Source organism: Vicugna pacos, chromosome 2 (assembly GCF_048564905.1).
Source record: "Vicugna pacos chromosome 2, VicPac4, whole genome shotgun sequence".
NCBI lineage: Eukaryota > Metazoa > Chordata > Mammalia > Artiodactyla > Camelidae > Vicugna > Vicugna pacos.
The window spans coordinates 46,078,962-46,151,050 of NC_132988.1; positions in this window are offsets into that span (position 1 = coordinate 46,078,962).

Consider the following 72,089-nt stretch of genomic DNA (forward strand, 5'->3'; position numbering starts at 1 on the left):
CACTTAGTATGATAATCTCTATGTCCATCCATGTTGCTGCAAGTGGCATTATTTCACTCTTTTTAATGGCCAAGTAGTATTCCATTGTAAATATGTACAACTTCTTTATCCAATCATCTATGGATGGACATTTAGGTTGCTTCCATGTTTTGGTTATTGTAAATAGTACTTCTGTGAACATTGGGGTGCATGTATCTTTTTGAATTGGAGTTTCCTCTGGATATATGCTCAGGAGTGGGATTGCTGGATCATATAGTAACTCTATTTTCAGTTTTTTAAGGAATCTCCATATGGTTTTCCATATTGGCTGTACCAAATTACATTCCGCCAACAGTATAGAAGGGTTCCCTTTTCTCCACACCCTCTCTCACATTTATTGTTTGTGGACATTTTAATAATGGTCATTCTGACTGGTGTGAGGTGATACCTCATTGTAGTTTTGATTTGCATTTCTCTAATAATTAGCAATGTTGAGCATCTTTTCATGTGCTATTGGCTATCTATATGTCTTCATTAGAGACATGTCTGTTTAGGTCTTCTGCCCACTTTTGGATTGTGGTGTTTGTTTTTGTTATTGAGTTATATGAGCTGTTTGTATATTCTGGAAGCTAAGCTCTTGTCAGTTGCATTGTTTGGAAATATTTTCTCCATTCTGTAGGTTGTCTTTTCATTTTGTTTATGGTTTCCTTTGCTGTGCAAAAGCTTCTAAGTTTAAAAGTCCCATTTGTTTATTTTTGCTTTTATTTCTATTACTTTGGTAGACTGACCTTGGAAAACATTGCTATGATTTATGTCAGAGATGTCTTACCTATGTTCTTTTCTGGGATATTTATGGTATCTTGTCTTATGTTTAATTCTTTAAGCCATTTTGAATTTATTTTTGTAAATGATGTGAGGGAGTGTTCTAACTTCATTGATTCATATGTGGCTGTCCAGCTTTTGCAACACCACTTGCTGAAGAGACTGTCTTTTCTCTGTTGTATATTCTTGCCTCCTTTGTTGAAGATTAATTGACCATAGGTGTATGGTTTCACTTTCTATTTTGTTCTATTGACTCATATGTCTATTTTTGTGCCAATACCATAATGTTTTGATGACTGTAGCTCTATAGTATTGTCTGAAGTCTGAGAGGGTTATTCCTCCAGCTTCTTTCTTTTTCTTCAGTATTGCTTTGACAATTCTGGGTCTTCTGTGATTCCATATAAATTTTAGGGTTATTTGTTCTAATTCTGTAAAAAATGTCTAGGGTAATTTGATAAAAATCACATTAAATCCGTAGATGACTTGCATTTCTTTGTTAAAATTATTTCTAAGTGCTTTATCTTTTTGAGGCACTGATAAAATTGTTCTCTTAATTTCTTTCTGGGATTGTTCATTGCTAGTATATACAAATACAATTGATGTTTGTATATTGATTTTATATCCTGCAACTTTGCTGAGTTTGTTTGTTACTTATAGTAGTTTTCCTGTTGTTTCATAGGATTTTTTTAATATATAAGATCATATTATCTGCAAATTAAAATAGTTTTACTTCTTTCTTTCCAATCTGGATGCCTTTTATTTCTTTTCCTTGCTCAACTAACTTGGCTAGGCCCTCCATTCCATTGTTGGAGAGATGGTAAGAGTGAACATCCGTATCTTCTTCCTTATCTTAGAGGGGAAAGGATTAGTGCTCACCATTAACTGTGATATTAGCTCTGGGTTTTTCATAATGTCTTACCAGGCTAAAGAAGTTCTCTTCTATCCTAGCTTGTTGAATGTTTTTATCATGAAAACATTTGTCAAATTCTTTTTATTTATCTATTTAGATGGTCATGTGATTTTTGTCCTTTATTCTATTCATATGGTATATTACATTAAATTGATTTTCAGAGAACAACCTTGCATTCCTAGGATAAATCCCACTTGATCAAGCTGTATAATCCTTTTTGTATGTTGCTAAATTTAGTTTGTTAGTATATTGCTAAGAATTTTTGCACCTATTTTTATAAGAAGATATTTGCCTGTAACTTTCTTTTCTTGTGATGTCTTTGCTTTGTTTTGTTATCAAGTTAATATTGGTTTCATAGAATGAGTTAGGAAATATTCCTTCTTGTTTATTTTGGAATAACTTGTAAAGAATTTGTATTAATTCTTTAAATTCTTGGTGAAATTCAAAGTAAAGCCATCTGGGCCTAGGCTTTTATTGTATGAAGTTTTAAAATTACTGTTTTGATTTTTTAATTTATTATAGATCTACTCAAATTTTCTGTTTCTTCTTGAGTCAGGTTTGGTAGTTTTGTGTCTTCCTAGGAACTTGTCTGTTTCATTTATTATCTAATTTTATGGCATATTATTCATTCCAAGTCCTTTAAAATTACATTTAAGTTTTACATATTGAAGTATAAATTACACATATGAATTGCTCATATTTTCACTGTTCTGTGACTTTTTAATGAATGCATATAACCCAGATCCTATGAAGATACACAGCATTTCCATTATCTCAGAAATTTTCCTCATTCCCTTTCCCAGTAATTCCCTTCCTTTTGCTGAAGGTAGATATTATTCTGATTTCTATCACTGTAGATTAGTTTCCATTCTCAGGAGATAACTAATCTGCTTTCCATTACTGTAAATTAGTTTGATATTCTAGAATTTTATATAAGTGGAATCACATAGTAAGCACTCTGCTTTTTCTGGTTTCTTTCACTCAGCATAACTATTTTGAGATTCATTTATATTGTTACATGTATCAGTAGTTTATTCTTTCTATTGCTGAGTGGTATTCCATTGAATAGATATACCACAGACCTTTTTCTGACTGGTTTTAGCTGGTTCCCTTTTGCAAAACTCTTCCTTTGTAATCACTCACTCAATTCTCTTTCCCTCCTTCCCTGATTTTCTTGGACACTGGGCTCCATCTTAGTCTCATTCACCTTTTGCTTAGCTGAGCTTCCATCTCCTTCAGTCTAATCCTTTCTTTTATTCTTTTGCCATTGCTCATTATAAAGAACAAAAATGTAAGTCTGTATGAATTTCCCAAAGGGTGACATTCTGAGGTTAGGAACTCAGGAGGGGCCTGACACTGAGAAGTGCTTTTCTTTAGGTTGGTTCTTGGATTCTCAGGAGAATTGTGGGATGTACTCATTTAAACTTCAGGGTACATTGCCTCAAAAACCATTTTGGGTGAAAACACAGTATAAATAATAAATAAATAAAACATCCTCCTAGTTACTCATCTTTGATATGCCAGGTGTGGTTTAAGGAACTTCTGGTAAATCCTGGATATGGCACATTAAGGCAGATCTGTTATCTATTATTAGGGCCTGGATAAAGGAAGCCCATTTTTAGATGGTTTCCTCCCCCTGGGTATCTTGAACTGGGTGTTAAAGAGTGGAACATATGTTTTAGATGTAGAAATTCATGAATAAAATGGCCTTTGGGTAAGCCTAGGTATTTTAAACATCTGGTCCTCAAATGCAGGAATCAACTTTCTATTCCTCTTGATGTAAGAACTATTACGTAGGTAGGGGGAAATTCCAGGGCCACAGCAATAGCCTTTTAACTGATCTCATTGTCTTCATTCTGTCCTCATATTATTATATTTTAATATTTTTATTTTTCTGTAACACAGACATGATTGTTTCTAATTAAAAAAAAAAAAAGCCTTTGACAGTCTTCTGTTTCCTTTAGAATAATGTTCAATTCCCGTCTCTTGGCACTAGAAGGCTTTTACCACTTGTTTCCTTTCATTCTCCATGTCTTCTTCAACTCTCTGTTGTAAGCAATGTGACTAGCCTGTGCATTTTCACGTCTCTGTATCTTTGCTTCTTCTGTTTCCTCTGCCTAGAACATCTTTTCTTCTGAAATTGTATGTACCTTTCAGTACTCAACTCCTATGTCACCCTCCATGAACACTAATCCTGAGCTTTTTCCATACCATAATTACTGTCTCTTCTGGCTGTTCTGGAGTTACAGCAGCTAAGATTTACTATTCACATACTAAGAGGTAGGTACTATCATTATACCCCTTTTTAGTTAACAGACCCACAGCTGGTAAGTGGCAGGATTCAAGTGTCAGTGTTCCTCACTCCAGCACTCATACGTTTATCACCTATGACTGAAGCACCTTGTGTGCCTTTTATTATGGAACTTATAACTGAATATATTGCACTTTACTTCAAAAATTATTTGCTTTGACGGTAGAAATTTTACTCATTCACCAGCTGTCCCACAATGCCTTGCAGAAGGCCCTTCATCACAACTATTTAGTAAATTAAGAAAATGTTTGACAAATTCTGCTTATGCCAGGCATCCATTCAAACTATCCTAAAGAGAAGTGAGAAATCTATTCAGGCATAATAAAGCTGTTAGAAATATTAGGCATATTTCTGAGCTTAACAGAGAGATCTCAAGAAATAGAAGTGCAAGAAATGAGAAAGGGGAAAGGCATCAGAAAATAAGGTGACCATGTTTTGACTCTTTCTCTCTTAGGAGTTATGTGGTTTCTTGTGTCCTCTTTTTGACCACTTTCTCTTTCTCTCCCTCTTGCTCTCACTTTCCCTCTTACTTTGTGACAAGAAGTGATGACTCTATTCATGTAGCATCATTTTCCCTATGCTCCACTGCCAACAGTAAACTGACTGGAATTCTATGACCTCTGTTTTTATTCATGAAAGATGAAATCTGAACAGGGCAGGTGCTTACCCTTGGCCCACCAGCCTGTAACCAGAGGACAAGAGGCACTACCAAAATAACCTCAGAGCTGTAGAGACAGTTCTCAGGGAAGGGAGGACTTAGAACAAGAAGCAGAAACCTCTAAAATAGTATCTGCTTAGATAAATTAATGTTCGTATCTTGCTAAATTAATGTTTTATGTGCTATGTTTTCCATGTGTTCTGGTAATAATAATTATTTTGTTGCTTCTTAACTGAAAATGTGGACACCAAAAGACAATGTGTTTGAATATTTCAATTCCAGAGCCTGCTCCTTAAATCTCATTGAACAAGACAATAGCAAAAGATTTCCCGTGTCTTTGCTTTCAGAGAAAAGTTGTCCATGTTGCCTAGGCACTTGAAAATATTTTGTACTTGGTGGCTAGGAGATTTTAAAAAGTTTAATTATACAATGTAATCCATGCTTTCAGTGTTAATAAGTGACTGGATATCATGCCATGCTGTATTGACCTTTAAGAGGTCTCTAATTTTTGGAAGGAACATATAATCCCTCAGAGAAACCCACTTGGATGCAGAGGACATAAATCCTTCTGTACCCAATGTATCTCTCAAGGTTTTATCAAAAACTGTGTATCTTACTGTCTCTGATGAACAGTGAAAAGAAGTTGTTTTTCTCACTGCTTATCTGCTTGGTAAGTTGGTGGTTCCTCATAGAAAGGATTTTACCCCCTATTTGAGTAAAGTGTCAGATACTTCCCATCATTTTCAGTGGGAATGGCAGCCAGATCTATCACTGCACAGTGAGCCATGCCAAAGGCAAGGATGTCCAGGAGTGGACCACAAATTGCCTCCGAGGATTTCGTATCATAGTTTATTAATTGAGTGCTGACAGTGTGTTTGCCTCTCTGTTAAGGGAGGGAGAAGAAGCAGATTCAGCTTTTTCTATTCAGTGTCTGAGTCACTCATACAATATGGGGTTGGTTGAAATACTCTCGTGGCTACATCATCTAAAGTATGAGCTGCTTTATTTGCATGGTCTAATTTCTTCTCATGCAATGGGGGAAATTATGGTTTGATAGCATTAGAAAGGTAGGAAGTCCAGAAAAATTGAGAGATGAAAAACAACTGCCTAATTAAAAAATAATCCTTCTCTTTTCCTTTTGCCATCTAAATCCTATCTTCTCACCCTCAACGTGTGAACTAGAGTAATTTGGCTTGTTGTATGTGTAGAAGAGAGTAACCCTCAGAAATGAACTCAAATTCATTTTATGTCTCTGGAGATTTGTGGTTCTTCAATATTAGTGCAGATTCCTTTCCTGTGTGACAGGAGGAGAGATTGGGTGAAAGCCAGACTGAGTCTTTACCATGCCTCGCAAATGCCAATTATTCTAATTGGATTATTTCTTCTGTTAACAAGTTCCTTTGCTTTCTTAGACAGTTATGTAGGGAATTCTCCCCAAGTTCTTCCAATCTCATATGACCCAGATGTCTCTATAAGGCTAAAAATGTGAACAAATTATGAAAAACTTGAAACAACTTTAGACTGTTAGTTTCCCTTGGGACAGGATAGCTTGAGAATGCGTTACCTTCAAGTCTGTGTTAAGTGATTGATGAATTCAATAAAGGTATTTGATTTTTAATAGGAACTATTTCTTGGAAGAAGTATCAGTGAATCATAGAAGGTAACTAATTGCACCTACATGTAATTCTGAATCCACGAGGATGAACGTGTATTTGTTTACTATATTGCGTGAGGAAGAAGGAAGATAGAATTATGATACAGGAAACAGGAGTCAAATTAGAACAAAATTTTTAACTGGCAGATACAGTGAGATAAAAGGTTACAGCTAAAAACACAAAGCGTGAATTTTGAGTTTCTCAGATAAAGAAAGTACTTACGACCATCAGGTAATAGTATAGTACTTCCAATTTCACTTTATGGCAAAACATTTTTTATTATCTCTTGATGCAGAAATTAGATATATAATTTCTTTTGCACACAAACTATGCATCTTCTATAGTAAATGAAATAATTCACAAGCAACTTTATTTGTGATTGATTTCTTCTATGGAAACAAAATATTGGCCGAGATTTTTGGTTTTGGCTCAATTATTTATTTCTTATGCACCTATTATGTGCTGGGCTTGAACTTGGAACTAGAGGATACGCTCATTTTATTACTGTGCTGTCCACACTCAACATCTCAATAAACATACACAATTGCACTCCTGATATAGAAGCCAAACTTAATTCATGGATTTTCAATATCCATCTTTACTGTAGCTCTAATGCAAGATCACCCTATTTCAAGCCATTTTCTTGATCCTTTCTACAATAAAAAATATTCTGGCCAGCAAAGCTGTTGTGGGATTAGAGCTTGTTGTAAGTTGACTAGTATGGATGTCAATCCAAAGGCCACTCAGTGTAGCAGAGCAGCCCTTGGGATTTGGAACACTTTGGATTCTTCCTCCAAAAGCATCTATAATGAATAGAGTTATTTTGAAAGCATTCCCTGCAGTTAATGCCTGAATTCAACCAACTGGGAATAGGAAAGCAGATCCCTCTCAATACACCACTAACTTGGATTTCTATGGTATTATGCACAATCTTCTCATTTATTTTTACAGTGATGGAGTGGTTTCTGAGCCAAGTTCTGCAGGCGTTTGGGGGAGAAGGAAAAGGTTTTAGATGGTTCCAAATTCTTGAAGTGATGATTGATGTTTTTTATATTCTTGCTCTTCTTCAGAAATGAAAGCAAACGCACCAAACTATGCACCTTAGAGCAGAAGGATGCAATTCTTGGCCTCTTGGCTCTTTTTGGCAACAGTCAATTCCTTTGATTCAAGAATGTTTTGTTTGTTCCGCTGCCCTTTAAATTCTATTGTCTGTATTCTGAGAATTGCTTCTCCATCTTTTTACTAACTTGTTTTATTACTTTGAACCAGAAAATGAGAAAACAGAAACTGAACCCAGCAGAAGTAGATGATAAGACCACATTAATCGTGAAAGTGGTATCTATCATCCCCTTTAGTGTTTGCTTAGCAATTTCATAGATGTGACTCCTTCTTATTAACACCCTCTTTTCCTAGAGGAGGTAGTTTACTAGAAAGGGATTTTGATTCCTGCAACTTTTGTTAGTTCTCAGATACACATGCAATAAGTCATTATGTGGAAATTATATCAGTAAACGCATGCTGATTTTTGTTTAAGGAAAACCCTATAACATAAACAAGAAATGTCAGTGATCTAGCACTTTTTATTTACTGACAGTCTTTCCCCCAAATCCTTTTCTCTTATTTAAAAAATAATTATTAACTATGACCTTCAGTATTTACTTTGTAGTGTGGGTTAATTGTTGATAGGATGTATTTTAGACCAAGGAAAACACAACATTTACTACATAGTTATTAAAGAGTAAAAATAATTGGAAGAAACAATTGTCCAAGAAGCCTAAATGAATAAAAATGCCTAAACAAAAAAAACTTTTATTACAAGAAATTCTTTTCCTTATGCATAATGAAATCCTATCAATTTGCTTCATTGGAACTATGTTTTAATGATTTAACAGTATTAAATCTAACAAGTAATTTCCAATATAGAATGCATCAAATATTTCTTTCAGTATCTAGCTGAATCAGAGCCATGTACATGTGTTCTGCAGTATCCAAGAGCAATGTAAGGAGTAAAAGGGGTTTGTGATTCTGTGACAGAATTGAAAATAGCAAGAGTAAAAGGTAAGCTTTGTTTCCCAGGAATAACCAACTATGGAGGAAATTTTTACTGCTCTAGGATCTAGATTATTCTAGCTATTTTAGGACAATATCTGAGAGCTCTGACATAGTCAGGAAATTATATGTTGATATATGGAAAATCTCTTCTAAGACAAGAGGAGTGTGAGAAGTTCTTTAATTATTCTTTGTAAAATTGACCCTCTGTTTCCTGTACTTACCTTATGCTTGTGGTGCAACTCCTGAGCTAAAAACTGAAATTGCTTTAACTTCATTTAGAGATCAAAGAAAAATCTTTTTAATTTTATGTTTTATTTATTTTTTAATTTTAGTTTTAGTTTTGACTTTACAATAATGGGAATGAATAAAATGAATAAAAATGAAAGACTAATGGAATTAAATTTAACTCGAATAAGTCTCAAGTAGATTCAAAATTAGTTAATAGTAGATGTTGAAAGTAGTGATGATAAGAGCAAGGTAAATAAAATTTCATTCTTTTAAGACAATCGTCTTGTGCCAGAATTAACTGGGGCTGCCGGAGGCAGTCCTTATATAAAGCTATAAGCTTGTCGATGTAGTAAGTTTAGATAAAAGAGATTATGCCTCAAATGTTTTGACATAATCATCATCATTAAAGGACAATTGCCACGAAGAATAATGGCCTCAAGAAGCACAATCCACCTTTGCTATTCTTTCCTAGAAGCCCAGGATAATTTTTATGGAACCAAAGTTGAAAGCTATTACTGTATTCTCCTGCTTCACCTGCTAAAGTTCCAGTAGGTACTTTGAAAACTGAATGAAGGAATGAGTAATGGAACTGTGGCTCTAAAACAAAGGATCTGAAATAACACATGGACCTTCTGCCTACTTTCAAAAATTATGAGAATTGCTTCTTTCTTTAGGTAGACCACATGTATCACTATGAACATAACATTTACCAACTTAACATTGAATTAAAAGGTCTAAAATCTTGTTATGCTTGAAATGACTCTTCTAAATACCAACCCCCCCCCCAAATACAGAAAAAAGAAAAAAGCTGTGTCATATCTCTTGGAATCTGCAATCCCTGAATACCAACAAGAGAGTGATATAATTTTGGTTAAATGAGTTATCCTGGTACCTGGCTTAAAAGATGACCCAGAAAACACAGATGTCTCTGAAACATGTCATGTTTCTATTTTCTGTGAGATTTCTTTTTCTTTCCTGATCTTTTCTATTTCAGTATCTTTTCTTGAACTGGGTAATAATCAAATTTTGAAAGATACAGGTCATGCTCCCAGTAAAGCACTCTGCTCCCTTTCTTATCAGTGTGGGCTGACTCTAACAAGGGGGACCTGATTATATGTCAGCTAGAGGTTAAATTTGATACATCAAATGATTTTGGCTTGCTAAAAAATAAAATGAAACAGGAGCCCAGAACTTCATAAAGATGGCACCCAATGGAATCCTGTGAGACATAAGTGTCAAAGAGTGAACTAGCAAAGCGAATCACACCTTTCACTCCACTTTCTAGAGACATTCTGATTGTGTTCTACCATCCAGGAAGGAGGAACCTTTATCTCATGTTCAGCTATTCTTGGCTTGGAAGACCACAGGGACACTGCTGTTCCTCTAGGCTCAAAATCTTGCTTTGGTGCTGTTTTGGAATATACTCAGTCTTAGGCTTGGGTCCATATCAGACAAGATATAAATTCACACTTCATCTTTCCCTTTTCAGATTTTCAGTACTAGGTTTAATGGGTTTGATATTAAATTGATCTTTGGGGGTGAGGAAAAAGGAACATTTATTTGTCTGGAAATTCTCTTAGTCAGTCTCTCTGTGAAAGGATGTGTGACTATTTGACATCAAGTTCAATTCACATTAGCACTCTATGGAGAAACAGTTACAAACTGACTGCTTTACAGGTGTGATATTTGGATATGCCTCAGCCAATGTCTTGAACATACTTTTACACTCTCCTTTTGTTGATGAAAAATGAGAAATCAGTAGGTTTCCATGACCCCAAAACCAGGAGTTGAGGAACAGTCAAGCTGACTAATGTTGAAATGTCACTTCAGCAATCACAATGGTTGTAATGATAACCAGTGTTATGTTTTATAGATTAAAAGTACTTCTAAATAAACTGTGGTGTATCCAGACAATGAAATATTATTCAGCACTAAAAAGAAATGAGCTATCAAGCCATGAAAATTCATAGAGGAATCTTAAATGCATATTGTTAAGTGAAAGAAGCCAATCTAAACAGGTTATATACTGTAGAATTTCCACTATATGACATCCTAGGAAATATAAAACCTTGGAGACAATAAAAAGACTAGTGGTTGCTGGGGTTAGGGAGGAGGATGGGATGAATAGGTGGAATACCAAAGATTTTTAGGGCAGTAAAACTATTCTATAAGATACTACAGTGGTGGATACATGTCATTATACACTTGTCCAAACCCATAGAATGTATGACACAGAAGTGAACACTGAACTATGGGCTTTAGGTAATAATGACATGTCAATGTAGGTTCATCAGTTATAGCAAATATACCACTGTAGTGCGGGATGTCCATGGTGGTGAAGGTTGTGATGTGCGTGTAGGAACAGAAAACATATGAAAACTCTGTTTTCTGCTCAGTTTTTCTGTGAACCTAAAACTGCTCTAAAATTATCTTTACTAATTTAAAAAAAAGTACTTCCTCTATTAATCTTCACAAAAATCCTATGGTATAGTTAAAGCATGTTATTTTCACTTTCAAAAAATGCTGATCTAATGCCCATTCACTCTTTTAGGCACTGGGATTAGGGTAGAAAATGATCCTTATTCTATGGAATTTACACAGCTCTATTGATCTGATTACTACTCAGTTTGATATAAAATTCTTTTAATTCTGTACCCAGTAGTCTTTCTACTACATTTTGAAAGCTCTTTGTGACTCAGCTTCAGTGGGCAGAATAGAATATAAAAGATATGAGACAAGATTACAGTTAAGTGGTCAAACGAAGCATTCCCAACTAAAAAGCATAGAAAAATGGATATCTCAGTGTGAGATACTATACCTAGACTGCTTGTAAATATGAAATATTGAAAATTGAAAAAAAATTCACTTTAGAATATGATGATGCCTTAGAAACACTTTCTGTAGATGAATTGCTTTCACAACTACAGAAAAGAGTAATTTTTGGAAGTATTTCTAGTATTTCCATGGTAGATTTGACCAATATGTGGTCGTTTATAGCTTGGCTGTAGAATGCATCTTTTTTCTTTTGAAAATGCGTCTTTTTTAATAGACTATCTGGAAGAAGTTTAAAGGGAATGTGTTGATACTTAACTCTATTATAACAAACATTAGATGTGTTTCAAGTTCTTTTGTCAAAATTGGTCTAGATCTCACTAAGGTTATTTTCAAGTACAGAAATTCATTTCATCGACATCATTCCTTTATCATCAGGATCTGCCTCTGCTTTGGCTAAAGTAAGTATTTTTCAAAACCACAATTTAATTATTTTTGAATCATCCATTTAAAAACCACACCTTAAAATGGAATTAAGTCCAGATTAATTATAATAAAAAAAATCCCTTGGCACTTCTTTAGGGTTCCACTCCAGGGGTTTCCAGCTTTATCACATTATAAAATAAACTCAATTTCTGTACTTATTATTAAGTATCACTGACTTCTAATGTTAGGTGGTAGAAAGAACTTTGGAGTCAGAGCTGGTTAGGTTTGAATCCTGACTCTTCATGGCCTCGAGGACGTTGCTTAGTTTGTCTGTGAATTCTGTAATTTCTCTATAAAATTGGATTAGTAATAAATGCTCTCTGTGTATATGAGCCCACCAATGCAAGGCACGTTTCTTGGAAGAGAAGATTTATCAGGACATAGTTCCTTACTAATTACCACTTAAAAACAAGGATAGAGTTAGTATTATTTTGGATTCTTTTGACAATACAGAGTTGCTTTTAGTTGTTTGTATACTAGCTTTTTTAGGTTCTCACTGTGATGGTATTTTTATCGTCTCCTCATATAGGACTTGCTTAGGCATCTCTGACTTGCTCAAAGATCTCACAGAGCACTCCTGGATTCACAGTCTCCAGGTCTGGTTGAATTTGCATTTCTGCCTCCTAGAGACAAAGATTCTCTAGAAAGACTTCTAACCACTGAGGCAGAGGCAGGAGGGAGGAAAGAATTGAAGGGGTTTAATGGCAGCTTCTTACCAGATTACTTTCTCTCTGTCTCTCCGGATGTTAGTCATTATTGCTCCAAGTTTTTATTTTCATTCCAAGTCTTACTTATTGCCCATAGTTTGCATTTCAGTAGCAGAACAATTAGTGCTGGGCTTGTTCTTTTACATAATCCTGCCCTTCTAGCATCTTGCCAAAGGTGCTTATGATTTCACTGCAATCACAGACTTAACCTTACTTCACAGAAGTCCTATGCAGTTCTCTGGTGTTCTCCTCCTTATTTCCACTGTCATCTTGCCCTTGTAATATGCCGCATTGCATGCATCATTCATAGGTATCTCTTTAACAGGATTTGGAGCTAAAATCCTGCTTTCTCATATTAATCAGACTGCAGTATGGCTGTAAGTCAAATGTTTAACAGTTTTTGTTTTCCCCAGGATGTGGTATAATTCTTGGTGAAGCTTAGTCAAGGCATCCACTCTTGTATCTGGTAACAAAGAGGAGGATGCATTCTAAAACAGAAACTTCACTGGAGGTGTGAGCTATAACACAAGCAGAGGACCCAAAAAAAAAAAAAAATCAGTAGACATCAGTTTTTGTGATTCATATTCATTTTCCCTCCAAATTAAAATGAAAATTAAGTTTTAGAAATTGAAAAAAAATCATAGGAAAGTATCACAAAAAATGTAATGTTATATATAATCACTTATTTTCCACCAGCAAGAATGAACCACCATTGACATTTTGCTGCATTTGCTTCCTATTTTTATTATTTTCTGTTTTAATGAAAAATCACTTTACCATTTTTGTAAAATTGATATATATATCTGTACTATGACTCCAAACAATGCAAAGTAGAATTCAAAAGATTGAAAAAATTCAGTCACTCCCACTACCAAAAAACAAACATCATTAACATTTAGCAAACATCATTACAGACATCTTTTTATTTACATAATATAAAGAAGAAAGATGCAGAAGATATAGATACTTTTATAAAAATTAGATCATGTTATTGATACTATTTGTGATTAAAATTTGAAATAAACATTAAAAAATCAAGTGGAATTGAAATATAAAAGAATCAAAACTTCATATTATGGATGTATATGCACAATATATTTTTACATATATATAGACAGATAGCTTTACAGATACAGATGTATATCTAACTATGGCTTCAGCACAAAAGATGTTTTCCTAAAATATCCTGCAAGGTAAAGAAAATAGATGATGGAAAAATGTAAAGAAGTAGGAGACATTATGTCTTTAAATTTTTTTAACCATTTGCTTAAATTTTAGGTAGTGGTGACTGTTAACTGATCTCATAGTCAGTTTTCTTAGTTTTTCTTCATCATACAAGCTCTTAATACCCATTTGTTTTAGTAACCATGCTCCTCATAGAATCTTAAAAATTAATTCTTTATTTTAAACTACTGCCAGGACTTTGTTATTCCTGGGTTCTTTATTTTTGAGTTTTCTTTTGAGTAGATATATTTGTCAAGTAGATTTTTGAAAGGCTTATGGATTATATATTCCTTAAATTCTTTCACATTTGAAAATGATTGCCTATTTATTATCTTTATACTTGAATGCCATTTAAATTAAGCACAATATTCATTGATCACACTTTCCCTCAGAATTTTGTTGCTATTGCTCTATTATCTTCTGGTATAGAATATTGCTAAGGAAAATCCAACCTAATTTGAGACCAACCTAATTTTTTTCCCTTGTAAGTGACTTGCTTTAAAACCTGGATGCTTGCAGAGTTCTTTCCTTATTCCTTCTTAAACGAATAGGATCTTAGAGGATCTTAGCTAGTGTATATATCAGTGTTGTAATTTTGGAATATATTGCACTTATTTTTCCAATGGCAAGTTCAATTTTTCTTTATTCCAGAAAATCTTCTTTTATTACATCATTAAATAGAAAGAAATTTGATTCCATTTATTGGACTTTTTACTTTGTGGATAACAATTATCCTTCATTGGATCATCTTCGCTTTTCTCTTTCATTAATTTCTCTCAAAATGCTGTTATCTCTCTTTTTCATGTGCAGCCTCTGTGATTATCTCAAGTTTTTCCTCTTTGACAATAATTAGCTTTCCAGTAGTGATACCTATTGAATTGGTTTATCTTTGAAATCTGTGCATTAATTCTAAAATTATTTTGTTTTTTGCCCTTAACACTTTATGATTGAATTTCCCTTTCTATGTCATGTGCCATTCTAATGATTATCATTTTGTCTTTAAGCTTTTATTATGTTGAATTTATGGGCTTATTAAATTATAAGAAATGTTCTGTACTTGAGTAATTTTCTTCTAGTCTACATCCTTAGTCTTTTGTATGATCTCTCTCTTTCTCTCTCTCATAGTTTCTCTGTTGTTTCATAGGATTTTATTCATGCTTAAGTGGCTTAGAAAGGAGGCAGGACTCCTTTAGCTCCCCCTACCCCTGCATCTTGTTTGTAGAAAAGCTGAAGTCTCCCAGGCCTCTCTGAGTCACAGAAGAGCAGGCTCTAGCAGTTGATTAGGACAAGCCTGAAGGCATTGGGGGATGGGAACAACTCTGACCACCTATCTCAATGATTAACTGAGATTACTCCCTCATTTCCCTTTAGAACTTTCAGGGCTAAACAGAATCTTTGGAGATGGGTCCACCAGATTGCAGCCATTCTGGTTAAAAGCAACTTTCCTTCTTGTTACTGTTACGGAAACGACAGGCCAGTCAAGAAACAAGCACCACTCAGAGGGTTGGAGTACTCAGATGTATTACGCCTGCGGGCTCAGAGGGGCTTCTGCTCCGAAGCTCTGAGCACCTCCAAGACGTGCGCATGAGGTTTTATAGGGTAAAGTACAAGCTTGGGGTATTAGGCCAATAGGCATGGAACAGCTTTAGCAGCATTATCATCACAAAAGTGGAGGCAGGGAGGCAGCAAACCAACATTCCAAAGCCAGATACGTATCTTTGAAAACCCAGCTGGCTAGCAAAAAAACATGAACAGCAAACCAACACTAATTAACCTAGATTTACAAGTTAGTCTAGCAGAACTCAGATCAGTATTCCAATACTTAGATTTGTGAGTTATCTTGTTAGCCCAGCCCGGCTTTTCCTTCACATTACCAAGGCTGTTACCCCCAGGATCATACCCCTGTCCCTCCCTCTACTAGAAATCAATTACTCTTATCTAAGTCTCAAGAGGCAGCTGCAGAGAAGAAACAAAAACTGATTAGAACCGACTGAGTCAAAAATGGTGGAGGATTTGACCTCCAGTACACCTTAAGCCTCATTATATGTTCATTGTATACCTTCATTGTAATGTATTAGCATGCTAAATGACACACCCACCAGTGCCATGACAGTTGACGATTGCCATGACAACAACTGGAAGAGTCCATACAAGGACTGATTGGCTCCATCACACCTGGAAGGGGGACATGATGACAGAAGCCTCCCATAAAAGTCCACATGGCCTGACCCGGGCTGGAGCTGTCTTTACGGACTGTCTTGGCTGATATCTTCCCTCTCAAGCCGCTTCATCCTCACTTAAGTGCTTTTCTTCCCCTCTTCCTGCTGGAGCGCTTTCCTTCCATTTCCCCTTCTCAGCAATAAAGCGGCTGTTCATCTCATCCCTCTGCCTTTGCTGCTCAAATTCTTTCACAGCCACTCTGGTGGGTCCCTAACTTAGGGGTCCCTCCATCCGCTAACAGCTTTGTCTAGAAATTCAATTTGCTGTTATATAGAGCTGGTAACTTTTTGACTCTCAACATTATTTGTGTTTTCCAAACTACAAACTATTGGGGGAAGAGAGGGAAGCAGAAGAGGAGAGGAAGAAAGGAGGAGAGGGAGCATTTAGTCTTTGTTAAAACACCTGGGCTCCGTTCTCTGCTGAAATATTCCGAACTTTCAGATTATTTCTTACCTGGGAGTAGTAGTAGGACTCTCACTTCTGTAAGAGAAAGTCAAAACCATCTTTTAACCTTCTGCACAGTCTACTACATCTTGGGAAAAGGAACAAGGGAAGGACACACATTTAATGTCCTTCCATCTAGATTTGGGGCATTAATAAAAATTCTTATGGTTTTATCTTTCAGCAATGTGAATTGTTGTGGGTGTGGTTGGGTTAAGTTGCTGAGCACTGCTGCAGCGTTTTCTGTTTCTTTTCTTGGTGGCTGGGTATTAATGATACTGTATTAGGCTTTGTCTTTATGGTAGATTGCTGCAGATTCTTTTCTTCTCTATAGGCACTCCTCTTTCCAATGTAGCTTCGCAGTTCCTCCTGTCAAGAAGGTGGCATTTATTTCCCTACCCTTTGAATCTAGGCTTTTCCATGTGCTTGCTTTGGTCAGTTGGATGTTTGTAATTATGGTACAAGCAGAAGCATGAAAAACACTTGAGCAGTGAGGTCTGTTATTCCTTACTGTTCTTGGAACTCTGTGGCAACTATATGTAGAAGTCTAGGCTAGCCTGCCAGAGGGTGAAGAACATGTGGCCCAGTTACCTCAGTATCCTGGTTGACAGCCTGCCAGTTGCTAGACATGTGAATGAAAGATCCTTCAACACACAGCCATCAGTAGATCAGCCAGCTACACATAAACTGATGAAAGAACCCGAGAGATGAGCCAAACTAAAATCAAAAGAATGACTCCGATGACCCACAGAATCTTGAGCTAAATAGTTGTGATTTTAAGACACTCAGTTTTAGAAGGTAACTTGTTAAGCAGCAAAAATAACTGACTCAGTACCTTTTTGTTACTAGTTATAGGGAGAAGAAAATTCTAAAATGAAGATAAGTTGCTCAGGCAAATTTGCAGACTTAGTTGATTAATGTTAATTAGGACACTTCTGAATATTAATTGCAATATGAACTCAGCCAAAATTACCTATTAGTTATGTGATACTTTGTAAACCACCTTCCCATAAGATAAATTCAGGGGCTTCATACATTTAAAACATTGGGCTAGAGACATCTGTATTCTTTTGAATGAAAATCCAGACAATCAAAAGGATACTTCATTTTTTTCCTAACTGGGACAGCTCTGCTTTAGTAATCTTGTGCTTCCAATTTCATATGGACAAAAAAAAAAATGATTAATTGAATGCAACTTCTCTATTTTTTTTCTATGCCTATCTTTACCCTTCTATTTTGAATTCTGTTCAGAAAGGTATTAATCATCCACCAAAGGAATTTACAATGAATTAATTTTGGTCTGTCAATATGGGAGATCTCAACACAAATCCTACAAAGGGGCCACAGAAAATAATGGCAAACAAATGCTCAGAAGCAAATAATTACTGAATGCAGCAGAATGTCACGTTTGTTTTCAGCCTCAAGGGCTTAAGATCCTTTTAATGGGCTTTGCTGGAAAAGATCTGAGGGCTTTCTTGTCACAAAGCCTGGAAGGTTGATAATTTTTGCTTTTTTTCCAGGCTGACCTATTCATTTGAAAGACAGCCTGACTACAGATATACTTTAAGTTTTTGGTGCTGGCAGAAGAGGTTAAAAGTCTAGGCAGGTGCCTGCAACACTGATCTAGATAGCTCCAAACCTGGAAATTTTGCTAGATGTGGATACATTCCAAGCACATTTCCATCTTTCAGCCCTACCAACTCAAGTCAAAATTCATACTCTCTCTGACTTGGAATTTGCACCAAATATTAGCAATAAAGAAATTTGGTTTCTTTCCGAAAAGAGACCCCAATTTTGAAAATTATAATTTGGACCTGGCTCCATGGCCCATTAGTTGGGTGACCTTTGGCTAGTCTCTGAATTAAATTGAACGTCAGTTTTTAAATCTGTAATATGAGAATGGTAGAATACTACTCTCAAGGAACTGTTGTGAGTCAAAAGAGTCAGTATTTATTAAATACTTTGTAAATTAAAATGCAGTGTATACTAAAACCACTACTGTGCATCCAGAATCACTGGAAAAAGAATCCTTTGGTTTACAAGACATCTCTGCCTCTTAATTTTCCTCTTTGGATAATCCTTAGGCATTTGTTCCTTTTGTGATAGCTCCAAATCTATGCATCTCTAGCCAAGAGCTATTTTCTGTATTCCAGGACTGTTTATTTAATCACAAGTCCTCTTTTCTTGAATATCACTGAGGTACCTCAAACTCAGCAAGTCAAAAAGGGAGCCCAACCCACTCTCTCTGAGACTGTTCCTCCTGTGTTCTTTATATTGGTTAAGGACGTTGCCATTTACCCAGTTCCCCAAAATAGAAATCTTAGCATCATCCATGATAGCTTTTTCTCCCTCATCATCTGTATCCAAATAGGCACTTAGCCTTGAATTCTACCTCCTAGATAGCATTCAGATCCATCCACATCTCTCCATCCTTCTTGCCATGGTCCTGGGTTAGCCCTTTAAATTTTCGCCTGGATTAACATTGCAGTTTCTTTTGTTATCTCTTTGCCTCTTATCTTTGCTTCCTTCTCTTATTTCTTACACTATAGCCAGGCATCTTTTAAAAATTCAGTCTATTAATCTAACTGTCTTTAAATGCTTCTGTGGCTCTTTTAGTCTATCACAGATAGTTTAATATGTGAGGGTCACCATGACTTGCCCTTGGCCCATCTCTCACTTTCTCTCTCCTTGAGCAATGTTTTCCACTCCTTTATAGTTCTTTAACATGCCATGAACTTTTCTGCCAGTGTTTTTGTTCTGCTGGAATAATCATCTACTCTTGTTATCTGAAGTCTCTCAAGTCTCAGATCCAGGTGCCACCTTCTCTGAGAAGTCACTCATGGCAATAAATCACAGTGTATTGCAATTATCAGTTTACTTGACCAGACTAAAAGGTCAGGGCCTTATATTACTCATCAGGTCATCAGCTATCACTTCCTATCAACTGCTGATGTGTCCATCTTTAGCAATGGTTCTGCCAATCTGCTACAAAAGTAGCAGAGTATCATAGCTAATATTACTGGATTTGGAATCAGAGTCTAATCCATTTGCATGTTTCAGCCACACCAGCTTCAGTCAAAAATTCATGCTCTCTCTGTCTTGGAATTTGCACCATATATTAACAATAGCAATTTAGCTTAGTGAAAATAGACCCTAATTTAGACTCTGAAAATTATGATTTGGACTTGGCTCACATTCCATTTGTTGGACAATCTTTGGCAAGTCTCTTACTTAAATTGAACCTCAGTTTTTTAATCTATGATATGAAAATGATAGCATATTACTTCCCTCAGGGAACTACTGTGAGTTAAATGAACAGGAATGAAAATAATACTTCTTTCCTAGGATAAAATGCTATGCCCAGTAGGTGCTCAAAAACAATTATTATTTCCAATTTTAATTTTTACCAGCAGATAAACCTAAATATTAAACTTACTTCTATGAATTAAGTGCATGGTCTCTAAGGCATGGATTTTGAGACATCCATATTGATGCTTCAACATACTAATTGATTACTTCCAGGTTCCTGGATATTTAAGTTTGCCATAAAAAATTGTACTGTGAATAAATTAGGTTTTATTAGATTAAAGAATTCCTGTTCAGATCCCATGACCATTAAACATCTTGTTTCAGGTTTTGGATCCCAAAGCAAAACAAAACAACACTAAGCAAAACAAACAAAAACAAAATAATAACAAAATCCAAACTTTTTAAAACAATAAAACAGGAGTTTAGCGATCCAAAAGCCTGGACCACATTTTTCTAAATATACCCAGTGTCTTCTCCTTGGGCTCACAACACAGCAGCCTTTCTAAGACTCAGAAATAAAGGAATCAGGAAGCTAAACTTACTTCAAATTTAACCTTTCTAGTTCACCATAAAACTCAATTCTTCTGACTCCTTGTTGACTGCTTTGGTGCTGATTCGCTCATTTATTCATCCCACAACTATTAACTGAACACCTACCACGTGCCAAGCTCTGTGGTAGGCACATGCTCACAAATGTGTGTTTGGGTTGTCTTCTGACTTACACTTCCCTGTGACTAGGCTCCTCTTGCTCCCAGGTCTCTCCTAGGGTTCAAATTCCCACTGGTATGATTCATGGAATAAGGAACTCCTAGACGGTCTTCAGTTCTGTGCTCTAGGTATCTGCTTTGCTTTATGTTTGTGAATTATTTTACAGACTTTCAATCTGTAATAAACTTACCTGTATCTTCCCCTACCTCCTGGATGAGTGGTCTTCTGTGAAATACCAACTTCCAGTAATGGAACAGTCTAGAGGCATTAATTAGATTGATGCCACAGGCATGGCTCTCTACTGTTTTAACTTTGAATTTTCTTTCCAGCTGTAGCTCACGCTTATCAACCACTGTTGTCCCCAAGTCACCGTCCTGTGACCTAAACCAGCACTGCTAACCAGCATTGGCTAATCTTTTAAATCCATTTCTCTAATGCAGCATTGTAAAATAGAAATATAATACAAGCCACACAATTTTAAATCTTCTAATAGCATATTCAAAAAGTAAAAGTACTAAACAAATGATATTAATTTTAATAATAGATTTTACATAACCAAATATATAAACTAATATCTCTTCAACATATGGCCAATATAAAAACTATTCATGAAATACTTTATATATATTTTGTCATATATATTTTTAAAAACCCAGTGTGTATTTTACATTTACAGTATATCTAGATTTGGACTAATCACATTAAGTACTCAATAGTCCCATGTGGCTAATGGCTACCATATTGAACAGTGCAACTCTGAGGGATATCTCTCCATTCATCCATCCATCTATTTATCAAAACACTTCTTAAACACATACTTTGTGTCCAGCACTCTCATAAATTCTCATATTATACAAGTGAAATACATAGTCCTTGTTCTCAAGTACCTCTACCAGTACATGAAAAAACTGACAAGCACTTTGGCTATTTCTTAAATGTGACTCTTATGATAATGATGTGGCATACACAAGGTACAAAGGGCACATAGAAGAGAAACATCTGGGACAAAGATAGTTGCTGTTAGTTGCTGGAGGAGGTGATATTTGAACGTAATCTGAAGAAATGAGCAGGAGAAAAAGAACAGGAAAAATACTCTAAGGGAAGGGAACAGTATAACAAAGGCACTGGGACATGAGGGAGCTTGACAGAGCATGATGCATATAACAGATACAAATGTTTGGACAGGACTGGGGCCAACAGAGGAGAGAAATGAGGCGTGAGAGATGGATAAGAGACATATCACAAAGGGCCTTATATGCCTTTGCTGTTTATCCTGAAGCTGAAGGGGAGGCATCGTTTTTGCATAGATAATAAATATAACTAGAAAAATAAAATAAAATGTGGTTGTTAAGAAGATGAACTCTGGAGGCATACTGTCTATGTTTGAATCTGAGGCTTTATACTAATTCTGCAACCTTGGGCAAATTATATTGCCTCTCTGCGCATGAGTTTTCTCAAATTCATTGCTGATAACATTAGTATCTCCATCACAGGGTTGTCATGAGAGTGTCATGGATTGTTGCATGGAAAATTTTTAAGGTGATTCCCTCAGTAGGCTTGATAAGTGGTAGACCTTATAATTAAAAAATGTTAAGTGGTAAAGTAACACAATGAGATTTGTATTGTATGAAAATCAGTGTTAGCTGAGGGTGAAGAGTGAATCCAATAAGGAGATTAATCAAAGTTTTCAGTATGATGCAACGAAGGTCTAAACCAGGGCACAGGTGGTGGAAAAGAACACTGAAAACTCTGAAAAGTGTACGGGAGGTGAGAGGGCTTGATGTCTGAGTTGATGAGGGAGGTGAGATACAAGAGAGTCTATTATGACCCCAGGTTTCTTCTTGGGCACCTGAGTGAGTGATGGCACATTTTAACAACCTGGGATATATAGAAAGAGTGGCTTAGTGGTGTGCTTGGGAGTGGGGGTAAAGGATAAAGGGTAGACGGAAGGAAATGGATTAAAAAAATGATATTAGATAATTAGATGTATCAATTTGGCTTTAATTATATAATTAGCTATGTGAGTTTTAGGTTATTGAGGGATATTCCAGAGTGAATGTTTACTGTGAGATACATGGGTCTAATGCTCAGGATAAATTTCTAGGCACTGACTTCTCATTTTCCAAGGAAGTGTTTAAGGATTTAGTTGATGTTGATAACTGTTATAAATTTTGAGGGCACAATGGACTCTTTCAGAACAATCAGGTAAGCTCTTTCTTGACCTGATAGATGACAAAGTTATATATAATTTAAAGCAGTTTTATATGTATACCACAAGCAAATCAGATTGTTACAAACTATTCTCAAAAGACTATGCAGACACACACAAAGCCACAACTAATTTTAGAATTAATTTTTAATACAGCAGAAGTTTGTGTAATAGAAAATAAATTTATTCTATTTTACATGAAGGTAAAAAGCACAGATTATAATCTAATAACTCCTCACACATGTAACAATGATCATAGCATGTGCGGGTATAAGAAATTAGACAGAGGTAGACGTTATGATCAAAAATATTTTCACCTTGGTTAGTTGTTTCTGTGACTAGAAAGCGTTTTTGACATATGGTAGAGAACCCTCATCCCTCCTTCAGGCTGTCTGTTAAGTATGGAAGGTGCTTTTTTTTTTTTTTTTTTAAGATTCAGACTCAAGTCATTCAGTAAATTCAGGAAATATCTATGTAAACTAATGCCAGAAAAGTGGATCCCTGGACACTGGGGCTCTGTTAGAGCCATTTATAGGGGAAAATCTCCAGACCTAACCGATGGGGTTCATTTAGCAGATGTGCACCTGGCAAGTACTAAGATAGGGAAGAAGAGAAAAGTAGTACATTGCGACAAAGGACAGATGTAGGGTGAGTCTGAGAGCTAAAGAAACCAATGGGTAAAAATGTTGGCTAGGAGGGCTTGGAGAAGCCAGAGAAATGGAATGATGAATCAAGAGGTTTGTGATAGATTTTGTTATTGTTCCCAAAATTTACTGCCTCTTTCTGTGTTAGGGATTATATTTCTCTGCTTAACAGACACTGAGCTTGGCCTTGTGACTTACTTTGACCAAAAGAAAGTGAGGAGAACTGCTGTATGCCCCTTTCAAAGCATTAAGTACCACTGCACAGTTTCCATCTTTGGTGTCTTTCTGCCAGGTGATCTGCCTATTCCTGACAGGAGCTCAGTGATGCATGTACATTGTGATTTGAGAAGTTAATTGTTGTTGAAAGCCACAGAGATTTGGGGGTCATTTGTTACTGCAGAATAATCTAGCCCAAGCTCATTAATACAAGATAAAACGTGAGCAAAATATGAGATTATGGGCAGTTTAAGGGCTGATTTGATACTAAACCCAAGAACAAAACTTCTAGTCTTTGGGTTTTTCCTAATTTATCCTTGCCAGCCTGTGTATGGATCCCTACAACAAAGTATCACAGCAACATGGTGTCATAGTTATAAAACATGGACCAGGCATCAAGCAGTGGCTCCCCTACACACTAAGGACATGACTTCTGATAGAGTATTTAATGTCTCTGTAACTCTATACCTCATTTTCCTCTGTAATGGGGAAAACAAAACCTATCTCATAGTTTGTTGTAAGGCTTTGTTGTTGTAAGGATTGAGCAAGGTAATGAGTGTTTCAGAGATACCTGGTACACAGTAAGCACTGAGTAAATAGTAACTGTAGTTATTATTTTGGTTTCATACAATCAAATATGCTTAGAATTAAGAATTATATTAAAGGTTATTGCAGATGACATCCCACTCAATGAAGAAATAGATTTATGGAATTACTGTAACATATATTTGTTCAGCTTTTGCTCAAGCACTTACATGGTCGTTGCATGGCTGTTTAAATAGCAAAGGAAATTAAGGATGCAGATGGAATTAAGTTTGCTAATCAACTGACTTTGAGATGAAGAAAGCCTGAATTACCCAGATAGGCTCAATCCAAATTAGATAAACTAGATAAAACAACAAAAAAGGATTCTCCCCTAGATCCTCCAGAGGAAACACAGCTCTGCTGACACCTTGATTGTAGACCACTGAGACCTTTCAAACAAATGGTGCTGAAAAAAGTAGATAACCATATGCAAAAAACAAAAACAACTTCAGGCTTAAAATGAATCATAGATCTAAATGTAAAACCTAAAACTATAAATCTTACAGCAGAACGCATAGGAGAAAATGTTTGTGACCATGAGCTAGGCAAAGGTTTCTTAGATACAACACAAAAAGTACAATCTATTTAAGGAAAAAAAATATAGAGTAGACTTCATCAAAATTTAAAATTTATACTCTTTTAAAGAATCTGTTAAGAGAATGAAAAGACAATTTATATTTTATGAGAAAATATTTGCAAACTTTGTATCTGATGAAGGCCTTTTATCCAGTATGTGTAAAGAGCTCTGAAAATTTAATAATTACAGAACAAATAACCTGATAATATCTGTGTAAAATCTTTGAACAGACATGTCTTCAAGGAAAATAATTTCATGATAAGTAAGCACATGAAAAAATGCTCAATAGAAAAATTCAAAGTAAAAACACAGAGTTATATTATTACTCACCTATTAGAATGGCTCAGATTAGATAATGACCATACCAAGTGTTGACAAGAATGAGGAGGAACTGGAACTGCCATACATTGTTGGTGGGAATTTAAATAGTAAAACCACTTTTCAAAGTGATTTGGTAGTTTCCTAAAAAGTTAAGCCTACAATTACCGTATGATCTATTTTCTACATTCCTAGATATTTATTTAAGACAGTGGAAATTATAAGTCAATACAAAAGCTTGGACATAAATACTCATAGCAGCTTTATGTGTAATAACCAACGACTGGAAAAAAAATTCAAATATTCAGTGACAAGGGACTGAAAGAGCACACTGTGTAATGTCCATACAGTGGAATACTATCCAGCAAGAAATAGGACTGAACTATTGGTACACATACAATGTAAGTGAATCTCCAAATAATTATGCTGAGTGAAACAAGGCAGACAAAAAAGAGTACATACTGTATGATCCCATTTACAGAAAAGTTCAGAAAATGCAAACTAATCTACAGTGATAGAAAGCAGATCAGTGGCTGTCTGGGTATTGAGGAGGAGGAGAGGGGGAGAGAGTGGAGGAGGGGAGGGAAGGATTTCCAAGGGGGCGAGAATAAGCTTTTAGGAGTGAACTTGAGCATGATGTGTGAGAGGGGCTCATGGGACTGGAGTACACTGAACAAGGGGGTGGTGGAAGGAAGACCTTGAACCTGTGTAGCTCTGTATGGCTCCTCTGTGCAGATAAGACAAAGACCCATCTACCTTAAAACATTTGAATTCCATCATTTGGTGACTGTCATAACGCTACATAATTATGGTAGTCGTTTGCTATTGTTGTAATATGTCAGAAGAAGACCTTTGATGATGTATTGGAAAATTGTCATAAAAAATACAGACATCTTAAAAAAGAATAAATTTTTAGGGGTGGGTGGATATGTTCACTATATTGCTTGTGGTGATGGCTGCCCAGGTAAATGCATATGTTATAACTTACATTAAATTTATTGCATGTAATTATACCTCAGTGGTGGGAAAAAAAAAAGACTGCCCTTTTACTCCTTATATTGTGGTAGAGGATAAGACTATTTGGAGTATGAAAAAAAGTCAAATTTGGGTTGGTCTTTGGGTTTCACAACATGAATCCTCATTTAATTGGACTGTGAGACTAATAGGAGATAAATAGAAATCTATACATACACAACACGTTTCTTGGGGCCAGATCTTCCTTTCTCTGCACCTTTGCAAAATCATTTCATATGAGAATCTGCCAACATTTCATAGGAAACTTTAATTTTGAGGTCCCCATATTTAAGAATTTTTGAGTAGTCATCTAATTTAGAATACCATTAATATTTTATGGACTGTTGGGGTTTTCAAGCAGCAGTTTTTCATGTAGGGTTGGTAAATTTCTGGCTTGACAATAATCACTGTGGTTTTCATTTCTGTACATCAGATGGCAGGGATTCCTGATCTTTATGTGAAGCAGCTCTGCAATATATTTTGGTCAAGCCATTTGTAAACTAAAATTACCAAGAAAAGAAGATATGCAAACATTCAAGTCATACATATTTAAATTATTATAGTGCTAATTTTTCTATTTTCCTGTTTTTGTTACCCACAGGGTAAATTCTTTGTTGGATGCCCTACTTAAATCTGTTACTTCTTTTGCTAGCTTGATGACATGTTTTATATTTATATTTGCTGTCAAATTATGTAGCTATTTACAGTTTTTAATTTTTAGGATGGGTTGCAACTCATGAAGCCCCTCCTCAAAAGTATTTTTTGTGGCATATTATAAATTATGTATTGTCTCTGGTAGATCCCTTTCAAAGACATGTTTAAGTAAACTGCAGTGGCTTTTGACTACAAATTCTCTCCAAGTCAACACATGCCTTACACAAAAATAGCATATCTTGCATCTTACCCTTCTGTTTGTGCCCTGTGTCCCCTCTCTCTTCCTTATTCCCGCCTCACTCCCTGCCTACTTTAAATTATAGCTGCATGTTATGTTAATTGTTTTACTAAAAGACAGTCTAAATAAAATGTACTTCATTATCATTCAGGAGGCTGGTTCCTCCAAGTACTGATATCTTGTTTTATTATTTGCCTTGATCACATATTAGAGTTTTATTTTAGCAAATTATAAACTTTGGTTTTCTTGTTTTCTGTGGCCCCAGAGCAAGTGACTGCCCTGCAAAATATTTAGAATTACATCATAGACTTGAACTCTTGGTAATGGACTTCATTTTCTAGTTCAAGAGAGAGATAATGAGTGAGATTTTCATTATGATAACCCCAGAGCAAGTGACTGCCCTGCAAAATATTTAGAATTACATCATAGACTTGAACTCTTGGTAATGGACTTCATTTTCTAGTTCAAGAGAGAGATAATGAGTGAGATTTTCATTATGATAATCAGATAATGAATGAGACTATTATGATACATAATGAAATGCAAAGTTCTGTCAGCTGGGCCTTCAGCTTTAGTATTTTTTTGGATTAAAATAAAATTATACTCCATAGAAAGTGTTCTTGATTTTCCTTATCTTCTCCTCAAACATAGTACTAATCCTTACACATTTGTTGGGGATTTGATTACTACAAATGCTCAGCTTTTTTTTTTTTTTTTGATAGGTTGGCAGGAGAGGGCCATTGCACAAATGCTGACCTTAATAGTGAATTTCACAAACATGGGCCTCATCTAAGACCCTAGCTCATTAATAAAATGTGACAATTTCAGAGTAAACCAGCATAATATTCCACAAGTTTGTACAAAAGTTCATATTTGTTTTTTATTAAAATTATAATGTTTTCAAAAAGTTAACTCATTACAAATTTATCGATCTGTGACGTATTGTTATATGTAATTTGTTTTGTCCTCAGTGAAGAGTGAAAAAAAAATACCTGAAATGTTAGTAAGGCTGGACCTCTCACTAGCAGAGTAGTTTAAGAGTATAGAACCTGTGGTTGACAGCTTGGCTAAATGAATGCCTTAGTTGACTCCAGGTTTTATCTTAGACAGATTCTTTAAGTTCCTAATCCTCTGATTCTCAATTCTAAAACAGGGATAATAACAGTAATCACCCTCATAGGGTTGCTGTTAGTATTAAACCGTGTGATGATGTGGGTAAAACTGGTTAGAAGAGTGGCTGGCATGCAAATGTTAGTTATTATTATTTTTTGAGCTCTCACTGACATACAGTATAGTTTCAAGTGTAAAACATAATGATTTGATATTTGTATATATTGCCAGTGATCACTACAAGCAGTCTAGTTAACTTCTATCACCACACATAGGTAACAACTTTCTTCCTTGTGATGAGAACTGTTAGGTTCTACTCTCTTGGCAACTTTCAAATTTGCAATACAGTATTGTTAACTATAGTTACCATGCTGTACATTAAAACCCCAGTACTCGTTTATTTTATAACTGGAAGCTTGTAAAATAAACTTTATTCATTTTGCTTACCCCCTATCCCCTGCCTCTGGCAACTATCAATCTGTTCTCTGCATCTGTGAGTTCTTCTTCTTCTTCTTCTTTTTTGATTCTACATATGAGTGAGATTATACAGTATTATCTTTCCCTCAGTAATTATTATTTTTTAAAGAAGTGAGTTTTTAATTGCCACCTATATATCCATACAGGAAGTACGTATGTCATATGGGTACAGCTAGATGAATGATCACAAAATGCATTTTGAAGTGTTTGCTTTCAGTCTTGTTCCTGGATCCCTTTTAGTTCTTCACTTGTGTTCCTCCCTTTTTCCTTCTTGCTTTTAATTTATGCTATTTTGTTACATTTTATTTGATATCCCTCAAATCCTTTCAGAACAAGGAGGGATAAAAATAAATACATAAACAGATGAATGGATGGATAGATGGATATACAGTTGTCCAACATGACCAGGAAGCTGATCTATCCAGAGTCACCAGTTCTGAGGGCCATGACTCTGTCCTAAATGTGAGGAAATACCTCCCAGGAGGGATGGAGGACTGGTGGATTAGAGCAGGGGAGAGCCCAGGGGTCATCCTTATTTGGCCTTAATGCCAACACTCTCTTTCTAATCACTTGTCATCTAGGTCTCCATCCGTACCTTTAACTGCTTGTTCATTCTCACCTTCATTTTACATTCCCAGTTGTAACAGGCACCATCATGGCATTCCTGTCTTCAAAGTCCTCTGCTGTCTAAAGCAAGGCTCAGTCATTTCCCTTAATTTGCCAGTAGGGAAATGGCCAATGCCAGAGAAGATGGTCTGTTATCCCAAAGATTCAGGTGGCTCTGACAGCAGAATCTAGGCTCATTACTATCATTTATCATTTTTTTGTCCCCTTAGAGCAATAACAAACAGTTCCATTTATTAAGAACAACAGCAATTTTAGCTGTCATCTTTCTTACGCTAAGGTTGGTCAGAAGGCAGTTTTAAGAAGTAGCATGTTGCTCTTCCTAAGAACGTAAACTAATAGTCAAAAAGTGTGGGTAAGACAGAAAATAATGGATCCCAACTTTTGACTGAGTCTTTTCTGGAAATCAGTTTCCTTTTTTATAAAATTACAGACTTAAACTAGATGAAGTCTAGGGTCCTTTCCAATCCCTGTCCTCTCTCTCCCATTCCCCCCAAAACATATGACTTTAGGTTGGTAGTGGTGTGAGAATCCTGACCACTCTTAGGTGGAAAAATGTTTCTGGGTAATAATACATCTATAAGCAATTGTTGAAACAAAGGAAGAAACTCAATTCCTTTTGATACCAATTTGACTTGAAAACAGCCTTACTGTACTTAGTTCTTTTTCTGCCATGTTCTTTAAAAATACAAGTTGGATTTGTAGTTTTTCAAAGCAAATGAGGAGGCAGACTTAAGTTCAGGCAAGCTGTTGAGAGGGGCTTCTGTTTGAAATGCTCTCTTCAGGTCTTAACTGTGGAACTAAATCCATGTAGGCCCCAAGTGCAACAAAATGCTCTGGAACTTGGAACAGGCCAAAGAGAGACCAAGACAAATGAACCCAGCCCAGCCAGCTCCTATCCTGCAAGAACCACTTACTCCCCACCTCAGCCTAAGGAGATCACGCCCGCCTTAGGTGTGAAACCCTTCCCCAGGCCCTGGAGCCTCTTTCCTTCTGCAGGACTTAGGCCTCATTCAGAATTCTTGCCCACAGTCCCTTCAGGTTTCCCAGTGAAGCCTTTGCCTCCTCAAGACCCTCTTCTACCTCTTCCACTGCAGAGCCATGGGTGCTGCCATCTTGGTTCCTTCTGTGCGCCTGCTCAATGGGAGAAGGCCAGAGAGAGGGTCTTATTTCACGTTTGTCAGTTATTTGGACTGAGCATTGATGTGTTTGGTGAGCAGTGCGAGAAGTTGAGAATGTCTGAAATTAGTCAAGGTGGATGCAGATATGAACTGTGAAAAAAATTTTGCCCCTGCCTCCTTCCTATTTTTCCTTCTTTGAGTTATTATCCTTTTTAACAAAGATCCTTATAATGTCACAAATATTCTTCCTTTGTTTTCCACATCTCGGTGAGATAGGCTAAGGATATATAAGTTGATAAGAAACTGATCACTGTAAGAATTTTATCTTTGATACAAGTTCCTTTCTGTATTCTCTTTATGTTCCAGATGAGGGTTTTCCAGTTTCTCTCAGAAAGGAAAGATATAGTCAGTGTCAGGGGAGACAGGTTACAGAGACGAAGCACGATTTATGCTTTACTCAGTTTTGTTCTATAACCTCTCTGGTCCAGGAGCTCCCATCAGTAAAATGAGGGAGCTGGATTGAATATTCCCTTCCCAAACCAGGAAGCCAGTTGATTTAAAGCTATTTTTTCTGGTGGTCTTCTCTCACTTATGGAATTGAATTTTCCAGAGGACAACATTTTCTCTTTTGCTTTTACAGTTTAGTTGGAAGATAATATTTGCTCATTTGAAATCTGATAATGGCCTCTGTGTTTATTTTAGCCCTTTTGCACCAGAAACATACATATTTAATCTCTTTAAGTATTCAATCTCTTGGCTTTAATTTTGTAAAATCTTATTCTTTGGTGAACGGTTCAATCCCTCTTTCATTTTGCTTTGCTTTGTTTCATTTTGTTTTCCCTGCTTATACAATGCTAATGTATATGAGTCTTGAATAAAGCACTTAGGACATTTTCAAAATCTGTGCAGAGATCATGAGGATTTAAACAGTAGATTTATTTGCAGTTTGGGATCTTTTTCTTCCTCATATATTATCTGTTTTCCAGGTTTCATAGTCTCTTAATCCTGAAGTACATTTTTAGGCTTTTTGTTGTTGCTTTTTGTTTTCTCCTGCTAGTGTTTGGAGTTTAGTTTCCACCTGGCTTCTCCCTTATTGGCCTGAACTCCCCCACTCCTCTGGGTACAGGCATTTGAATGGCATTTAAATAGTCTCCTGACAATTATCCACTTGGAAAATATTGTTAAGGGATTCAAGTTGGGCACCACATCGACATGCAAAAGAGTGCTAATTTTTATCTCCTTTGAAAGCGTTTATTTTCTCTATGCAGTCTCATCTACACCATTTCAAGCCTAGAAAAAATATTCTTTGCATCTTTCTCCCTTCTGCTGTTATCCCTTGTCACGAGTTTTCTCTTCAACTAGTTTTGTTATTAAAATTTTTTTCTGTATGATTTGAGGACAAGATTGATTGATTTCTCATAAAAAGATTCTTACGTAGCCTAATGATAACGGTAGAGGAGAGATTGTTAAATCTCTATAGATATGTGAGAGCTGTTAATGGGAACAATGAGACCAAGTAAGGGGATGAACTTTAAGATCATTTAGCTATCAAATGTTTGAGCTTGGATTTTAACTTGGATTTACCCTATTTGTAAGTTCATGCCCTGTGTCAGTGGCTTTAATCTACAAGTATATATATATATATAAAATGCAGCTAACCAGAGCTGAATAAAATTGGGTTTTATTCTCACATAGAAGGAAATCTGGAGAGAAGGACCCTGTGCTTGGTGCGGTGGCTTGGTGACATCAATGAAGACTCAGGCACTTTGAATCTGTCCTTAGCTTCTCAACTCCACAACATTGATACCTTCCACAGCTCAGGGACTCATTTTTGCTTTAAAAGCAGGAAGGAGGGAGAAGAGTCACAAATACCTCTTTCACTTGAAAGCAAAGCCCTTCCCAGAAGCCTATCTTTTCTGTCTTTAATAGATTTTTCTCTTGCATACTGCTAAAACTGTACATGGTCATTCTAAGGGAATTAGGGAAAAATGAGTATTTAGATTTCAAATCCTTTATCAGGGATGATGGCAAGAAAGAAGGAGTTGGAGATGGATGTTCAGTGAGACAGCCACTATGGTCTCAATTTTGTGTCCCCCCAAAATTCATACGTTTGAAATCCTAATGCCCAATGTGATAGCAGTAGAAGGTGAGATCTTTGAGAAGTTCATAAGGGTGGAGTCCTCATGAATAGGATTAGTGCTCTTATAAAAACAGACCCCACAGAGGTAAATCACCCCTTCCACCATGTGAGGATACAGTGAGAAGTCTGCAGCCCGGAAGAGGACCCTAGCCTGACCACGTTGGCACCATGATCTCAGAATTCCAGCCTCCAGAACTGTTTACAAGCTACCCAATCTCTAGTATTTTGTTATAGCAGCCCAAATGGACTGAGAAAGAAACCAGCAATGTCTGTCATATGCGTTCTTCACTAAAGCCTACAGCATCCCAGCTGATACAGACATGAGCTTTGGTCTGGACAGAGGGCCCTTCTTCACCAGTGCAGCATGTCACCTTCAGATTCCAGTGAATGGGTGAATGACAAGATAAATCCAGTGTGCCTGGTTTGCTTTCTTTAATGTTGAGCAGTAACAGTCATGCTATCTAGTATTTTCCAAGACAGTTCACTTTAATATCATTCCAGAAGACTGACTATAAACATTTGGTAAATACAGTCTTTGGCTAATTTTTCTAAATAAAGCTTATGTTTAAAATCTTGAATTAAGGACATGATAGAAGAGGATGGCTATTTTGACTGTCATGATTCATCTAATAAAAGTATCACCTTGTTATTTTAAGTGCTATATTCAGAGATTCATCATGGCTATAAATTATTCCTGGCCTTTCACTACTGATAAGAAATTTCTTTTAGGTATGATTTTCATCTGGAGATGAATATAAATCAATATAGTGAAAGGTGAGAGCAATGTTGCATTTTATAACATTCATCTAGCAAACCTCAAGTGCAAAATGGTGGTAGTAACTGCAAGACCTTTTCTGAAAGCATTTTAGCATTAATTCTATCACTAATGAAAAAAATCTATTCATTTATTTACCTATAGTAATTAGCTCCATGTACATGTGCAACTATACACAACCAGTACTTAAATTCACTTATTTCGAAATAGCTAGTTAGTTTATTTATTAAGATGTCTTTGAAAAACAACTGTTTTACCCGTAGCATTGGATCTACATGGAGGGCAATTATTGTTAAGATTGCTATTACCATCTATACTTTGATTGCTCATTTTTTGATCTGTTTGTTTACTGTTGTAGTCTTAGTATTTGAAACAGTGCTTGGCCCATCGTGGTCAAAGAATACTTATTGAATGAATGAACAGATGAATGACTTTCATGAATAGCAAATTAAATAAGAGGTAAAAATCTGGGATGAGTAGACGGAAATTTCAACCATGGACGCAAGGGTTAGTAAGAGAATTAGAGAAGATCGAGATCTTTAGGAAGAAGGGCGTATTTGTAGACTTAAGAAAAGTAAACCAGAGGAAATTGGAAGTGGAGGTTACAATGAGAGCAGGAGTCCCTGGCTGGGTTACAGGAAGAAAGGGGCCTGAGATGCATGTGGATTTGCATATGAAGGGAAGGAACATAGGAGTGAGGAAAATGAATCATTGGAAACTGCTTCCAGATCTCGACTCTGGCTACAACAAGGTTTTGCTACCATCAGCTGACCCACCGAAGTGGCTGTCCAGTATTAAAAGTAATAGATGTGGAGTTCTGTTCTGAAAGTTGGAGTTCCTTCCGTCTTTGGGTCTGTTAATGGTATAATCACTGCAAAAAACAAGTTTTGTAGAAATCCTTACTGTCAAACATTTTAAAGCAGCCATTCTGCTAATAAATTCTTAGCTTTCTTTTCTTACTGCAAAAAACTGACTTATTTCTCTACCAGAGGCATCTGATTAAATTCTGAGTCCCTCAAGCAAAAATATATAAAAAGGCTTTCCTATGCTGTTTAATAATTATAAAAATAAGCAGATCTCCAGTGGAGAGAAGTTTCTCCTTTTGTAAGTCCTCAGGGCAGGGAATAGTTCTATGTATATTTTCTTCCAAATTATGCGGTTTAGATTTATCTTCTAAATAAGCAGTGCCGTGTGTCAAGGGGAGAGCTAGGGGAGGAAGCAGAAGAGAAGCAGTCCTGGTCTGCAGAGTGTCTCCAGAACATTTCAGCAAGGAGAGGATCTCATTTCAGTATATCCAAATTTATCTTTTCTCTGAAACTAAGACTTTTTTAAAAAAATGAATATTAGAAACAGAAGAGTTCTTCCCTCTTCTTCCTGTAGCTAAATAATTAAGCCTGTTTCAAGACATACAGTCAAAATGGGTTTCCTGGCTACAGATGCTAAGCAACAGTGACAAACTTTTCTTATTATAATCATCACCATCAACAAACATTTGTTCTTTGTAGATTGTTTCTTAGGAAAAAATTAGTTTTGGAGAAATTGATACATGTTTGTGTCTGCAGTAAGGAAAATACAAAACAAAGGTGTTTTTATCACTTAATTTTGCTGCCTTACTGTCACTTTTTAAATCCGTTGAGTGTGTACAACACTACTCGAAGAGAGTTAGATGACAAATGAGGGAGGAGAAGGGGAGGGGGAGAGGGAGACTGAGAAAATGTTGAAAAGAATCCATTGCATTAAGTTTTGAAAGAAACCTACCAGGCTAGTTTTGCACCAGACAACATTTATTTATGTTGTTGAATTAAGGGCAGTCCTATTTAGTACAAGTAAATATTTGCTTTCTGTCATTTACTACTGTGTTTGATTTTCTCATTTCTCAAGGTTGAGAATTCATGGTTGTTACTCTCATTTAGAAGCTATATTTCTTGACTGCCTACCCTCCAAGGGCAGGCATAGGAATTATTTTTAATTTTTAATTTTATTTAAAATATTTTATTAATTTGTATTTCTATAGTAATACATGCGCTGGTATTAAATTTTAAATGTATAAGAGACAATACAGTAAAAAATGCTTTTTCTTCCTATGTTGCTGGTTAAGCCAGTTTTTTTCTCCACAGGCAACCACTGTAACCAGTTCTTTTTATTTGCATCTTAAATCTTCTCCACATATGTACACATATTTCATTTCTTAAAAACACAAAGAGAACTCATTTTGTTTCATCCCTTCATGTCTCTCACTTTCTTTACCATATTTTGAGATCACTTCTTATCAGTACCTGTGGAGCTTTTTGTTATTTTTAAAGGTTGCATTGTATTTCATTTTATAACAGTAATAGATTTATTTAAAGAGTGACCAGTTGATGGGGCAAGTAAGTTAAACTAGATTTAGCTGTAATTAGTTTAGTTGTAATAAGCTAAATCAATTTTAGAGTTTTCTGTTCTTTTCATCTATCTACCTGCCTACCTACCTACATATCTGTCTACTGTTTAGCATTTACCTTGAGGGAGACAGAGATACTACATTATGTAGCTAAAAAGCAATAATTAGATGGGTTGTAATTCTGATCAATTCAAATCTGCCTCATTTTACAGATTAGGAAAGAAGTTATATAACTAATAGAAAGATGCTACCTTTAGAGTATTTTTTTCTTTCATCTATACCAATGGCCACCAATAAGTCATTCTTTTACTGACCTAAGCATTGAGACACTGATACGTGCAGGCTTTATATGAAACTTCTTGGAACTGAATGAACTTACATTCTTGTTGAGGAGACAGACATACAAATAATGAATTGGAGAGAATTTCTAATGTAATATATAGGAAAGAATGTGATGATGTGGGGACAAATTGTGTTTTTAGGTGCCATGGAAACAGAACAAGGAAAACATTTGTAGATTGGAATTGTCAGAGCAGCTTTCACAAAAGACATTCTAAGTCTTCAAAAAGGTCTTTGATAGAAAAAAATAGTCAGAGACATTCTAAGCAAGCAGAAGCTATGTGCAGAAAGATTCTGAGTGTGGAGAGAACAGAGATCGCTAAGTGCAGTGTTACGGTTCACATGGTGAAGTCATGGGTTTGCACAGGTGAGATAGTCTCCTGATGGAAGGCTTAGATATGCTTGCTTATGGGGGAAGCACATTAAGAGCAGAGCCTGTGGGGCAAGACTTCCTGGGTTTGAATGTCAGAGGAACTGATCATTAACTGGGTGGTTCTTAACTATTTAACTAACCTATCTAGAAGCCACAATTTCCTCATCTGCACAATGAGTAACAGTACTTACTTCACAAGGTTGTTGTGAAGATTAAATGAACTAATAAATGCAAAGGTCTAGAGCAGTGCATGACATACTGTAAAAAATTTTTTCCCTACCATTTAAGAATATAAAAACAATTCTTGTAGGTGTTGGGTTGGATTTGGCCCTTAGCCATAGTTTGCCACGACCGGTTTTTGATACTACAACATCAATCTTTTACTCAGTAAAATCCACTAGGAATTAGCCCTTTTACAAAGGTTACTAATCTTATCACCTCCCGGACAAGGAGAAATTTTAAAGACATCTTATTTCTTCTAGCCTTGTTGCTATTCTAGTCACATATTTAAGTTCTACGTGCATATTTTAAATTCCTTAAGACACAATATATATTGTTTTATAGATTCAAGTTCATTTATATTTCCCACATATTTACTCATTCTGTTTCACTTCATTCCTCTGTATATTTGGAATCATTTTATTTTGCCGGAAGAACCTTTAGTATTTTTGGGGAGGCATGGGCCTGCTGCCAATACATTTTCTCTACTTTTGTTTGTCTGACATAATCTTTATTTGCCCTTTATTTTTAAGCAGTATCTTTCTAGGTGAAGACTTCTGGCTAGAAGTTTTCTTGATTTGGAAGATATCATTTCATTGTCCTTGGATTTCATTTCTGGTATGAAATCAGTTGTCAAACTTATTGTTGCTTATTTGAAAGTATTTTTGTTTTTGTCTCTAGCTGCTTTGAAGACACTTTGTCTTTGGTTTTCATAAATATATCTAGATGTATCTTTGTATTTGTTTTATTTTATTATAGAGCTTCTTAATTCTATTGTTTAATGTCTTTTATCTTTTTGGAAATTTTTGACTAGTACCTTTCAGATATGGCTTCTTCCTTTTCCTCTTTCTATTTTTTCCTTTGAGATTTCAATTATATACATGATAGTCCTTTTCACCATGTCCCATATGTTTCTTAAATTCTGTCTTTTGTAGCTCTAAAATCTATCTATCTATCTGCTTTCATGTAGGTATTTTTGACTTGTATTCCATTTCTAGTGAAATATTCCTTTCTTTGATGTCTAATATACTTACTGAGTTTCTTAATCTTATTATACACATCTGTTCCAAAAGGTTAATTTGATAATTTTCTTACAGACTTCATTTCCCTGGTGAAATTCTCCATATTATCATTTAATTTCATAAACATATTAAATATAGTTATTTTTAAGTTTGTCTTGATAACACCATTATTTGAGTCATCTATGAATCTATTTCTATTTTTTATCTTTTGGGTTTCAGTCATTTAGTCCTATCTTTTGGCATACTCTAGAGAATGTTATCTTTTTCTAGTGTTTATCAGGCATAGAATGTGGAAACATCATTGTGATCCACTCAGGGATTGAGAACTTTGAGTCTGAATTTTAGTATTTCTGAAGGTTGGACTATGTCTAGTTTGCCTTTATTCCTATACTGTAGCTCTCGGAGAGTCTCAGTGGAAAGCCTGTTTTTAGTTTTTTTGGTTTTCTAGCCAGAGTTCCTCATGTTTGGTAGAAATTATTGCCTCTGTTTATTACCTTTTAGCTGCTTTATTCTGACTTCTTGTCTTTTTGGCCTCTTTCTGTCTTTATCTTAGGAACCTGAAAATGTCTTTTGGGAACCAGAATCAGAGTTGTGGGTTCACATCAATACATTTCTCTCTTAGGAGGGACTTGTCCTTTTGAATCTTGATTACTGTTGTTGCCTTCCAAGCTTTCAGAAAGCTGGGTTATCCTGAACTTTTATAGTTGCTTTTGGTGGAAGAGTTAGTCTGTAAAATGCTACTCTGTCATAGCCAAAATCCTTTTATTTTTAAGATAACTTGTTGAGTAACTGCTTATTGACTCATTCTTTTTTCTTTCTTTCTTTTGTTCCCTTCTATCATCCATCAATTCTATATGTATTGGATATGTATTCTGTCTCAATTATTGTGCTAAGTTTTGGATGATATAAGACATCTCCTTAAGGACACTTCAATTAATAGAAGAAACACACATACACACACATGTATATTTCTGTGATAAGTGCTCTATTATAGTAAGGTGTGAGAGTACTGTAAAATTCTTTTAACAGTGTGGTTATTTTTCCTATTTATTTACTTTTTTGTTGTTTGTCTCCTTCTGGAATGTAAGACCCACTAATACAGGGCTGTATCTATCTTGTTCATTGTTGGCATATAGTGTAATCTTGATAAATAGTTTTTGATAAGTGATTGCTTGATACATGAGGTTATGAAGTTTGTATTTTGTAGGATTATTAAATGGCATATGGAAAGCATAGCATTTGGCACATGTGTCACATATTCATTTCACTTTAAAAACACTTTTTAAGTAGTGTAATACTGATCACTGACACATGAAAATTAAAAATTCCATTTATAGATGGGATACTTTAGATATGGATGTTAAATCATTTGCTTGACTTAATGACTAAGCTAGAAGAGAATCTCAGGGTTCTCTGCTTCAAGTCACATTCAGACAACATGTACAGAGAATTTTTCTTTAGACTCTCATGGCTGAAATAGTGTAACTTCTAGCTCTCTCCCTCCATCTCCTCAGATATTTTATTTTATCATTTTTAGCCACTAAGGTGAATCTACAGTATAAATTGTAAAATGGATTTTAAAATATTTATTTTGAACATAAATGATATATTCACAACATATATATACACAATTAGAATTCAAGGCATATGAAAGGAGCATTTTAAATAGACTTTAAAATATTTATTTTAAATATAATGATATATCTAGTATATATATGTTATTACTAGTATATAGTAATACATATGTTCTTACTATGCATATATAGTAAGAATTCCAAGAGGTATAAAAAGAAATACATTTATTTTATTTTAGAGGGAACATTTTGAACTTGAAGTGCATTTCTGGTGCTAAATTCTGAAAGTGCTTGTTGATGAAGATAAATTATGTTTGTTGTAATCTGTCTGCTGTGTGTTAATCACATTGGTGTGTAGCTGTCACTCTCCAGAATCATCAGAGTTCCTCCTGTCTTTTGTGGTTGCCCTTTTAATTAAGCATAAGTTACTACAAAGAACTTTTAAAAGGAAAACAAAAGACTTCCAAATCGAATATCCTTCTTTAATTTAGTTCGCAGGAAGTGGAGAACAAAGATTTACACAAGGGAACACTGCTTTAAATATACTCTAATTACTTACACACGCAAATTTAACACATTGCCAAGGTTGAGGTGTTTTTTGTAGGTCTCTGATTAAAGATGCAATTCTAGAAATCTTCCATTGTCTTTATACATTCAAAAAAACCTGATGAACTGTATTCAGATACAGTAGTATCATAAAGCCCATATAATTTCTTGTATTTATTTTTAAAGAGTTTTTTAAATTATGTAAATTTCAAGTGTGTAACATTATAATTTAACATCTGTATACACTACAAAGTGATCACCACCACAAATCTAGTTACCATCCATCATCCAGTTGACCCCCTTCAATTATACTTACGCTCCCAGCCCCCACCCATCTGGTAACCACTAATCCATTCTCTGTATCTGTTTGTTTTTGTTTTATTTTATTTGTTTTGTTGTTGTTTTTTAGATTTTACACATGAGTGAAATCATATAGTATTTGTCTTTCTCTGTCTAACTTATTTCACTTAGCATACTGCCTTCAAGGTCCATCTATATTGTTGCTAATGGCAGAATTTCATTCATTTTTATGGCCAAGTAATATTCCATTGTGTGTATCCCAGTATATATATGCATATACATACCACATCGATGGACACTTAGGTTGTTTCCATATTATGACTATTGTAAATAATGCTGCGATGAGCATTCTTAGGATAAATACCCAGACTGAAGTAATTTGGTCATATGGTAGTTCTATTTTTAATTTTTTTTTTTGAGAAACTGCCGTACTGTTTTCCATACTGGCTGCACCAAATTACATTCCCTTCAACAGTATGAAAGAGTTCCTTTTTAGCCATATTCTCTCTAACTCTTGTTAGTTCTTGTCTTTTTTATGATATCCATTTTAATAGGTGTGAAATGAGATCTCATGTGGTTTTGAGTTGCATTTCCTTAATAATTAGTGATGTTTAATGTATTTTCATGTGCCTGTTGTCATCTGTATGTCCTCTTTGGTAAAGCTTCTATTCAGGTCTTCTGCCCATTTTTTAATCCAGTTGTTTGTTTTTATTTTTGTTGTTGTTGAGTTGTATGAGTTCTTTGTATACTTTGGATATTAACCTCTTGTTGGATACATGACTTGCAAAAATATCTTCTCCCATTCAGTAGGTTGCCTTTTCACTTTAATGATGGCTTTCTACACTGTGCAGGTCTGTACAGACCAGTGTTTTATAGTTTTCAGTGTACAGATCTTTCACCTCCTTGGTTAAATTTATTCCTAGCTTTTTAATTCTTTTTGATGCAGTTGTAAATGGCATTATTTTCTCAATTTCTCTTTCTGATTGTTGTTAGTGTATAGAAATGCCACAGATTTCTTTATGTTGATTTTGTATTTTGCAACTTTACTGAATTTATTTATTAGTTCTAAAGGTTTTTTAACTGGAGTCTTTGGGGTTTCCTATATATAGTATTATCTGCATATAGTGACAGTTTACCTATTCCTTTCCAACTTGGATACATTTTATTTCTTTTTCTTGCCTAATTGCTGTGGTTAGGACTTTCAATACTATGTTGAATAAAAGCAGTGAGTGTGGGCATCCTTGTCTTATTCCCAATCTTTGAGGAAAAGCTTTCATTTTTTTTTCTTCATTGAATATGATGTTAGCTGTGGGCTTGTCATATATAGCTTTTATTATGTTGAAGTAGATTCCCTCTATAGCCACTGCATTGAGAGTTTTTATCATAAGTGGATATTGAATTTTTCATATGCTTTTTCTGCATCTGTTGAGATGATCAGAAGATTTTTATCTTTCACTGTGTTAATGTGAAGTAGCATGCTGATTGACTTGTAGATGTTGAACCATCCTTGTATCCCTGGTATAAATTTCACTTGTATGATCCTTCTAATGTATTGCTGGATATGATTTGCTAATACAGTTGGCCCTTGAACAATATAGGGGCTAGAGGCTCTCACCCTTTGCATTGTTGAATTTTTGTGTGTAACTTATAGTTGGCCCTCTGTATGTATGGTTCCTCTGTATTCATGGTTCTGTATCTGTGGACTCAATGAACTGTGGATTGTGTAGTACTGTAGTATATATTATTGAAAAACATCTGTGTAAAATGGACCTGAACAATTCAAACCTATACTGTTCAAAGGTCAACTGAGTTTTATTAAAGACATTTGCATCTATGTTCATCAAGGATATTGGCCTGAAATTTTCTTTTTGTGTGTGTGGTATCCTTGTCTGGTTTTCGTGTCAGGGTAATGCTGGCTTTATAAAATATGTTTGGAAAGTTTCTTGCTTCTTCAAATTTTTGGAAGAGTTTGAGACTATGAGTATTAAATCTTTGTTATGTACAATTTGCCAGGGAAGCAATCTGGTTCTGAGCTTTTGTTTGTTAGCATCTTTTTGATGACTGCTTCAGTTTCCTTATCAGTGATCAGTCTATTCAGATTTTCTGTTTCTTCATGATTTAGTCTTGGAAGTCTTGTATTTCTAGATATCTATCCATTTCTTCTAGGTTGTCCAATTTGTTGGCATATAATTGTTCATAGTAGTTTTTTATGATCCTCTGTGTTTCTATGGAACAGTTGTATTCAAAGAGTTTTTAAGTGTTTAATAATCTTAGTGTAATAAGCTAGTGTAAAATTCACTAAAACAAGTGAGGAAGGCTATTTACATTCATTTTATAGACAAGAAACTGGTTGCAGTTAGATATAAATTTACCAGAAGTATATTTGATAACCTAGAATTACCAGTGCATCAAATAGTCTCTTCACTAGAACTGTCATAGAAATTAATACCTCATCATGTCCTTTAGTCTAGGATCAATCACAACTGGAGTAAAATCCACTTCTCCCCTCTCCATTTATTTCTCTTCCTTTTAAATACGTAAGTTCTCTCTTCACATTAAAGAAACTGGCTTGGGGAAGAAACCACAAGTAAGTGTTAAGGCTATTTTGTTTTTATTTCTTCTTTTTAGTCCTCCTTTCAGTTATTGTTTATTTAGGTCTCTTTGGAACTTTGGCATATGTAGGATGTTTCTGAGACTTTGACTATAGGCACAGGATGTAATGTCTCTTAGCCTGGATTATGATAAACTGCACTGAATGGCTTTAGTACAAAAAATTTTATCTTGAATTATATACTGTGCATATCAAATTTTGTATATCATAGTTTAATATCCATAAGGCATTTGTATTTGCATACATTAGTAGAGGTGTACCTGACAAAATTTGTGGGGAGGAAATATTGACTTAATTACAAGCAGACTCTTTAATGTTAATTTACTGTTACTAAACTGTTTTCACTTCTATGGGATGTTTTTATATCTAATTATCACTCTTTGCTTTTATCTTTCTGACTTTTGCCATTCTTTGTATTGGGAACATCTTAAGAGGTTTTTTTTTTTTTATTCCTCTTTTTCTTTGTTCCTAGTCTCATCAGACTCAAAAAAATCATTTAGATCTAGTGTGACTTCATGGTTCTACTCTTTAATTGTGTGGCTCAGTGTTCCATGACAAATATGACACTCTGGTGTTGTAGAAGTCCCAGAGTCAGCATTACAGTAGAGTGGCAAGAAGCTAGAATAATGGAAATAGGGTATTTCCATGTCTACTGAGGGTGCTTGGGCTGCATCACATATCCATTTTTCATGAGGGTGTTAACCATCTGGTTCCTCTTGTTTTTCCCTTCTTGCTTCTCCACATCTGTTGCTTCTTCATTATTCTACAAAAGCTTACATTCCATATTTGACGTTCATTTCCATAAAAATTCCATATTCATGAGAATGCCTAGATTTTACCTGTAGGTCTAAGATAATTACAGTGAAACAGCAGCCAAGGTCATAAGAAAGATCATATCCAGATTAGACGGCTCACTGCCATGAAAATCCCTGGCAAGGAACAATTGCTGGTCATGTTTTGCCTGTCCAGACAATCATTTGAAAGGAGCACCAGAGTTAGCAGTCTGACACATCCTTCCTGGTTGGGTCACCACATTAAGTGTGCTTAGCTATTTGTAAAGCTATCTGGAGAGAAAGAGCATGTTAAATTAGAAACACATGGACAGAATGACACACATAGCCTTGGAATTCACAGTGCAGTGCGGCAGAGTTCAATTAGGTGCTTGACATCCTGACAATCTTGTCTCTGTAGGAAAAGAAAAGAAAACACCTGGAAACCCTGGGTTTGGTGATGGTAAGTGTACATTTCAGGGCTATTTGCTTAGATTGGTTCCCCTCTGTTTTTCTGCAGATCGGTCTTTCCATCTGCAAGTTTTTTCCTTGCATCATCCTCAGTACCCGTCTCTTGCTTCCATCCTGTCATTCTCCCCGAGAATCAGTTTAAGTTAAAATCAAAACTGGGTAGCAGGTCAAAGAAGAGATGAGAATTCTCATGGTCCTTTCCTCTGAATTCTAGAGTTTCTTTGTGTTCTTTGTAATTAGCAAGCTTTACTGCTGCTATCTTTAAAATAAAACTTTCCAATTACAATTTATAGAGGCCAGATTTGTACTGTTTGGCTACAAAGTGAAGAGGCAATCTGACATGTAAAAATCAGTAGTTTTAAGTTCTAGAAATAGTATCTTAAAATGTATTTAGTATTTGAGCAAATATACAAATATACAGAGCAAATTAGACCAAACAACTTACTTAGAAATTAGCAGGTTCCTGTAATTTTACTGTTAGTTCTAGATAGATTAGAAGCATTAATACTAGCAAATGTGAATGCATATGGACATTCTGTCAGATATGAGTCAGTGTGGTATCTTAAAAAAATAATGGTCTACTAGGAGTCAGAGGGCCTTGTGTTTCATCTTGGCTTTGCTATTAGCTTGCTCTTTTCATCTTTTACAAAATAAAATAGGAGGATTTACATTAGGCACATTAGGTCGTTAAAATCCCAGCTGGATTCAAGAGAACACAGCAGCCTCAAATGAGATAAGTATATTTGGTAAGTTATTGGGGTGGGGGGAAGCTATGTAAACATTTGGTTTAGGTCTGCCTTGGGGAGGTTATTACAAAGGTTCTTAACCTGTAGAGGGGGGTGTCATAGGAGATAGGATGTTAGAAGGTGTCAGGATGAAAAAGTCTAGACTTTGGTAAGCTGTTGCAAAAGACAACTCAAGTTTGAACGAGATAATGAATAAAATTTCCAGGAAAAAATTGAAATTAGAAGCTGAAATATGAAAAGAAGTAGTGAATGATGACATAGACTGGTACAATGTTGAAAAGGGTTTTTAAGTGGGGTAAAAATAATCTTTGAGACGATCAGAATAAGAGTAATTGCTATGATTTGTTCAAAACCATGTCACTGACTAACAGCATGTCCCTCTAAGTAAGGGTTTCTCAACTTTGGCTCTACTGACATTCTGAGCTGAATAATTCTTTGTTGTGTGTGGGGGTCATGCAACTGTAGGATGTTTAGCAGCATCTTTGATCTCCACGCATTAGATGTTGATGATAATTCCCTTATCCTGTTCATGACAATCAAAACTGTTTCCAGAAATTGCCAAAATTGCCCCCATTTGAGAACCACTGCTTTCAAAGAATACGTAATTTTTCAGATGTCAGATAGCCTGATGAAAAACCTTAGGCTCTGGAGATCGAGCTCTAAAACAAGATTTTAGTCCCGGTTCTGTTATCTTTTTCACTGTGGACCTTGAGCAAATTACTTAGCTTTTCTAAGTGTCACTTTCTTCATTTGTAAAAGAGTATCTACCTCCTGGAGTAATTGTGAAGGCTTAATGAGACAACACGTGTGAAAGATTTAGTGTTGTATGGCACATGGCTGCTACTCAGTACGTATTAGAAATTGTTCTTACTATCATTTGATAGTTCTAAAAGGACACGAAAAGGAGATGGATGTAATTATTTCTGAAAGTAGCCCTTGGACATGAAAAGTTGTACCAACAAAATACCTAGGTCTCACTGTACAGGAGTCTTTAGAGACATTGGCCTGGTAAATCAGTCAGCAATATTGTCTAATCATCTATTAGATGCCAAGCTCTATTCTAATGTTGACCATTGTGATAGGAGCAAAACAGACAAAAATCTTAATGATCTTATATATGTGGGAAAGGCAGAATATTAATAGATATGACTTAAAACTAGTGTGGTATAGCAGGCACTACTAGCTGTTTGTCAAAGTTCATTCTCCTTTTCTTCTACCAAAGCTGGTCCATGGTTTCCCAACTACACTAAGTTTCTAAATTTAAAATATGACACTAAATACTGTAGTGGCCATTTGAGTACTTTCCATTAGTTCAAGGGCAGAAGTGAAGGGTAACACTTCCAGGCCTGGCTTATATGCTTTTTAATGCTTTTTGTTTCTTCTTATGGGCTGGAAGATCATAACAATGAACAGAGTGACTGGAACAATCTTGGAAGTCATGTGTTAAAAATGACAGAGCTAACATCAGCCTGGGTCCCTGAATGACTGTGTGGAGCAAAGCCTCCTTCCCTGGCTGCAACTCACGAGATTGTCTGGAGTATTCAGTGGAAGTGAAATAAAATCCTTTTGTGTTTGAGCCATTGCATATTGGGTTTTCATGAAGTTTTGGTTATCAAGTAAACACAGGTGATCTAGAAAGATTTCTGTGAGGAGAGAACATTTGAGTTGAAATCTGACAGAAGAAAAGAAACTAGCCTTATGCACATCTAGAAGATTATTTCTAGGGGGAAGAATAAACAGTGCAAGGGAGCTGTCCTTGATAAGTGGCCAATACTAGGGTCCCTATGATATAGAGGTCCATGCTGGTGGGTGAGGTAGGAGCATACAGGTAGAAATGGCATTAAGACAAAATGAAATTATGGCCTCTGATTGTCTCTGGTTTATAATGACTTCCATGACAATTGAAAGGACTTCCTTTTCTTTTCCCAGAAAAACAATTAGCTCCTTTCTGCTCAAACGTTTTTGGAAATATGGTGCTTCAATTGGCATATCCATCCATCACATAGTAGTTATATGTTGTTTAGATTGAAAATTCAGTTGAAGTTGATTTGGGCAAAGACCATATCTGAAATCATTGGACGTAGATTGATGAGGATCTTTCCTGCTCCATCTGGTATTGATGAAAAGATAATCTGTTCTGCCAGTTTCTCTGACAAAATGACTAACAGTACAAGCTCTGGAGAGGCCTTAAGTATCCTGGTAGTGATGTATTGTTCAGACTTCATGGACCCTACTTGGATGCTTAGCATCTCTGGGTAAGAGCTGCTTTCTGAACTACATTTTTTCTGTAAATGCCTATTTTCAGATTATCTTGAAATCGCAAAAGAAAGATAAACTCCTTGATGTGTTATTATCTCTTCTATTAAGAAAACTAATTTGTGCCCAGTGCTGTGATGTCAACCCAATAATGTGGCTATTTATGTAAAATTAGATAGCGACTGCTCTTTGGAGGTGACCAATATTCTTTTATTTAGCAAAAGTCATATAGATGCCCTGTAATGTTTTTAATGTTATGTTGGATATACACAATTCAAAAAAATTGAAACAAACTAGAAAGAAACATTACTACATGCTGGTTTGTGAAATCCAGTGTAACCTTTCCTTCAAATTTCATTTGACTCAGTATGAGCCCTTTTGGTGTTCTCATCTTTAGAAGGGAGGATTCATTCTCTTATTGTCATAGGTATCAACAAGATTATAGCAAATAGATCTAAGAACTTGGGCTGGGAGACTTGAAGGTCTGGGAAAAGGAAAAGGAAAAAAGTTTAATGTATAACATTTTGCAATGTTATTCTCAGTAACTTAGTCTCATGAGGAATTTAGAAGAATGGAAGAAGTGCTTCCTTTTAGCAGACTAGTTTATTTCATCTTTGATCAATCAATCTTTCATTCCTGGACTTCCTTCTCAGAAAATGGCAACATTTTCCATCTAACTACTCAAGACAAAATCTAGGAGTTATTCTCGGTTACTTTCCATTCCTTGTTCCTTTTTTCCAGCTCTTCATTTTAGTCCTATAGAGCCCACTTCCCAAGTATATCTTTATTTCATCTACTCATTTCTATCTCTATTATTAACCAACCATCACTTTTAATTGCCCTACAGTAACAGATTTCACTGATTTCTCTTCTTGTTTCTCCATGATTCATTATTCACAGTAGCCAGAATGATCTTTTAAAAACACCAAATATCATAGTTAATGAAACCCAAATTTCTTGACCTAACTTGTAGAGTACCCCATGTTCTGGTCCTTGCTTATTTCTTCCTACTTTATTTTACACTCTTCTTTCCTTGTTCCTCACTCTCCAACCACGTTGAACAGACCAAATGTGTTCCCACTTTAGGGCCTTGTACTAACTGTCCCTTTTGCATGGAATGCTCTTGTCTGTGATCTTTGCGTGGTTACGTCCTCCTATTTGCTGCTGTGTTCTTAGTGAGTAAAGCACCTCCTGTTACACAGCAGGCATGGAACAAATACTTGTTGAAAGAGATAATGGAAAAAGGGATCCTTTTGAGATATAGAGGGGAGTGATATAATAGGCTGGTAACACATGTTCGTGTAGCTGAGACTTTTGAGGGACGCCAGTTTTCCTTTTGGATTCTATTACATGGTACTAAAGGTCTATTGATTCCTTAGAGAAGAATCAGGCTAACGTTTCCTTTTAAAATAGTTGTGTCTGTAGATTGCATTTTCAGTTTCTATATTCTCTTGCCTATTTTTCATGGCATGTTCTAAAGAAGCACAGACCCTTTAAATGGGAATACACAAGAAAAGCAAATCAACCCAAAGTGATCATAATAATCTCATTTCCTGTTTCCTATATATCTCTCTCATGGGAATGAAATTCTTAGTAAGGAGGACTGAATATTTGATAGAGGATTGGACCCCAGGATGTTTTTCACTCACTGAATCTTTTACATCTTCTAATTCTAGAGTTTTCAGAAATCAAGCTATCTCCCAGTTCATACTTCTTTCCCAGAGGCACCTTCTAAACCAGGTTAACCTGCCATTCTGACTTACCTCTGTATTTTTGCTTCATTTGTTGCTGCAGAACATTTGCTTCTGTGGTTCAGAATGAGTCTATACTTTGTTTCCGTGTAGTGTGAAAAGTTACAAGTGGTAATATCAATCTGATGGTGTTTTCCAGGATATCTGGATGGTCAAAACTGATTTCTTTCAAGTAAGTTCTAAAGTGAATTGGAAAGAAAGAAATTTAAAACGTTTCATAAAGTTGCAAGCCAAATGATGCGGAATATAGTGAAGACATGAATAAAACAAGTTGCATCTCTTCCCTCACACCTTGAATTACCCTAGTATATCCCCACTGTACCCCAGATAGGAAGCAAAAATGCATTCAGGCAGCTTTTCACACTAAACTTCAAATCAGTGGCTGGCACTTGATTGTTGTTGCTGAATGAAGGTTTTCTGGGTTTTGATTCTGATGATTCATCTGCAGTCTAGGAAAGTTTATGAGAATATATGTAGACATTGAGTATAACTGTGTATTTTGGAACACTAGATTTTAAACCCTGTTTAGGTTATTGATCATGTCTAAGCTCTGTTATGTAAATTCTGGAGGAATTTCTGAGATCAAAGAAGAAAGACCCAACTCTTTCTGTAATAGGAGCACAGATTTGTTTTCTGTAGATCCTAGCATTACTGTTTTAGGTTTATAAATGGCTCCTTTTTTTTTTTCGTGAAGTAACTTGTATGATGCCATGCAATGTTAAATATATTTTGATTGCTAAGTTTGTATTTGTAAATGGAAATTATTTGACTATAAGTCTCAAACTTGAAAATTTATAGGCATGCTTATTTGAAAATATAGTATAATAATTCTCATAAATCCTTTCAAAATAAATTGACCTTTAAAAGTTTTGTAATGCTGCTTTCTCATGTCTGTGGTCTGTGCAAAGTTATGTGTTGTATTTTGCTTTTCATGTATAGATAAGTTGACCATATATTTTATACCAAATAAACAAAACCAAGACCTCCAGACTTTATTAGAGTTTATACAAGTTCTGAGATACGAGAAAATAATGAGGACAGTTAAATGTGGATTTTGTTGCATGTTCTTTAGTAGAATTATCATTTCATCTGAATAGGTCCTTTTTTTCCTAGTCCTGGTTATTAAGGTGATGGTTCAGTTCCACTGAATACTAAACAGAAGGTTGAAAATAGGCAGCTAAAAGGAAAGGAAACAAGCTGATTCATTTAAGCAAAAGGGAGAAAGAAGATAATCTCCCAACTGAGACTTTGCCCATTTCCACAGCCTCTGAGCCACAGTATCAATAGCTGTCAACACTATGTGGAAAATTGCATTGACATAGTGTAATTGGTCCTGCAATATAACTGTAACACAATGCAGCAAAATAGCCTATTCAGGGCATTCAATACCATAATTAGTCCAAAGTCCAGACAGAATGTAAAACCCAGGAAGGATATTTGAAAATACATAGGAAGGCATTTTGGAAGTGAAGGGAGATACAGCGTGAGAAAAGTTTTTGATATTTTTAAGTTTAACATGATGATCAGCTTCTAGTAATATTTTCAAATTGTTTAAAAAATATGAGCAAAGAATGGAACCCTGCTTTTTCTTTTACCACTTTGGGACCAGAAGGGTTTAATTCCTCCAACATAATGGGCAGTATGACCTTGACCTTTGGAACTGGATCTGGTACCTTGAAATGAACACCATAGTGCATTGCTGCTCTGAAAGTAGTCCGAGCCCCATCTACTTCTCTGATGAAAAAATTTATTTTTTCTTTTTCTAGTTAAAATTAAGAAAGCAAAAGATCAGGATAATTAAAAACCCCACGGACAAACTTATTTGTTCTTAAATCATTGCAACCAATGGCTGCATATTCACTAGATTGATGATTTCTTTTCTTACTGACAAAAAGAAACATAACTTCAAATTTTACATCATCTTTTTACTTAGTAGCTCAGCTCTTGATTCACTGTTTTGTAATTTTATTAGCGTATTTCCGAATTGCTGCTTCTGTAGAGTGGTGATAAGTAGATGATTAAAGTGATATTTTCTTGCTGGAGAAATAAACTCTGCCCATTTGTAATGCCCTGTGTGATAAAACAGAGTAAGACTGCAAACACATCAGATTTAGGTGGATAGACATACACAAAAATGCACACATGTTTATTCTTCATTAAAAATACACATTAAAAAATACACATTCTATATGTATATATGAATTTTTTACATTTCATTGTTTGTACAATCCTTTCTAACTGATATATTACTTTTTAATAAATTATTAAAGGAGAAACTAAAGGGATTATATTAACCTACAAAAATAAACATGAGTATTGATATTAATTTATGTGTAAATAAGTTCTTTGAAATTTGAAATTTATTAGTAAAGTTTTTTTGGCAATACATATAGGATAATATATTTATTTGAATTTAAAAAAATCCTTAGGGAATCTGGCTTGAGGCACAGAATTATCTTTAGTTATCATATCACCTATCATGGAAGGAGAGGTGAAATATTAAATACGAGCAATTATAAAGATTACAACCCTCACTGTCATGTTTTTAAGCTGGCACAATGGAAGGGAAATACAATCCTCCATTTAAAATGTGTTGGAATTGAAATGGTTGCATTGAGGTGTATTTTGCTACATCACAATTTCAGAAACTTAAATCGCATCAGTTTTCTATCACTGTAGCGCCCAGTCTATCTGCTGCCTCTTCATTTTATTCCTTTAAGATACTTATCTTTTATGATTTGGACAGAATCTTCTGACCACTGAAGGTTGTGGCTGAAGTAAATATAACCTTTTTTCCCCCCTTTGTCACAGGCCGCTTAAAGTATTCTTCCTTCAAAATACTCCAAGAAACCTGCTGCTATGGAACCCTCTCCTACTTTTCTAAATGCTTGAATGCTAAATCTCAGCCACTTGAAAACTGCATAATCCTATAATGGTCAAAATATTCAGTTCTTTCCCTAAACAACCTTTATTTTAACCAATTTTAACCAATTCTTGTTCTTCTTGTAGAGATTTACTATTCAGAGAAATTAATAACCAAATGTGGGGAAGGGAGTCACATTGAGTGAAAGTTTACTATTTGTTGGGCACTTCACATGCGCTGCAGCTAATTATTTTAATGGTCCTATAACACGAAACTAAGAAAGTTCAAGTAATTGCAAAACTTGTGAATATTTGAACTGATTTGACAACTTGATAAGTCTGCTTGGCTCTGAAACTCATGCTTTAACTAGCAGAAAGCTTGTGGCTTTTAAAAGAACCAATGATGTTTAAAATATACATTGCATAGAATTGAGAAATAGGCATCCTGATTTTGAGTTTATACCTGAGTTGGAAAAATGACTTAAAAGTTGAGTTGCATTTTTGTTCTTCAACAATACAGAGGAGAGTTTCTTAACCTTCTCCCACCCCATTATCACTCCACTAAGGAGACAGTTTAGATTTTTTTTTTTGATTGCTCTTTTCCTCATGAAATTGTAATATATGTTTATAGGTACTGTAACCCTTTGGAGGGCCACATTGTAGCAAAAAATTTTTGTCCCCTTAGGGGAATAGTGCCCCTGTTAAGGCTGCATGATATGGACTATTCCTCTCATGCACCAGTACTATTTAAAGGGGCAGGCAGAGTGCACCAAGCCAGCTTCGGACTTACACAAATCCTGCCCGGCTTCTGTTCAATCACTTGTTACTTATGGGAACTGAGGCAAGTGACATTACTGCTCTGAGTCCCAGCTGGCTCCTCGGGAAAATGGAATTATAATTCTACCTCATAAAGCTGTTGTGAGAATTAAAAAAGATGGTGCCTTTAAAGTGCCTAGCAAGAGCCAGCAGAATTCTCAAACAGTATTAGCTCCTTTTCTTCCCTTCTATGAGAATTATCACTAGACCCTACATTTTCTGGGAACAGTGCTAGGAACATCAGACTAGAATTTGGGAAACTTTGGTTCTGGTACGAACTCTGAAGTACTTAGATATGTGTTTTTTTTTTTTTTTCTCTGTAAAATGAGAGTGTTCATTTCTGTCTCTGTTTAGGCTTTTCAGGTTGTGATTTTATAATATCACACTAGGGCCTTTCAGGGACATAAAAGAATTAATCACATCTAAAATTTTTATTGGCATTTTCAATCTCAGTGCCAGAAATGTTGCAAGAGTATTTTCCCCTTTACATATTCTTCAGGACATGAATATTGAGAGGTAAAGAACTACAAATAGCCAAGGGTGGTACCGGATAGCTCCCAAAGAAGAAATTTTACTTGTGCTGAAAACTGTATTCCCTAGTGATTTCCTAAGGGCAAATCATTTTTTGGATACATAGATGAAAGAAATTTAGCCATGTTTCTAATTTCTCTTTAATTCCAGCTATTATAGAGTGGGAAAACATTAGATAATTACAGCTGAATATAAAGAATAAAAGCCAGTTAGCAAGTAAACATTTTTTCTGTGTACTGGTGTTAACACCCGTGAGGATTCAGGGCACAGCAGAAAGAGGTAAAACTTGGAGAACAAGCGACCTAAGCATTGCCAGTCATCATGCTTCTCAAGGAACATGGAAGAGCTTGCTCAGGTAGTATAGCAAAGGAAGAACATGGGATAGTTGAAAGCTCCTCTTGGGTTGTAGGCAGTGTATTTTACATGTTTATTTGTGTTTTTCTTTATTTGGAACAATTTCAGAGAGACCAAAATGCATGAAGAATACTGTAATGAGCAGCCACGTATCCACAGCTGGCTTATCCAAAGGAAACATTACAAACCCAGTCAAAATCCCTCATGTGCCTTTTCCTAATTGCAGCCCGCTTCCCCTGTAGAGGTATATACTCTCCTGAATTTGGTATTAATTGTTCTCATGCATTTCTTTCTTCCTTTTTTCTGCATATGCATATCTTTCTTAATAATAAGTAGAGTTGTTTGACAAGCTTTATATTTTTCAAGACAGATATCATAATGTGTGTATTTTCACCCAGTGTTATAAGATTCAGTTTATTTTTGAATGTTTTATTTTAAATGGTTAAGTGGTTTTTATATGATACACTCTTTTACATTATATTATGCTATTATTACTTTTATAAAATAATTGATTTGATTCGCAATTGCATATTTGTAAGTCAATTTCAAGGTGGTGGGGTTTATCAATGTCTTTTGAAATAATTCATAATAAGCATATCATTCATAATAAATATATGTATCATTAATTTACTGGTAAATGATATTTAAATGATTTCCTAGTCAAGGACAGTGTTAGGTATTAAAAATTCCGTGGTGAGCAAAATAGACGTTGTCCCTTTCTTATGAACCTTACAGCCTAATAGGAAGACAAATCTTAAATTACACAAATAAATCCATAAGTCAATATATAATACATTAAACATAAATCTATTGGTTGCCATATATGAGTGAAAACAATGAATCAGACAAATGAAAATCTTTGAGCTTCTGGGACTCATTCTCCACTTGCGTGGTTGTGGGAGAGTGAGGAAGACCTATAGTAAATAAGATAAGGTAAGAGGAAGTAAGATAAGTGAGAAAAATATAATGTGTGTTTAAAAGTGTTATATGCTATGGAGTAAAATAAAGGAGGGGAGGGTATAGGCAGTAAGGGAGGGTTGGAATTTTAAATATACTGTCCATAGAAGTCTTCACTGAGAAGATGATGTCTGAGTAAATACATGAATGGAGTGAGGGGAGGTGAGAGACTGAGCGGTATGTGAAGAGAACTTGAGCCAGAGAGATGGCAAGTACAAAGACCTCAGTTCAGAGCAGCGATCAGCATCATTTTCAAAGGAGAGCAGTGAGCGAGAGTAGAGTGTGTGAAGGGAAGAGCAGTAGGACTGAGATGGGGGGTAGGGGATGGTGATGTGGGATTGTTTGGTGGTTGATGGATTGATTTGCTATTGTAAGTACTTTGGCTTTTACTTTAAGTGAGATGTAAAACCACTGGAGGGTTTTAGTAGAAAGATGGCATGATCCTACGTCTGTTTAAATAGAATCTTTCTACAGGCTACATTGAAAACAGAATGAATTGGGCGTAAGAGCAGAAGCAGTGAGGCCAGTTTGTGTAATGATCTTGGTAAAAGATCGTAGTAGCTTAATTCTTATAAGTAAGACTGTTCTTTCCCATGAGAAGTTTACAAGGAGAAAAGAAAGCAATAAACAGAATTATAGTGATGTGAGGACGTAAGAAAAGATACGTATTCATGTTGTATTAAAGTTGATGGGAATATAACTTTTTGTAAAGTAGGTACTTCAGTCTGGGGAGAATATCTTTAAAAATCTAGAAATCAACAAAATTTAGTATTTCCTCCTCTGTGCTTTCATGGTACCTTGTACATATTGCTATGTGGACATCTATCTCACCATCCTCTATTGTAACTATCTACACATCTGCCTACCCCATAAAATTGTGGACTCTTTTGGGTAAAGACATGGGTGTTATTAATCTACATGTCATTATTGCTAAAATAGTGTGGACATATAACAGGCACTTAATAAATTCACATTACATTAATTCAATGAGTTTTAAAAAAACAAGCAATGTGATGTTTCACTAGGCTGACTGAACTAGTCAATATCAGGAACCTGTACTTTGTGTGTCTTTTAATAGAAGGTGTTTGTGGCTAATTGACTCTGAACATCTGACCACCTCCTGGTCTGGAATTGTGGGAATGTGCTCAAATGTATTTCCTGTATTTGTATATTTGCTGTTATCACAAAATGTACCATCATTCCCAGGAATATTCCATTATTGCTGACTTTTATTTTAGTAACCTGATATACTCTAGGATATGTGCCTGAGAATAAACTCTGTATCTAATCCAATCTGCATTCAGGGGGAGGGGTTAGGACATTTTTTCCTGAGCAGAGGGAGAATTTGTTGACCAGTTCATATGAAAAGATTTCATTTCTCAAATGATCCCATCTACAAATGAAATTCATGATTGTTATTTATCATTTGTTGAGCACAAGCTGTGTACTCAGTGCTATATATATATATATAAAAATCTCCTAAACCAAAAAACGAAAAAATCATGGGGGATGACATGGTCCATGCCTCAGGGCCTCACAGTCCATGCCAGGCACTGCTTGCAGTTCATATATGACAATAGCAGAAAGAGTGATTGCGTCTCGGAAGTGATAGGCTCTTGGAGATAGTGTTATATTTTTATGATTACAGAGGGCTTACCAAGACATTTTATCTGAAAAAACTTATCAAAATGAAAAAATTTTAGGAGTAATATTTAAAGAGGAAGGAAGCAGTCAAATGACAGATTGTTAGTTTGACTTGATCCTAGAGAGAACTCACATGCTTATCTATGTAAGGAGAATACCGCTGAGTAAAGAAGTGACTTGGGTGAAGTAAAGACGACCATATCCATGGACTAATCTACAGCTAGCATTTAACTGTTTCCTGATACGAATCTTCATTCTAATACTGGAATCATCCAAGGATCTGGTCTTTATGGAAAGAAGTGTGATAAAATATTAAGCACACGTAAATTAATAAGCAGAGTAAACTTAGAAAAAGTAATTTTCCCCCTAGATTTCCCTGAACTTTAAATGATTAATTTAAATGATTCAAATGTGACGGCAGAGTGTGTAAGAGATTCCAGGCAAATAGCACAAGATTTGGATAAATATTGTTTAAAAATTACAGTACATATTCTTAGGACTGTTGTCTCAATTCAGTTGCCTCAGTACTTGACTTTCATTGCCGCTTTCCACACTCAGGTGCTTATGATTACAGAATACTGTCATACTGCCAAGCTTGGAGCTTGATGTTTATCTCTTTGATAATATCTCTACAGATAATTTTTTCCCTCCCAGTTTGTAATTTTCAGAGACTCTGTTGCTTATCCACAACAAAACAGACCCTCAACTCCTAGCACACATTCTATCCAATGGGCCACTCCTGCTCAGTAGAATCCTGAACTAGTATGGTCAGCATGGTTTGCTATTTTAATGCTACTCCCTGGGACCACCCTAGGCTCCTAGACCCTTAGCTTCTGCCTTGTCTCCTTAACTCTGAATTATCCATGATACGTGCTGCCACTTCTCTTTCTGATAGAAGGGGAAAGGTACAAGAAGAAGCCTAAAGTAGGACAAATTCATAATAGCTACTACCATCTAGATCATTTTTGCTGTACTTTAAAAATATGTAATTATTTGCTGCTTAGAGAATTTCACACCATTTTCCCTGAACCTTTACCACTATTAAGCTAATGATTGTAACAGTCTCTGTTTTCTACTGCAGGAAAACTTGCTCTCTTTTCCAGAGATTTGGGAGTCTCAGATTAAACTCTCAAATCTAATATTGTCTCAATTTTGACTTTTGTCTTCCTAGATATCTCTTCCCTTCAGTTTAGAGAAAAAGTTGTTCTTTTATGTCTCTGAATCTCTCCACCTTTGTTCTAAAGACCATCTCACCACTCTAGGAGTTCTTCAATTTCATATTTATTGCACCTCTCTCTGCACCACCAGTATTCCTTTTCTACACTATTTTAGTGTTCAATCAGGGAAATAGAAAAATTAGGGCTTTACACACACACACACATACACACACACACACACTGTGTAACTGTAGGAGCTGTTAGGTTGGTGGTCTCTGTAAGGCTCCCCATATCTGAGGCTGGAGCTTAAAGTCCTCAAGGTAGATATCAGAAAGGAAAGATGGAAGTAAGGTGGGAGAGAGCAAGAACAAGTTGGAAACCATAAACACAAGCTGGAGTCCATGAGAATGGACCAAAACCTGTATTTTTCTTTTCCCCTCTACCTTTAGTGGTGTCTTGCAGAAGCCAGGGCTATTCATCATAGAGTTACACACATTTGTTGGCCCAAGGGTCAGAGAAGCTGAAGGGACAGGAAGGTAGAGAAGTTGCAGACCTGGCTTCTGTTCATGTTATGTGATAAGCGGTGTGTGAGCTACAAAATAGCTGCTGCTTCACTTTCATCATCCAGATCTCCAATAAGAATCTCTCTTGTGCTCCACTGTGACCAGACATAACAGGAAAGGGAATTCTGGGAAACATATTTTTCCAGCAAGCTGACGTATTACAAAGCCACCACAATCCACCCTTTGTCAACTTGGCAAGCATATGTATTTCCTTAAACTGTATGTAATCTCAGTATAAAGACACCAACAGAGTAATGTTCTGACTAACCTGATTCAACTATCCCATATACAACTGATCACATGCCAACCAATTCTCCTAAAAAGGATACAAAGTCCTTTTTCTTTCTTTGGATCATACTCATTCTTATAGTTGATTCACATTCCTTCTTTGACATCCTATAACTTAAATAGAGATCTAACTGAGATACAGAGTTAGCTGGTGTTCATGTATTTTATGTTAGATAATAAGAGGATAAGGGAGGGAAGAAAACAAATATGTTTGATATATATCTGTGTATTTGGTTATTGTATATAAATATTACATATGTTAAGATATATATGTATATATACATATACAATGCATATAAATATTGTATACACACAAACATATTCATATCAAAATAAGGAAAAACCCATATCCTATATCTTTCATAGTCCTCATTTCTGCAACTAGTCATGTGATCATAACTGGTATTTGTAATTCCTTCTTCCATTAGGCCACATTCCTTTCTATATTCCTTTGCTCTCAGCTGGTACCTCAGCTAGTTCTGATTCCTTGCATGTCAGGGTGACCAAAACTTTCATTCCTTAATTGTGTAGGCTACTGGCAGTCCTGGCTGTATTGGGTTGTTGTAGTTCTCTGTTGACTTTAATCACAGGACATGGGAGAACTAGAAGCACCCTTGATGCTACTGAATCCCAGAAATATTCCTCCTTACCTTCATTGTCATTTTCAATTTTCCCTTGATAATCAGGATCAATCACCCAGTCAGTAGAGTAACCCCTTTCTTTGCTGGATAATTCAGTGATAGGAGGAGCCAGAGATGCCAGGTAGCAGTCAGTCTCAACTTGTGGTTCAGGGAAATCATTGTTGTGTCCGAAGAATTTCTCCCTTTGGAACTAAAAATCTCTAAACCAGCAGAAGTTAAAATTGCAGGGATAGGAAGTAAAAATGTTGCTAGTGGAACACCAGGGATCAATAGGGAAAGAAACCACTTTCATATCCACATTTTGATTCCCAGACCCATGAATTAGACCCATGAATTATGGCCCAGAAATAGCACCGTATGTTGAATATTGACTTGGAGTATATCTATCACCATCCAGAGGACATTGCTCCAGCCCTACAAGATATAATCACCTGATGCTACAACTGAGTGTTCAAAAGGCCATTCCACTATTCTATCAAGCCAGTTGATTCAGGCTTATGGAGTACATGGTCGAAACCAGTGAATTTCATGAATTTCATGAGTACGAACTCCTTGCCACACTTAATTTGCTGTGAAACAATTTTCTCAATCAGAAGTGATGCTGCATGGAACACCATGATAGTGAATAAGGCATTCTTTTCAGTTATTAGATTTTAACATGAAGACACTCACGCACACAACAGAGAAGTATATTAATTGTGTGGCATGATGATTATTTATTATTCATTAACTTAAAGTGGATCATCACAAAAGTCTTCACCTTCATCTTCATGTTGAATAAGCCAAGGAAGAGGAGGAAGAGGAGGGTTTGGTCTTGTTGTCTCAGGGGTGGCAGAGGTGAAAGAGATGGAGGAGGTGGATGGGGAAGCAGAAGAGGTAGGCACAGTTGTTGTAACTTTACAGAAATACATAATAATTTCTGTCTTCTTGTTTTTTCATTTCTCTAAAAATGTTTCTGTATGCTACTAATCCTTCCACCATTTGCTTCAGTTTCAGTCCCTGTACCAAAGAAGGGCCCATGTTGTAATAGAAGTTGAAAGTAGTCTTGAATAATTACAACCCTTTTGCCAGATTGCCTGCTGTCAACCTGTTTGCTAGCACTGCTTCTTCTATGTCTTCTTTCTCATCATCTGGCACTGGTTTGGAAGCACTCACCTCCATCAGGTCATCTTCTGTTAATTCCTCTGGTGTGATGTCTATTAGCTCTTGAATTTCTCTAAGATGCATATCTTAAAACCCTTCAGCCTCACGCATATCCACAATCTCCTTCTTGACTTTCTTGATTGACTCTGTTGTAAGTCCTGTGAAGTCATTCACAACATCTGAACATGGTTTTTTCCCACAGGAATTTATTGTTTCAGGCTTGATGGCTTTCATGGCTTTTTCTATGACTGCAGTGGCATCTTCAATGGTGTAATTTTTCCAGACTTTCATGGTGTTCCCTCTGTTGGGATTCTTTTCAATAGCATTGACAATCCCTTCTATAGAGTACTGTGTGTAATGAGACTTAAAGGTCTTTATGACCCGCTAATCTAGAGGCTGAATTACAGACTTGTGTTTGTGGGCAAGTAGACCGCTTTGATGCTCTTGGTGTTGCACTCATGAGGTTCCAGGTGGCCAGGGCGGCATGGTCCAATATCAAAAGAACTTTAAAAGGAAGTCCCGTACTGGCAAGATATTTCCTGACTTCAAAGACAAAGTATTGATGGAATCAATCCAGAAAAAGACTTCTCATTGTCTGAGCCTTCTTGTACAACCAATAGACTAGTAGCTGGTGTTTATCTTTTCCTTTTAAGGCTCAAATGTTAGCAGCTTTGTAGGTAAGGATATCCGTGATCATAAACCCAACTGCACTTGAACAAAACAGTGAAATTATTCTATCCCTTCCTACCTTAAATCCTGGTGCTCGCTTCTCTTCCAAATAAATGTCCTTTGTGGAGTATTTTTTTCTACAATAGAGCATTTTCATCGGCATCAAAAAATTGTTCAGGCAGATCTCTTTTCTCCTCAATGGTTTGCTTCATGACATCTGGGAATTCTGCTGCCTTTTGGTTGGTAGAAGCTGCTTATTCTGTTATCTTGACTTTTTTTAAGCCAAACTTTTCCTGAAATTATCAAACCATTCTTTGCTGGCATTAAATTCTCCAGATTTAGATCCTTCTTTTTGCTTTAAGTTATCATAAAATGACTGCTTTTTCTTGAATCATATTAGAGCCTATGGGTATGCCTTTCTTATAGCAATCATACACCCACATAAAAGCTGCATTTTTAATACAAGATTAAAAAGGTATTTTGCAAAAAGCACAAGGTTTTGCACCTGCTGGCATAGTTGCAGTGATGCCTTCATGAATTTCCTTCCTTCCTTCCCTCCTTCCTTCCTTCCTTCCTTCTTCCTTTCTTTCCTTCCTTCTTTCCTTCTTTCTTTCCTTCTTTCTCTCTCTCTCTCTTTCTCTCTTTCTCTCTCTTTTTTTTTACAATGATCCTTATGCTAGATTCATCTATCTTGAAATGATGTGCAGCCATAGCTGTAGACCTCAATCTATGGTACATATCAAACAGTTCAACCTTTTCTTGCAATGTCATGACTTTTTTCTGCTTGTTGGTAGCACTCCTAGCCTCACTAGTGGCTCTTCATATGGGTAGCATGATGTTATTCAAGATTTATGATGTTATGCTAAACACCCTGAAAAGTATGTGAGAACCATGACAGATCACTTTAACTGCGGTACTCAGTTTACTGGAAAGACCAACTGATCACACAAAGATGATGAGTGTCACATGGTGTTTTCACCTGATACTCACAACACTTGAGATCATCTCAGTAGCAATAGGAGGTGGCTACAAAATTATTACATTAGTACAGTATATGCTACAGTTAATTTTATGCAGTTATGATTTAATACTGCATCTTTATGTTTATTTACATTTCTCTTGACTGCAAATGGCACCACATACAGTCTGTTAGTGTTTGTGAGTGTAAGTTTTGATAAATTTTAACTTTTATAGCAGATTTGTGTGTATTTTATGGTAGTAGATGATAACACAGAGTAGTATGTACATATATTTTATGCATTCATGACATACTTGACTCAATTTTTTTTGATATTTCTAGGCTACATGGTTTTTGAACTTTATCAAATTGTTGCAAATCTTCAAAAATTTTTCTAATATATTTATTGAAAAAATCTGTAGATAAGTAGATCCATGCAATTCAAACTGTGTTGTTCAGTGGTCAACTGTGGTAGAATTTTGTGGAAGTCATTGTGGTATAGTGGTTTAGATCACAGACTCTGCTTCCATACTTCCTTACTTCAAAACTCAGATCTGACATTTACTAGATCATTGACTTTGGGCAAGTTTCTTAACATTTTTACACCAGTTTTCTTGTCTGTGAAGCAGAGATGATAATAATAGTACCTACCTCACAAGTTTATTCTGAAGATTAAATAAATTAATAGTTATGAAGTAGTTGGAATAATGCAGAGTATTAGAATTGTTTTTTATTTTATAATTCTAGGAGACTGGGGTATCACAGAAATAAAATACTGCTTTAATGTACCTCATAGAGCACTGGCTTTAGAGCTCTCTGATGGAAGTAAAATCGTTCCACTGAGTTTTCAGAATTTTTGAGTAATTATGTAGAGTATAATGTACTTAATTCAGCATATTTTACTATTCTTCTGACGGCTTTCCTGGCTCAAACATTTAAAATTACTCATTAAAACCAGCTTCCCATTCTTTAAACAATTTTTCATGAAAGAATGTTTGTGTATGTGTATATATGTATATATATATATGCATTTACATGTGTCTATATATACACATATATGCCTATGTATGTGTAAGAGAAATGTTACTGTTTGTGACTTCCAGTCAGGACTAATGCTGAACGTAAATGTAAAATGAAATTCTGTGTTTGTCCTATCTCATCATTTACTATCAGCTTAACTGGAAACATGTATATGGATAAAATTTTTCTACTTTAAATCATTGCAGATCTAACACATTTTAAGAGGATATTCATTAGCTTTAAAGAAGGGGAGAAAACCTCAGGCATTTCGTAACTTTTATATCTGCTCTACTACAGAAGCAACTTGTGCTTAGGCACTATTGTATTTGAATTTTGTGTCTCTAAATATCAAATGAATGTGAATCAGAACCTGATTAAGCATGGTGATATAATTCATTTTTGAAGATATTCATTGTGGTTCAAGGATTTTATGACACATGTCAACATGTTTCCTCATTCAGCAGCAGTTTATGATATTTATGCCATTATTATGTAAATTGTGTGGTTGCTCTAAAATGCTGGACATATTTAGTTCTTCCTGATTAGTTGCCAGTGAAGTCACAACTGGTCCATTAGTCCAAGTAATCCATGGGAACGTTTGCCTTGGTTTTTTGTTTTTGTTTTTGTTTTTAAGTTTTACAACCACAAAATGTATAATAGTAATTAGTCATTCCAAGATGTTCATTTCAAGAAGAATACTGCCTTGGGTGGTGGAAGTCCGATGATACTTGGCTGAGAACCTGTTGTGTAATTCCTCAGAAATGTTCTACATCTTGTATTGAGATATTTGGAAAGGAGTTGCTGCACCTTGAAATGTACATTTTCTTGTATGAATCTAGATTCAGTCTTGTTTCAAACCTCAGTTCAGATAAACTATGAACAAATTTAACAGTGGTCCAACTGACTGCATTTTGGTTTTCTGTTTTCTCAAATGTCTTGTGAATGAGCAGTGTTTTGGTGAGAAGTTTTCTCTAACAAATAATATGTTTGATAGATATTTGAATGTGAAACCATTGCTTTTTCACCACTCCTCAAATAGTTTCATATATTTTTATATATTAAAAAGAGCTTTTTATTAAAAGGAAAATATACTCAACAATGCACAACTGAGAAGCTGCACATGTGCTCTATAAATGGTAACTTTCTTTTCCTGTGATTGTGTGTTTATTTTTTATGAGTTGCTGTATTCTTCAAATATGACAGCATGATGTCCAATAAGACCAGAGTTACTGTTCTACATTTGTCACATTTAATTCTGTTTCCCAAGACTCAACCATTCCTCTTTTTCCTCTGCTTTCCCTCAACCCAAATAGCTCGCAATTATATTCTGTCCACTTAGCCTTCCCTGAGTTGGGATATTTATTTTTTCATTCTCTTACATAATAAAAAATAATATAGTGTTAATAGTAATGATAATGATGACAATATCTAGGTCACAAGCACATTTGTTTTTAATTCCATGGGTGTCAGTTAATTTTTTCTATGATTTTTAATCTTGAAGCTTCTGTTATCTTTTGGCCACATGTCCTTTCCCATTTATTTCCCATTTTTCTTTTCCTTCAAAGCTTTATTTCCTAGTAAAGATACTTTTTCTGATATTTATCCATAGTAGGTATATAGCAAACATTGATTAACTTTATGATCATTACTTTCCACTTCCTTTTTTTCCATCTTTCTTTGTATCAATAAATCAGTATTGAACAGATTAGGAAATTAAAATGCTCATTATTGTTCTCTTGGTACACATGTTTTATTTGAAAGTAGGAAGAAATCTGTATTTACTCAACTGTTTAAATGATTGCTAAACTAAAATAAAATTTATTGAAGAAAAATCACTTTGGTAATCTGTGCATCTAGGTGATGGAAGTCCCATCTTCCACCAAAGACAGATTGTGAGCTACTAGTAGAAAATGATCATCATGCCTTATTCATCCTTGTGTTTCATTCCAGTACCTAATGCAGAGCCTCACACATTGTAGATATCTTAGAAACTGGCTAAGTAAGCTTACTAATTTATTCTAGTCTGGAACGTCACGATGGACTGTGAAACTACTTCTGCTAAATAAATTATAAACTAGACTGACTCCACTATATTTCTCTTGGCCAGTGAAGCAGCATGCTCTCAATATTGTATATATCTTTGTTATAGTCAAGACAGTGAGAATTTCTGAAATTCTCAAACAGATCATAGCACTGTGCAGTGAAGTAGAATTGTCATTAACTTAGAGTTGGTGCCTTGGGTGCCAGATCAAGAAAATAGAGAAATATCTCTATGAATTAGACAATTAGATCTCTCTTTAGCTATCTAAACATTAAAATTAGAAAATATTTGACCAACAGCTAAAGAATGAGAGTTAGAGTGAATATCCTAGCATGGATTTGATATCTATGGAAGTAGTGACTAATTAAAAAAAATGTAGACCCTAGGACAACTAGAAGTAACTTTGAATTTAATTTAAAACTACCACATGATGGACTGTACTGCCACCTATTGCAATGGAAATTTTTTTCTCCTAGAAAGCTTTTATTTATGTAGGACATCTTCCAATCACAGGAAACTATTTAGATAGGTTTTATAGGAATATACATAGCTATTGTTCAATCAATGGAGTTCCTGGTTTTATTTTTCTTGTGAATTGTTGATGACAGCATCCAGAAATGTTAGTGTTTAGGTTTCTCCAATTCTGAAATTGCCCAGAATACAAACTTCTCTAATTTAGTGAACTAAAGGAAGAAAATGCGTGTTTTCATCCCCACTAGACTTGACTGAGGATCCTAAACCAGGTTCGGTTTGGAATTCTTACATGTCATTTCATAGACCACATTTTAGCCTTAAGTAAAATAGTTGCATGTAGCCCTACAAAGATTTTCTACTAGTTAAATGGTACTTATGAGAAGAATGGAGTTACAATGTTACTTATTATTAATGATAGTGTGTTGATATTTAATAATAATTGACCCAGTTTATAAACTCTTCTATTTTACACTGTACTGCCAATGTCAGTAGGGAATGATGAGTTATCTTTCTAATTAATAGTATTAGGGGGGTGTCATAAAATGATTTAACTATAGTATCTTTTCATATTTAACTTGCAACCAGTGTCCTGGATTTAGGTGGACACAGTATCAATTGTGTTCTATTTGAATGGGTCCCTTCTTCTCCTTATCGCAACATAGAGTACAATGGGGAAGGTAACCTGGGGCTGTGCACAGGGCAAACATTTTAAAATTATAATGACTTTTATTTATTATTATAGTTGCATGAATCCATGCCATTAGCAGTGATGAACTTACAAAACATTTTGTGACACTTGCCAAGTGAGCTTAAGCTGTAGGGTATTTTTACTAAACATAATATTTATCACAAAAAATAATGTACCTTTTGAGAAAATGACAACCTTTCAGCTCTCCAAAGCCAGGTGTTAGGACTGCTTTATGAAAGCGGGCAACTTTCAGTTTCCACAGTCTACTTGTTTCTGATTAAACCAAAGAAGAGAAGTTCTCTTTTCATATCTAAACATCTCTGAGTAAGAAAATGTCATTATTAATATTCAGTCAGGGCTATGTGAAAGAGGGGAGGAAATGAGAGTTAAAGGATGGAAATGAACCACAGTTTTCCAACCCGAAGGTCTCCTGAGCCTGAGGTAAAGAGCAAAGGAGGAGTCACAGTGGAGCAGCTGATTACAAGGTCTGGGGTGGATTGCGGTACAGGCAGGAAATGATGAAGCCTGGCTGGATCCCAACAGGGAAACAGGACAGGAGAAAACTGATGCTGGTGCTGATGTTGAAAAGGAGGGCAGAAAGCAGAGCAGCTGGGAAGAGAAAAAGAAATAGACCCTTCCCCAGCATTTCCAATAGCAAATTGCAGGTGTCTTTCATTTTAGCTTCAGTTCCTGAAACGCTGGCTATCATTACCATCAGCTTGTAAGCAGTTAGGAAGTTAACCCATTCAAAAGACAAGCTGGGAGTAATTTGATTCTTAGAAAGAAGACTGAGTCTATATGGAGTGGAAACAAAAATCAGTTATTAGTGTCTTAATAAGTGAAAAAAAATCGCAAAAGATTGCTGTAGAAATCAAATATTTGGAAAGAATTTTAGGATTTCCTAGAAAGTAGATGTATTGATTTACTTCCTACTTGTTATTAAAGGGAAATTGAGTTATAATACTCTGTCCAAATTTGCTATATTCAAGCAAATTTGGATTCTGTTACAACATAGCAAATGATGATAATTTATTGTATTTACATATGAAAAAAGTCTCTGGTACAAAGCCAGGCAGAACTAATATCTGCTGTTGGACATCAGGATATCAGGATAAGGAGGGAACACGTGAGTGGCTCTGAGATGATGAGAATGTTCTGCTTCTCAGCCTGGACGCTTGGTCACACAGGTAGGTCCTGCTTGTGACACTTCGTCCAGCAGTACACATGACATACGCATTTTTCTGTATGTATTTCATATTTCAATAGCATATTTTGAAACAAACAACTAGGAAATCAATGACCTGAGATTCAATGACTTAGAAAAATGATTTCAAAATGTTTAATAAAATATATGTAATAATAACATGGGATCCAGAAGTTATTAAAATAGAAAATCTCTTGACAAATATATTGTTTATTCCTCGATTTCAATTGCACTAGGGAAACCACCTCATGCAAACCCATTTTTTTTTTTAAGAAATGAGTTATAGTTCTCAAGTCAAACCAGAATTGGCTTACAGCATCCTGTATGGTTTTAATAAAAGTACTTTTTGACAAGCCTTTGAATAGCATCGTAGCTGTATAAACAGCTCAGGTGAACTGTGGAACTTTAATGAACTAGTTGTCTTTCAGTAGTTCAGAGTTTCAGAAGTAGGCCTTGATGTGCAAAACTTTTTATTTAGCCAATTGTTATCTATCCTCCTTAGTAACAGAGGATATTGAGGGTTTGTTTCTCCTTTCCAAATAAGTTGGTTTAGGAGGCAATGTAACAGGGACCTCAGTGTCACATTAGGTGATAAGTATGTGTGTGATGGAGGCAGGGTGGGAATTTGGGGTTGGAAAGACGGTTGTCATTCTATTTCTTCTCCGTGCAGTAGCCTTTGGTGACTCCATGCTTTGACCTTGTTCATGAAGATTTCAAACTTGTAGGGATTTGCAGCTGAGCAAGACTGATGGGAGAACAGCAGTGACAATTCTCGCTTCTGCTAACAGATTTCAGTGACAGGGTGATTGTGCATGTAGAGTCCTGATCCCCATTCTCCTAGCTGAAACACATTGGTACAGATTCTCCCCTTCCTTAAAATAATCCTGAATGGAGGGGAGAATGCCAGGGGTCTAGGAGATGACCTGTCTCCCTTATTAATCTCAGAAGGGACAACATCTAATGCTGTGCTATGAGAAAAAGGAGTCGATAACCCAGTATATTGAATTTCCTTAACAATGAAAGCAAGGAGAGCAAGAGACTTTTTTAGGATAAACATTTCTAAATGTCATTTTGATAGAGAAAAAGTACTATTGTAAATCTAAAACTTGTTTTGCATTTTACCAATTCTCAGTGCTCACTAAAATTCTCACCATTTCCTTACTAATAGACAGTTCCAAAGTTTCACTCAAAGTTTCCCCTCAAAGTTTCCCTGGGCTCAGGGAATAAATTGGAGCCAGTGTGCAGCCAATACTTTGAATTACGTAAACTCTATTGAAGATAGTTCCATTAATTTCTTAAACCCATGTCAGGTAATGGAAAACAAACTTGCATTTCAGATCGCCTTCCGAAAATGAGATATGGAGTTAGTGATTCCAGCAATTTAGAACAGGGTAGTGTGAGATTTCCCTCCTCAGTTATTATGGATTACTGTTGTGGTGGACTTGTGTCTGTTGTAAATAATCCTGTTGATAGCAAAAAGCAGGTTGCCTGTTTTTAGGGAATGGGAAATACCATATACAATTTTTCAGATTTGACAATTACCTTACAAATATTAATAGCTACCAGTGAGTAACAGATCTGTCCTGGAAATGTTAATGAATCTAATTAAAAATGAACAAGCTGATCCGTAAGTTCATCTTGTGTCCTGCAGACAAAAAACCTGCATGGAGCAGCCAGTGCCCAGACACATTCATTCCATTTTCCACTAGCCCTAAGAAATATGTGCTCTCCCATAATTTCCATTGTCAATTTAATGGGAAGTTTAGAAATGCATAACAATCTGAAGTAAAGAAAACTCAAAACATAGTGCTTTTTCAAAAATTAGGTTTCAGCCTGAAAATCCACGTTTGCAAAAGTCGTAATTCCTTTAGATGTGCAATTATAAAATGTATTGTTTTATGATCAGGTTATCTAGGAAAGACAAACAAGCGCAAAACCAAACAAAAAACCAATGAAACGACAATAAAAAAGCACTCGATTTTTAGTGTTATGTTATATCTTGGCCATAGAGGGTGAAATGAAACTGACTGTGAGCAAATATTAGTTCTAAAGTTGACACATTACTAAAGTGGAATAGTACTTCATTCAAGACTTGTTTTCTATGAAAGCTACTAGCATATAAGCACCTTAAAAGCAGGGTCTTTGGTGCACAGCTGTATTCCAATATCTAGGACAATGCCTGGCTTGTAGTATATGTTGGATAAGTAATGGGAACCAACAAATGACTGAGTTCAGTATTCCAGGTACTTTTGTAGGCACAGTCTAGTGGACAGTCATACAAAATGTTCATATATATATATATATATATATATCTCACACATATATGTATATATGCAACAAAGCTACTGGATAGGTCAGGGAAACTAATGCTAAGACCTGTACTAAAAAATAAGTGCATATTTGCTAGCTGACTGATTAGGAAGGGAAATGTAAGTAGAAAACTTGGAGGCAGAGAGACATGAAAAATACACTGTGCATTGACACAACATTGTAAAATGATTATAAATCAATAAAAAATGTTAAAAAAAAAAGAAAAATACACTGTGCAGACATTTTATATTCTGAGGCATCAGAGCTTTGTGAGAGATTAAAAGAGGCAAAGAGTAAAGGTGGAGGAAGCTGAATAGTTGAAATGAAGCCAGTTGATGACAAAAATAGAAAAGGAAATATTCCACTTCCACCACCATATTTACCCCAGTCCCTCCTCCTCCCCCTACCTGCAACCACTTACATCTGTACCTCCAAACTCTTTGTTCCATCCTATTACTACAGATGAATTGTCCATCTTCACATCATCCTTTCCACTTGGGTTCTAAACCTCATCTCCTCTCACCAATTTAAGAATGACTTTAGGAATTCTGTCTTTCCTGTATTATAACTTTTAATCTCTCCATCACCCTGACTTGACATTCACAGCATCCTGAAAGCATGCTATAATATCTTCCATCTTATAAAATTCTCTTTTTACTACTTGCCCTTCTCCAGCCATGAACCCATTTCTCTTTTGTGCTTTATAGCAAATTTCCTCAAAATAATGTTGAAAAGAAGCCAGTCTCCAAGTCTTCTTTAATTCTCTTGTAAAGCCATTCCACTGTTTGAGTACAGCTGTATCCATATTATCAACATCACCAGTGACCTCCACATTTTTAAAATAAAAATTTATTTTAGTCCTTATCTCATTTGACTAATCAGCAACATGACAGTATTATCATTTTTTTTTTAATTCTAGTTTGGGACACCACTACTTTTTGGTATCTTACCTGCAGTTCACTTTTGGTTTTCTTTGTTGGCTTCTTCTAATGTTTTTAATCTCTAAATGTCAAAGTGCATCAGAGCTCTATCCCCAGACCAGCTCTTCATCTATATGAACTTTCTAGGTAACTTTAGTTTCATGTCTGGATCTCAAATTTATGTCTTTAATCCAACTTCTAGTATGAATGCTAGACTTTGTGTATACTTGCATGTAATACTCTCAACCCATTATCTTCACTTGCATGTCCTACTACTTATTTATTTATTGACTGTCTTTTCCTCACAAATGTAAACTTCATGAGGACAGGGACTTAATTTTGTTCATTGATATTCCCAGCATTTGAATCTATCTAGCACAGAGTGAGCTCTCAACTTTGTTGACATGTTACTGCCTTGTCAAATAAAAGATATGCCTACCCTCTTATCTGGTATATATTCTAAAGAACTCAGGCCCATAAGAATGTTTATTCCAATGTTATTATGGAAGTAGGAAGGTGAAGTCATCTTGGGTGTTTATCTCTAAGAGAATAGATGGATATAATGTAGTAGATGCTTATTATTGATGTCAAAAACATCAGCTTAGACATTCACATAGCTACATAGGTAGCTACTAAAAAAAATTCTGAGTAAAGATAATATAAAAATCATAAATATATACATTGTATATTTATATAATTTCATTTATGTGAGTTAAAAACATACGCATACAAACTAACAATATGTTTTGTTAGTATTCAACTAATTAGAAAGGCATACATTATACAAATTTGAATGGTTGTTTATGAGAGAGAGGGGAAGAAAGAAGAAAGTTATATGGCAAAAACAAAGAGATAAAGGAATGAATGTATAAATGGACAAGGGAGAAATTATGCTTGGGCCAATGTGATAATGTGCTTAGAGCTGAGAAGTATGACTGTCTCATCTGTCTGCAGCTGAAGCAAACCAGAAGGAAATACTATTGAAGAAACAAAAGAGGTGACATTGAGTCTACAAGTGATGGGTAGAGGAGTGGCATAATAAAAAATGTTCCACCCCAAAGAGAAAAAACTCTATTTATTCTGTCCTTGAGTTCCTCCACTTAAAATTCACCATCTTGAGAGAGGGAATTCCATGAATCAAGTTTTAGTCACCTGCATTCTTCTTGACTGTACCAGATTTGAAGAGGAAAAGACTGGAAAAATAAGTCTGGAGGGAAAATGGGACAGGGTCAAGATTTATCTTCTCACCCTAATTGCTCACAGACTGGGAAAGATAGCTCCCCAAAGTAAAACTAGGGTTCTTTTAGGAAGGGGGAATGAAGCTACATAGTTGAAAAATAAAACCACTAGAGACCATAGGATACCAAAAGTTCCAAATAGATAACAATTAACAATGACCCTTGGTGGTTGTGGAATGGAATCCTTCCTGGAAAATTCAGTATTATTTTCTTTTGGGAAAAAAATGGTACCAAAAAAGGCTCTAGTTTCCAACTATTAATTGCATTGAGAGTTGCCAAAAATAACCTAAAGTTATGCAAATGATAATTTGTATTCAGATAGTGGAAACTAGGGGATACAGAAACCAGTGCATAGTTGAGACTGTTGCCAACAAAAAAATCAAGAAAGCACACAAACAGCACTTTCTCTCTGTCTCTGTCTCTCTCTCTCTCTCTCACACACACAATTTCACTAGGTTAATAGAATAGTCAGGTTTGTAATCATGTTTGATCTTAAGCTGATATTTTATTGTATGCATGTATTTTCTTTTTATAGGAGGCATAAACTTTCAGAACATAATTTTTTCTTATACAGTAGGCACAGTTTTCCTAATTTTAATGACTATGACACCACTGAAGTTTAAAAGTCAAATTCTTTTTTGTGTAATATATTTTTACTTTGCTTCTCTTATTTTTCTATCTTGAAACTTTTAATTTTCATTTCTTTCTTTCTTTCTTTCTTTCTTTCTTTCTTTCTTTCTTTCTTTCTTTCTTTCTTTCTTTCTTTTTCTTTCTTTTTCTTTCTTTCTTTCCATCTTTCTTTTAGGAATTTGAGGAGAGGAAAGATAAGAAAGAATGGAGATGGAAACAAGACCTTAAAACTCCTATAAAGATTTTTTAGAGCAAGTAGATTCCAAGAATTCATTCTTTCATTTATTAATTAAACCTTTTTAAGTGTCTATTCTGTTCCAAGCATTGAGTTACAAATACTAGGTAATAGAAGAAGGTAAGACTCTTAAAAATCTTTTCTAGACACAATATGCCTATATCGATTGAAGTATCTGCCAATCAATGGGCTGACCAGTTGAAA